This window comes from Phycodurus eques, chromosome 16, assembly GCF_024500275.1.
Source record: "Phycodurus eques isolate BA_2022a chromosome 16, UOR_Pequ_1.1, whole genome shotgun sequence".
NCBI classification, from domain to species: Eukaryota; Metazoa; Chordata; class Actinopteri; order Syngnathiformes; family Syngnathidae; genus Phycodurus; species Phycodurus eques.
In genome coordinates, this window is record NC_084540.1 from 9,874,184 (window position 1) to 9,945,421 (window position 71,238).

The following is a 71,238-nucleotide window of genomic DNA, read 5'->3' on the forward strand; positions in this document are numbered from 1 at the left end:
CTGGACAGGACATTGATATGCTGTTCTCCACCGTAGAGGAGAGGCCACTCTGTGCACCAAATCAGTGCCTTCATGCCACTAGTCTGTGTGCTTGGTGTAAAGAAGAGCTTGACCGTTTCCTTAATAGCACTCTCATGTGTACATGTCATTGCAACGGGAAAAGACAACAGAGCAGGCTTTGACATGATCACTACATTTTATGCATGGAATCAAATCACACTGACAGGGGTGTCTTCTGCTTCCTGATTCTTAAGCCTGGATTCAAGAGCAGGCTGTCTGACTGATATCACCAACAATCTATCATCAAAGATGTACTGTTTGTTCACAAATTCGAATGTTCAAATTATTTTGAATTCATAATGAACAGTTCAAGAATTGTGATATCAGACAACATCAAGCCCCATGCAGAATATACTATAGGAGGCGCTTTTGTTTGAAACATTGTCACTGATAAGCTAATATGAAAGAGAAGAGAAGAAGAAATGTGGTAACTAACTGAGGTGGACATTAATAAGCAAGCTGAAGTGGACAACAGAAGAAAAGCACACAGACAGATGGACACTAGGACAATGTTTTTGTCATGGAAGAATGCTGATGCTTTCTGACAGCTGAGGCTTATCCTACTATACAAAGGCCTGCTTGTTTCCAAGCTACTGTGGTCCAGCTCAATGTGGAGCCTCTGATTAGCCTGTGACGCACCACCTCGTCGAAATAAACCCTTCCAATCAAGTGTGCGGTCACCCTGATTCGGACTCGATGCTACGACAGTGACCAGCACCTAAAGGATAGTGTGCGTCAAATGTCGGCGCTATGACTCAAACATGGAAGCCTTCACCTAAATTGTAAATCAGCGGATTAGAGTTAGGGTGGCATTACGTCATGTCTGCACTGGATATAGTTGAACTCTGAGGAGGTAAGTCAAACAATTGCACTAGGAAATGTTCTTCCTGTGAAAAAAAATCCCACTTAGTGAGAACACAAGTTTGCAATTTGTTTAAGCCAAAATCCAAATTGACAAGATCCCGAGCTGAACATTAGCCATGACAAAGCACAGGCCAAGCCACCTTGGTATTAGGGGGAAAAAAAGAGAAATTTAAAAGCGAACAGGGATTCAAAGTATATGTGAAATGAGAGAGCATGATTTGATTCCAGTGCTGGAGGAAGTATGTAGATCCATTAGAAAGCACAATACATCCATCCATTCATTCATTAAGCACAGAGCTAAAATACCGAAGGAGTGGCTTCAGAACAACTCAGAGACTGTTTTTAAATGGCCCAACCAGAACCCTGACTTAAACCCAATTGAGAATCTCTGGAGAGACCTGAAAATGGCTGTCCACCAACGTTCACCATCCAACCTGACAGAACTGGAGAGGATCTCCAAGGAAAGAATGGCAGATGATCACACATCCAGGTGTGAAAAACTTGTTGCATCGTTCCCAAAAAGACTCATGGCTTTATTAGCTCAAAAGGGTGCTTCTTCTAAATACTCAGCAAAGGGTCTGAATACTTATGGTTATGATTTCAGTTTTTCTTTTTTAATAAATCTGCAAAAATTTCAACAATTCCTTTTTTTCCTGTCAATATGGGGTGCTGTGTGTACATTAATGAGGGAAAAAAATTAACATAAATGATTTTAGCAAATAGCCGCAATATAACAAAGAGTGAAAAATTTAAGGGGTTCTGAATACTTTCCGTACCCACTGTATAAACAAACAACCATGCACACTCACATTCACACCTACGGGCAATTTTTTTTTCTTCAATACATGTGATAAATCACAGGGTGTCGTTTATGAAACTTTCCACAATGACAAGATATAGATCACAGATATACAATATGACTAGATCAAATTCCAAAAGACATGCCTTCTGTGCCTGCATGGAAACCATGTTGAATGTGGGGCATTGATGTCGCGGCCATGTCATGATGGTTATATCTGTTGTCGGTTATGTCTATTGTGCCATAGAGCCCAGCACAGAGAGAGAAAGAGCGGCATGGTGGCAGTGTTAACTGAAGAATACAAAACAGAAGTCTCTGGAGTCTGGAACATGGTATTTTTAGTACAGTAAAAAACTTTTTTTTTTTTTAAATCAAGCCACTTGACTTTGGCCACGTATTTGGAACTAGGAAGCACACTAATTCCTCGTGCCTCATAAAAGCAACTCGCCTATGAGGAGTAGTGTAGGTCAACAATGCCACCATGACCAAGCAGACCGGCGTGGTAAGTTTGGATAAAATATAAAACTTGCAAACATTTTCAAGATTGTTTTTATATTTACAATAACTTTGTACTGTCCTGGGTGTTTTAGGCCAGGAAAAAAAACCCGATATGGGTGCATATGGCCTCAAAAAAAAGTGCTTAAATGGGACAGACAATTGGCTGTATTGGATTACCCCCCGCAACTCTGCTGAATCGATTCCCCTGCTGGCCACGGTGAGGCGCTGTGCTTGTGGTTCACCTTGTATGGACAGAAGCCAAACACAATGTCTACTCAAGCAAACAGCGATGCTATTTATGTATATAGAACAGCAATTCAGACACGTCACGTTTTGCATGTGTGTGGATATACTGTATAGTATATAATCCCATGAATGAATGCATCATGTATAACAAACATTGGACACCATAAAATGTTGTTCTTTATCTGAAACTAGCATTTTAATTCTTATTGAATAAACTGTGACTGTAAAGTGCATTGTCTAAGATTTTTCAACAACTCTCCTCGTAGTCCCTGAATGATACTCCCTCAGGTGACAACCAACCTAGATTCTATTCCTGAAAACCATAAAATGGGTCACGAGCAGAGAAATCTAGAACACCAAAAAACAGTTCCATTTGTAGTGACTGCACATTTATATATACGGTATAGTGTAATATTTGAACAGTATACAGTACTTCAATATAGTCTCTATTTCACCCAGAGGCAACAAAGAGAAGAGTTCAGCAGAAGAGAGCAATGGTTAAACCCCAACATAGACTTGCTATACATTGGAAACATGTGTGGTCAGGAAGTTCAATGACCCATCCTGTCCCAATTTCTCAAACACAGACTGATAAATATTAGATATAGCTATTGCATAATAAATGGGTGAAGGTTAACAGTGGTGTGCAAGAAACGGTAAACATGAGGTGAGTTTTAAGGTTAATCATCACCACACGAAAAATATACAGTTATGAAAAACCTCTTAGAGAGCTGGGTTACTCACATATATGAGTCCGGAGTAGTAGCGGTCCTTCAGGTTGTGCAGCACGGATGCCTCATTCAGGCAGGTGAGCTCAGCCATGTCCTCCACCTTACTGAACTTGGGAGGGTTCATCTTCTGGATGTCATCCTTGTTAATCACCACCTTTTTACCATTTTCAGCCAGCTCCACCACAACCTCCTCACCGCGCTCCTCGCGGATACTGGCCCCCTCAAAACCATGGCGCTCTGAGGGAACCCAAACCAGCTTCTTGGCTGTCCAGTCAGCCTGTGTCGCCGGGTTATAAACCACGGCCCGATCCACAAACAGGTACCGCTCCGGGTCCTCTTGACCACTTCGATGGGACATCTTATGTTGGGTTGACGAAAGCAATGTGGGCACCTAGAAGAGATAAGTGGAACTTTGTATGTAGTAAACACAAAAAACCACCAACACGTCAACAATGCACCCTCACTATCATTGAGGTACATATTCACTTTATCTTGACTTGTAACCCAAAATTTTCTGTATGGTAATTTGAAAACTTTGTCTACAAAACAGTACTTTCCACTTATTGCTTTTGAAAAAAGTTTTTTCAAAATGATGTCATAGGGAAATTTTGATTTACACAAGAAGTTACCATGTATTTTTTTGTTTGTTAACAATTGAATGCCCCCCACACCCCCCCAAAAAATAACAACATATACTATATATAGAATAGACATATAAAAATAAAAATAAACAGCACGGTGTATTAGTTGTTGCCAAGTGTGCCTCACAGTTCCGAGGTTCTGGGTTTGAATTGTATTTCTTGGCTTCCTTTGGAGTTCGCATGCTTTCTCCATACTTCTTAGGGTTTTCTCCGGGTAATCCTCCCACAGTCCAAAAGCATGACTCCAAATTGCCAGTAGGTGTGAATGTGAGTGTGAATGGTAGTTTGTATATACTGTATGTGCCCTGCAATTGGCTGGCGACGAGTCCAGGGTCTTTCCTGCCTCTTGCCCAAAGTCAGTTGGGATAGGCTCCAGCTCGACTGCAAACCTATACCAGGTTGCCATTGCAAATGAGAATCTCTTATCAATTGCCTTATGTGGCTGGATAAATAAAGGATAAAAATTAATACATAATGAGGACTAGCGATACAGAAAATAGATAATTTACACCCACTGGTCACTCCATTAGTTAGACCTGTACAATCTACTCAGATCCATTGGTTTTAACCTTCTCATACAGCTAAATGATGGGGACAATCTAAGAAGCATTCATGTAAAAAAGCTTATAACTTGTGTGTACATCTCTACTCATGCCCATTTCAACCTCTGAAAATATCAAAACGATAACACCAGTATTACAGATGCTTTCTACATAGGTGATCAATCGTCACCCAGATTTATGTGGACATCTCTTCTCATGCCCACTTTCACCTCTGGAAATATCAGAAGAATAACCCAAGTATTACAGATGCTGTGCACGTTAAGCTTTTTCTTTAGAGAAAAATTGGGCAAGAAATTTTGGTGCACGTGGGCATCACTAGAGATGCCCACATACATTTTGGTGACAGTTGATTACAGTTTTCGGACATTAAGCTTTTTCTCTATAGTTAGCACCTTTGGAGAAGAAAAGGCTTAACGTCAACAGGTTATGGTTACGGTTAGGGTCATTGTTTTGAGATTTTCAGAGGTTGAAGTGAGCATGAGTAGAGATACACATATAAGTTTTGGTTGATTGATCGCAGTTTTCGGACATATAGGCGACAATAAGCTTTTTTTTACTTCATGCGTTTTAGACAGTTCCAAATTATGTCATCCGTCATTTTAAAAAAATGCTTATCCTGTTCAGGGTAATGGGGACCTGGACCCTGTCTCAGCTGACTTTGGGCAAAAGTCATACAACACCCTGAACTGGTCGCTCGTCAATCACATCATATAGAAACAGATAAACTTACACTCAAATTCACACTGTCACTGAGTGGAAAATAAATTGCATGGAAGTCAGGTGGGGCGGCACGGTGGTCGACTGGTTAGAGCGTCAGCCTCACAGTTCTGAGGACTGGGGTTCAATCCCCGGCCCCGCCTGTGTGGAGTTTGCATGTTCTTCCCGTGCACTCCGGTTTCCTCCCACATCCCAAAAACATGCATTAATTGGAGACTCTAAATTGCCAGTAGGTGTGACTGTGAGTGCGAATGGCCGTTTGTTTGTATGTGCCCTGCGATTGGCTGGCAACCAGTTCAGTGTGTACCCCGCCTCCTGCCCGATGACAGCTGGGATAGGCTCCAGCACGCCCAGCGACCCTAGTGAGGAGAAGCGGCTCAGAAAATGGATGGATGGAAGTCAGGTCTGTGAACCATTAGACAATTAGTGACTGTTAAATAACGTAACCCAAATATTCGAAACAGCTTTTCATCCATATATTTGTTTTCTATGCCACTTATCCTGTACAGTGTAGCGAGAAGGCTATCCCAACTAACTTTGAGCAAGTTAACAGTTACACACTTGCCTGTCAGACACAGCCTGGCTGCATATAAAGACAGTTAAAATAAAATAAATAATAATAATCCTGAATATGTTGGCAATTAAGAGATAAGTTAAAAGTTGTCAACAAGAGAGTTCATTGGAGTGTGCATGGGCCGCAGTGCGCCGTTTGGACTGTGTCATGATAATTGCGCATTGTGCGTAACTGCGCCGCTCTGTGCACCCTCAACGGGACGCCGATTCGTTATTAACGGCATATAAAAATCCCCATCTACCTAACCGTTACAATTTGGAATACACAGTGACAATCGATTGTAACGCACTAGCTTGTAGTCAACTTCAAACATACGGTTTACGTAAGGCAGACTATGAATCGACAAAACCCAAAAATGCGACAGAAAACTTGTTTACCCAGTCAAAGAAATAAATGCGATGATAGGAATTAAGGTTAACACGTTCAGGAACCGGATAATTAATGGTGCTGCGTGGTCGTGTAAAGCTTTCAGCTTTAAAAGGGACAAGCTAATTAGGTGATAACGGTGCTACCTGTTTGTTCAGTTTCACCCAAAGTGCACTCCTGCTGCTAGCTAATACTGCTAATTATAGCGCAGGCTGTGTCGTCTAATTCGAGTTCATCTGATTAACAAGAGTCTGAAAAAAAAAACAGACAACAAGCAAGCATAGAAATCAGCTTTCTGAACTCCCGTCATACGAATAATGAGCCTCGTCTAACTAAGTTTGGGAGAGAACCTCGAACACACCGGCTCCCAAAACCGTAGGCATTCGTCCATCATCATCCATATCCGGCGGGTGACCTCCGAAACTCACCTGGTGTCGTTCCGTGAAGCTCGAGTGCGGTTCCCCACGCAGTCCGCTGTGCAACTGATGCGCAGCCTCTGTGTAACGGTTCTGCTCCACGCGCACAATGGAGATGCAGGCATGCGTTTGGCCTCTGGTATGCAATTGCACCACAGAGGCAGGGCTGCTGCCACTACACCGAGGCCCCTCCTAGACCCTACAGTGATCGCCGCAGCCCCCGCCTACAACGGACACCCAACTCACTTCAGTGCAGCCCCAATTAAACAGAGGGTCGCGTCGCAATCTGTTTTGCTGTCAAATATTACAATGCTTCCAGTATAAAAGAAGAACGGCTCCTTTGCAGGGCTGGCAAAAGTACTCACACTCTTTGCCTAATATGTACAGATACTATTAGGTACCTTTATATATATATAAAAGTAGCCATTCATTCAATTCATTTACTTTAGTAAAAGTAAAAAAATAAAATTAAAAAAAGGTACTAGTGGTTGGAAGTGACAAAGTGCAAATACTTTCTTACTGTACTTAAACTTTTTTTGACAACTTTGTACTTTTCGTAATTTTTTCCATTTTCGTGGACGACCACATAACACAAAAACAAGATGTTAATACAGTCGTTGAGATCATGATTGACTGATTGAGATCTTGGGGAACACTGACAAAGATGACGTGACAGTTCAGAGAAGCAAGATATTCCCCATCCATGGCCTTACTTAAGAGAATTGTTTCATGTTGCCTGGCCGGCTCCAAGAATGATTTGTAACAAATGCATTGTGTATTATGACAGTTTAAAAAAAGCACAAGCTTCTGGCATTCAATAATTCACCAATAAACTAATCGGTAAAAACTTCAACAGGTAAGGTGTATTTTTTCTGCTGTTATCGATACCTAATTTAGCATATTTGTCATAACATTAGCAAAAGTATGAGCACTACAGTATATGCAGGTTAATCAAAGGGGGAAACTATTTTGTGTGTTCTGTTCCTGTTGTACCAAGTTATCAAAACGGGTGTTGTATATAAATGACGAGTGGGAAATAAAATGCACATTCATACAAGAGCTGCTATCGGCTCCAACTTGGAGCTCCGAATTGACGGTCCCTTTGTTCTTTCATCGAAAATCTTCCTTTAATCTTTCATCTTTGATGACATCACAACTGCCAATCATCAGGCCCGCCCTTAATTTAACAGTCAACATTAAAAGCCAGAGCTATTACTGTAGTTATGTACATTTCAGATCTGTACTTTTCACTTTTAGTTGAATCAGTACTTCTACTTTTACCATTATCTATTTTATATAGTATAGTATTTGTATACTTAAGTAGTGTGAGTACTTTTGCCACCTCTGAAAAGACTGAAATGTAGTCTTTTAATTAAGTACATTTAAGTAAATTTGACTATTATTTTCTATACCTTACCCATAAAAAAAATCAGCTCTACACAAAATTTATTTTGCTCCCCATTAACTTACATACTGAGAAGAATAAAAATCACGTTACGTTATGTTGCATCATGTTGTTAGGTGCTAGCTAGCGCTGTGTCAACGTTTACGCTATCAAAACATGTTCCTGTATAGCTTTGCTAATGGTGTGAAGTGACAAAAAAATGCTAAATTAGCTGATGATAATTTTTACGCCAGAGGTTTGCGTTTTTGAGGCTGGCACAAGAAACAACAAATTCACCTAATCCAACATCATCAAACAATTCTCTTAAATAAGGGCATGAATGGGTAATATCTTGAATCTTGCCTCGTTGTTTTAAGTCGTTACTTCCTACCACTGCTACTTTGGTCTGTGGTTGCTCAGCCTATACACACACGTTCACTAGTACAATACAGTACACCAGTGTTTCCCGACCTGTATTGAGCAAAGGTTATTAATTTACATTAGAAAAAAATATCATAGCACACCACTGAATAAAAATGGCAGCTATTTAATTGCATCTTCTGTCATCTAGTGGAAGAGCATTAACTTGGCTCAACCAATCACGATGCATTGCTGGCAGAAATAGATGAACGATGGTACATTTGAAGTAAATAAACCCTTTTTGAAAGTGAAATGGATAATTTCCTACAGCACACCTGATGCACTCCCGCGGGACACATGTAGTTTCATGTAATTGATCCAAATATAATTTATTTTCAAAATTGACTTGGTTCATCCAGCAACAAATAGTGACAGGCTGCAGCAGGCAGAACAATTAAATGCTCTTCTACGAGATGGCAGAAGGTACAATTATCCAGTGTATCCACCTATTGCTATTCGTACAACAGAATAGCTTGTGTTCAATTAAACTGACCCAGATTTCACGAGAACATCAGTATTTTAGGAAAATATATTTTTTTGTGAAATTTTTGTTTGTGGTGTGCTGTGAGATTATAAAACATGTGCTCAACAGAGGATTAGAAACAGTACATTGTAGCTTTACGAGAGCTCCATTCCTATGGTGGCGACATAACCCAAATATGTAGTCAGAATGCACATAGCCTATCATTAACTTAACCGAACGCAATAGTGGAGTAATAATTGCAATATTTTTATTAAAAACATCTATGCCATAAATCTAAAACATCAAATGAAAAAAGTCCAGCGGTAACTGAGGGTACCTTTATGTGCCGTGTGACGACGTATTCTTATGCCACATACTATTGGTAACCTCGAAATTCCTAAACCGAGGACGCCCTTTACTGCACTATTCAGAGTAACAGCTCCCCCTGGGGTCAGGAAAGAAAGAAAACATTTGATCAACGCTTCAAGTGGAAGAATTTTACTCCAATTGGAAAAATGCAATGACAAAAGGGATGTTTCTGTGTAATTAAAAAGTCATGTACTTCCAAGATAAAGGCAGGAAAACTGGGTGTCATCATAATCCAGTTTTGGCTTCAAAAACAAGATATTTAATGTTGCGGTTATGTACAGTCTATAGTTAAGTCAGAGGCCTCTGCGGCCACCTCTCCAGGCAGCTGCGCCCCTCTTCTTCCCGCCTCCTTGTCTTGCTCCTGGGCCTCCTTTCACCTTCTTCCTCACGCCACTTGCTTGCTCGGTGTCATCCTCGTCGCCAGCACGGTCTCTGTGTCTTCTCCTTTTTTCACCTTGTTCCTTCATTTCCTGAAGGAATACAATCCAAATGTCGTACTCTAAATTCCGTGAATCGACACAGTCATAGGAATTTATTTAACATAGTGTTTGTTCTTGCAGATGTAATTTGCAGTGTTAACTGCAGTGCATCACACCGAGGCGTTTCTAATACAGTGGTACTTAGACTGACAAGTGCCTGAACTTACAAATTTTTCGAGTTATGAGCGGTCGCTTGCCTAGTTTTTGTTGCGAGTGAGCTTCAGATATGCCCCGTTGCACTTTCTGCTGTTTACTGAATGGAACAAACACAAAATGAGGGGGGGGGGTGTATTCTTCGGAAAAGGCAATTGTTGTAAATTCATTATTATTGCTCCGTTCTGTGCATGCATTGCTCGGATGTTACTGAACGTCGTTTATTTTATATCAGGCACTCTGCTGGCCAACTAAGGGGTCCTTAGGAAGACGTATGCCTGTTGTTTTCTTTCATCATCGAAGCCTGTCTGTATTTGTGATGACGATATCAGACAGAAAAATCCCAGGTTGTACAATGCAGACAAGATGAATCACTCTCTGTTATTGCTTGTTTGGGCATGCATTTTTCGCTGCGTGCATATGTCAGGCATCTTCTTGGGCAGCAAAGGGGTCCTCAGAAAAAGGTTTTAATTGTTTGCGGCAATTATTACTATTGCTGTTTTTGTTTACACTGTAATTATTGTATGATTATTTTCAGCTACAGAAATGCAAAATAATATGTTTAGTGAGCTTTTTACCAAAGACAAGGGGCCACGCTCCGCCCACTGTGAGGTAAAATGTGTCATTACCGTGCAGTCATGTCTACTACATCATTGTCAGTGTGCCACCAAGTGGGCCAGCATGGGAAATGAATCGGGCATTCACTAAATGCAAACAAACAAACAAATAAATAAATAAAGCACTGAAAACTACAGCAAGATATTAAAGGAGCTGATAGGCTTATTCAGCATTGTGTCATCTCCTCTCGTACTAGTGGCTTGGGTGAGAAGGACTTTTTTTTGACAAAAAATAGTTACATAAATAATACTTTATAAAACTGGTTTATTTCTTTAAATTCTCACTTTTTTACATTTGTATTTTACAATACACTACTATTTTCTTTATTAAAAATATGGTGGTTTTTGGGGGGCTACATCAAATTACAAATTAGGTGTTGTGTCACGGTCTGCAACAGATAACAGGATGAGCCAAACTTTTCTTCAATTAAACCACAACAAAAATTTAGATAATTGTTTTTGGAAATAAAGAAAAGAGGATTGCTGTTAGTAAATTCCTGAAGTCACTCTCTTTAGAAACCAAAGACGAAGTCCGAAACCTTGGTGTACTGATAGATTCCGACCTGACTTTCAACAGTCATATCAAATATTCTATCATTCTATTAAATAAATTACTAAAACTGCCTTCTACGCTCTGAAGAACAACAGAGTGAAGGCTTGCATGTGCCAAGCAGACCAGGAGAAGGTCCTCCATGCTTCTATCACAAGTAGACTTGACTATTGTAATGGTCTTCTGACTGGACTCCCCCAAAAGAGCATTAAACAGCTGCAGCTCATTCAGAATGCTGCAGCTCCGGTTCTGACCAGAACAAAGAAGTCAGAGCATATTACTCCAATTCAATACACTGGCTCCCAGTAAGCTTTAGAATAGATTTTAAAGTTCTGCTACTGATCTATAAATCGCTAAATGGTTTAGGTCCTGAATACATGAAAGAAATGCCAATGGACTATAAACCCAGTAGGGCTCTGAGATCTACAGACTCAGGTCAAATAGTGGAGTCCAAAGCAAACATGTTTAAGCAGCATTTAGCTGTTATGCTGCACACAAATGGAATAAAGTTGCCAACAGAAGTGATGTCAGCCCCAAGTGTGACTATTTTTAAGTCCAGGTTAATAACTCTTCTTTTTTTCCTCATGCTTTTTAGAGCATTTCCACTTTTAATTGATATTTCGTGCACTGTACACTATTTTATTTCTACTTTTATTTTTGTCTTTGTTTTAAATGTTTATAAGTGTTTTTTTGTTTTTGCTTTTAATCATGTAAAGCACACTGCATTACCTTGTGTATGAAAAGCACTATATAAATAAATGTGCTTTGCTTCACACTGTTAAGGTATTTCAATGGAAAAATGATTTGATATGAGAAAATTGAGATGAAAGCTTGGTCACACAATGAATAAAACTCGCAAGTATAGGTACCACAATATTTGGATACGTGACAGTCAGACCTATTAATCACACCTCTCAGGATGATGCAGTAGAGTTCTGCACTACTGCAAACAACCACAATATAGGTGCATCTCACAAATTTAAATATTGTCGCAGAGTTGATTGTAGTTCAGCATTGCGATTTCAAAAGTAAAACTTATAAATTATACAGATTCATTCAACACCAGAAAATACTTTTAAGAAGGCTAATTCCAACCTCATTTCCATAAAATATTTTTTTTGACTGTTTCTTATGTAATGTTCGAATTTCTTGGAGATGGTGAAAAGTGGGTTTTTGGAAGCGGTAAGCTAGAATCATCAAAATAATAAAAAATTAAATCATAAAATAGTTACTCTGTGTAGTGACTATATATTTTTAAATTGAACTACAAAAATGCATGAAGTTTTCTAATTTTAATTCATTGAGATGCACCTGTAATAAACACTGTTAAATGAATAACACTGAAACTGAAATTAAAACTGAGCCTTTTTTTTTTAATCTTCTAATCACAATTTTCAATATTTAAAAAAATGAAACGCATGCTTTATGCACACATTTTAAGATTATGCAACAATGCTGACTCACCAGCCTGGCAAACCGCTGGGCCTCGCTGACCCTCTCCACCAACATCATCACCTCCTCCTCTTGGGTGGGGAAGGCAGGAAGTTTCTTTCCAATCAGGCTTTCAATTCTCTGGAAAAGCTCCACATCATACCTGAGCGGAGAAAAAAAAGGTCAGTCAACTGGACACAAATACCTTTTTATAAGCACATAACTGGTTGAAACGTCAATGAATTACAACATTCAATCTCGATTCATGGAGTCCTTTGAAACGATTCAGCATCTGGCCACTGGAGGGCACCAAAATCTATAGATGGACAGTGAACAATAGCCAGAAACGAAGACGGAGATATTCTTGTATTATTGTTTAAATTAAAAATATATAATAATAATAATAATAATAATAAACGTTATGTTAGGTTTGTCACCATTTCCAGAGGGTAAAATATATTAAGTTGACATGCACTTTTACAGTCTTTATACAGAACTGTCATGTTTTTATTTACTACTTTATTTCTTCTGTACAGCAAATGCACAAATACGTTATTGTGCTGTTTTATTGAAAACAAAATAATAAATAAATACAAATATAAGTGAGGTGGCATACCACATATTGTATGTTGACATGGAGATTGAAGTTCTTAACAAGACCCAGCCCCATTAGAGACCCATTGGTAAATTGGAAAATAAAAATTATGGATGAAGAGGGCTGCTGGTGAGACAAACAGTAAGTTCTTACTGAGTGACAAATGTAATAGACTTCCCCGACCGTCCCGCTCTGGCTGTCCGCCCGACTCTGTGGATGTAGTCCTGTGTGGGTTGACAGATGCAAGAATCAGCTGAAATCTACATGAATTAATGAACAGCTGAACTAAGGTGGCGAGGAGACTGACAGCACCGCGTTACCTTGGAGTGTGTGGGGATATCATAGTTAATGACACAATCAACGTGTGGAATGTCAAGTCCTCTGGATGCCACGTCAGTAGCCAGCAGCACTGACCGAGACTTGGCCTTGAACTTGTTTAGCGCGCCGAGACGTTTATTCTGAACAATGAAAAGAGGGTGAAGTATTGAAAACACTGTACAAGAACATATACCGACATGAAACTAATAATAGAAAACAATCAGAGGGGAGTACAGTGTTTGCATAAGTCTATTCACAACCTAATTTAAGTATCTGCTTGGATTGGATAAAAGGCTGAATGGATTGTTTAGTTACCAAATAAAAACAGTGGAAATCACAAAGAACACACTACTTACAAAACATTAGGGCTATTGGGTGAAATTTTAGGATAAACCTAAAATGCACTACAACCTTTACAGGTGAGTTTAATTTGACCTTCTCTGATTTTATGAAAGCACAAATCCAACTGTTCAGTGTCTTGCTACTTTTTGCACAAACTACTGTTCTCTAACAAGGTGCTGAACGGCAACATAAACAAGTGTTTGATCCATGAATCGACCGACACATTTCCTGGTTCAATTAAAATTGTTATTTTAACAGTCCTATTTCTTGGTATTTCTTAACTAATACACAAACAACCACCATAAGCAAAGAAAATTGATAGATTTTGTTCCCAAATTCATTTTAAGGTCGTAAAGTGGTAAAACCCCCAACTAACTAAGCAAATTACATTTTATTCCCACAAATTATTGTAATTACAAATGCATGTAGACTGAGGTTGCGGAAAGCAAATTTGTTAGGATAAAAAAAGTCAGCGTGATGAGCTACCTGACTCATCTGACCATGAAGAGGGATGGCAGTGATGCCGAGGTTCCTCAACAGGAGCGCCACCCGCTGTGCATTGTTGCAGGTGCTGCAGAAAATGATGAAGGAGTTGCCAGCCAGCTCATTCAAGATGGACACCAGATAACAGTCCTGCCACACATGGAAACAAAGCACAAACATAATGCGTGTCACCACAACAGTAAACAAGTCATCTTTAAGTGTTCTTAAACACCTAACCTATAATTCCATTACAACAAGCTGGCAATTTTTTGACTTGAGTTCGTTGCCACATTTCTGTGGGGCCAATTATGTATTACTCGTGCACTCCCTGTAGTTGTCTCGCCATGCTGCACTATTTGCATATACTGGCCACTCATGCAAGAGTAGCATCTGCTCCATTTGCACACTGATTGAGGAGTATCTGCAACATTTGCACAACCAACATTGTCCCAGATGATCGCACTACTCGTCACTTTAAACCGCATACACTCCTTGAAGTCTCAGCGCCCTTTGCACAATGGTCATTGCACCGGACTATTGCAATATTAGTCATTCGAACTGCTCTAAGTGCTAGAGGACTCTGCATCTTTTTGCACAATTTTTTTTTTTGTCAGTGTCTTTATGTCTCCAAAGTGTTCTGTAAATTGACTGTCTGTTGTACTAGAGCGGCTCCAACTACCGGACACAAATTCCTTGTTGTTTTGGACATAATTGGCAAATAAAGATGATGATTGATTCTGATTTATATTCCCCCTTAGATGTTTGGTGAGGAGTGACAGAAAACCAGCATGTGTAAAGAAAATATGCTACCTTGTACTTCGATGGTATAAAGATGTAATACTGTTGCAGTTTTTCTACTGTCGAGTATTTGGTAGAAACAGCACACTTGACCGGGTCTTTCAGAGCGGCTCTCTGTAGTTTCTGGACCTGTAGGCAATCAAAAGGATGGTCAATGTAGGGTACTGCGTAACACTTGCGACCAATGATGACAAAGTTGTAATTACCTTTTTGGTCATCGTTGCAGAGAAAAGGAAGGTGCGCCTGTCCCTGGGAATCACTTTCAAGATTTTATCCACCTGATGAAAATAAACATACTCATGTCAGAATTAGAATTAGTTTATTGCCATTGTCAGTGAAAGGTATATTGACAAGTAGGACATTTTCTGGGCCTCTACATAAAACATGAATTGAAACTCGAATACCAGCTGTATTCGCATTACTATATAACAGCAACAAATTCAACTTATGGGAGAAGTTTAATGACTCACCTCAGTCTCAAAGTCCATGTTGAGGATTCGGTCTGCTTCGTCCATGACAAGAAACTTTAGCGCTCGCAAGGAGAAGCCCTTTGTGTTCTCCATGTGGTCTATCAGTCGACCGGGTGTGGCTGTGAAAATATTTGTGTGTTAGCCATGATACATAATCAATACTTCTACAACACCGGTGTTAAACTGAAGGCCAGATCCAGTCCCATTTTTTTGTGGCCCACAAAAGCAAATAAAGTGTGAGGTAGAAACACTTTATTTTGCAAGTTTCTTGATTGATGGATTTATTAGTTTCATTTTGATTAAAAACATTTTTAATTCTCTTCACTTTGAAATATTCCAAGCATTTTTTTTTTAAAATACAAAATCACCTTAACATAAACTTAATAGTTGTATACTTAAAGATATTCCATGACTTCTGATATTATTTATACAATTTTAAATCAACGAAATACAGGGACCACGGTATTACATAGTAATATGACAACATCATTTTTACAGTCATAATGGCAGATAGGAATTAATAAGAACTTAGCGATTCTATGTCCATTCTCAAGACTGCTTATTGATCCGATGCAGTTTCTCTGTTTTTTTTTTGTTTTTTTTTACTCTGCTGTCAGCAGCCAGGTCGGCATTGCAAATGAGAATATGTTCTCAATTACCTTACCTGGATAAATAAAGGTTAAGTAAATAAAATAAATACATTTATTGATTCTCTCATCAATTCTCATTGGGTGAGAGAATAAAATAATACAAATTGGCTTGTTTGCTTTAACTTTTTAATAGCTTCAAATTTGGACAGGAGATACAGAATATCCAGTAACCACTCATAATCTGTAATGTATAGGAAAAAACAACTGGGAACCGGTTCTTGATTCCCATCCCTAAAACGGCCCACTCAGAAAAAGCGTGATACGATGTAGCCTTCGATGACCGATAGTTTTGACATCCCTGTTCCAAAAGAACGTATTGTCTTACCAATGACAATGTGTGGTTTCTTGGCCAACACCAAAGACTGAGACATCATGTCAATTCCTCCAACTATGACAGCTGCAACAGAAATGGTGTTTTAAGCCAAGAATCATATTCCATGTTCTTGTGTCCCACCCCTCTTTTGAAAGGAAACGTACCACACTTGACGCCAATGCTTGAACCGAGGGCCTCAAACTGCTCTGAGATCTGAAAGGCCAACTCTCTGGTGGGAGTGAGGACGAGGGTATGAAGCCTCTGGGGTGAGGCCAACAGTGACTGGAGGATGGGCAGAGCAAAAGCACCAGTCTTTCCTGAACCGGTCTCAGCCAAGCCAATGACATCCTTTCCTTCACAGCAAGATGATGATGATAAATATAAAATAAAATATCAATACAATACCACAAGTCTTTTACTCATTGGTGCCTTAATTCAGCTCACTATGAAACAAAAATACAAAATCAGCGACTAAATTGTGTTGACAACTATCCCTCGATAAAGAAGAAGATTCATCTATTAGTTAGGAATGTTGTGATGTATGAACCCTTATGAGAACAATAACTCAAAGGATCTGGGCAACATCTACTACAAAACATTGCACTGGGTGAAAAATAACAATCGATATATATAAGCCTACGGGATAATATGCACATGGGATAATTCCAGGTAAAACCAACAAAGAATTTTTCATTCACCGCTCGTAGTTTCTTCAAATATTGAGGAATGGTTGGAAATAGAAGGAAATGACCAGAACACAAAACATTTTTTTTGTTCTAAATCTTACAATCTTTAAGCTCATGACAGAGACCTCTAGACCTTAACGTCTATCTTTGAAACTACACCACCCTGGAAGCTGAGCTTGGTATCACTTCAAAACTCTTTCATAGTCATACAATCAATACAGTCAACCTGCGAGGGGAAGCGAAAATGTGTGGTTGATTTTTCATGACATGACCTCATTATATTGACACGCATACTGCTGCTTCACATGATAAAGATTTTAATTCACCACAGCAAACTGGCAATCTTCAGGCAAGGCAAGGCAAAACATTAAAATACGATAATACAATCCAAATACGCACATTAAAATAAAACTAGCATTTTCAAGAACGTAATCTGGTGCTAATTTAGAGTTAGGCAACAGAAAGAAATACCAGCTACATACAGTACGACTGCTTGGGATGTCTTGTCTAACCTTGCAGTGCCAATGGTATAGCTTCAATCTGAATCTTTGTTGGACTCTTCCATCCCAGCAGATCACAAGACTCGCAGAGTACGTCGGTGACACCCTATCAAAAGCAGGGAATGTTAATTAAACGTATAAACGGTTGGATTTACATTTGCTAGAAGCTGCCGTCCTCTGTTAGACACCCGCTTTGGAGTAGCAGGTCAAAATAGTGTTAAGATTTGGATTTACTTTTAGCTAACACGTCTATGTTGCCTGTCATCGAGGACACAAAATGTTCAGTCTCTTGATTGAATTGCGGTAAACCTACCAAGTCTTGGAAGGTCTTTACCGCCACCTGATTTTCGCCACTGTTGTTGTTGGTGTTATCATCGTCACTACTCGAACCTTCGTGTTTTTCTGCGTCTGTGTTTTGCTTCGAGCTTCCCTCACCGATGTCCGCCATGCTTTTTGCCCCAACCAACGTGTTCCTTCGTGCGCCACAGTGCGCAGATGCGGAAACACGTCTCAGCTGAAACAGCAAAGATTCATGGGAATTTGGGATTTTACGCAAAAACTCCACTTATAACTGTTTATATTTTATTACAAATTTAACTTTAATCATCATTCAAAATAGGTTCGCAACGACACGACTATTTTTGATCTAATAATGTATTGAATCTATTTTTATTTAAATTTCAACTGCCCAAAACGTATTACCCCAAGTCATTTCCCCCCCCCATTATAGTGTAGATTCCTAGGCCTACATATAATTAGTGTTAAAATTTTGAGATGAAATGTCACTTGATTCAGTTTCTGGTTTCCAAGCCATTTAATAAGTCATCAGTCTTTTGCTGCAGTTCCAACAAAGCAGGCCATCAACCTTTATGAAACTGAGAGCTACTTTTTGGGTACTGATTAATGCAAAGGGCTAAAAGTTTGAAATATTTTTGAAAAAACGTGTTCAAATTAACTATATTATCATTAATAATTAACAATATTCATCTAAGTCAAGACAATGATTTAACTAGGTAGGAAACAAATTAATATGCAACACTATTTAAAAAAATAATAGTCTTTGCAAGTGTTTCCTTTATCAAATGACCACTTCTACAACATAACTAGAAAATCACTGTGTACCAGTATTGGTTAACTATTTTTACATGCTGGCAGGCTACTTATATAGTCTTTCGGGGTTACCTGGTACCCGCACAATGTTGGTGACCTCTGCTGCTCATGTATACAAAAGTTTAATTTAGTAAACTCATATGGCAGCCTAAAACAAACTGCAGTGCTATTAATAATGTTGTGTGTTTTTGCTTATTACAGACACATGAGTTTTTTTAAGTGTTTATTTTGTTGCAGATCAAACAGTTTTGGGAAATCTTTGCTTGTCTGTGGAAAAAAACAAAAGAAATAAAAAGACATGCCCAAGATGTTGGGGCTTAATAATAATAATTAAAAAAAAAACAATACCGAAGTGACTTTTCATGTCATTCCACAGAGCTAAACTACAGACTAAATCAATGGGCAAAGAGAGACAAAACTTATACAATGGTTTCTGTTAAAAGAAAAGTGTTTTGAGGGAGAGGGGAATAGCAACCACTCAATTAGACCTAATTGTTTCAAATTACTCATACAATTGCATATTTTATGTTTGATAGATTAATTATGTTTTGCCACGGTAATAGCCCAAAATTAAATGAAATGAAACAGCGGATACCATTTCTTAGTATGTAGCAGTCTTGGGTTCCTAAAATGACAAAGAGATAGGATAGCCTTGAAGAACACTACCTCTATTACGCTGTACTTTGAAACAGACAAAAACGACATTGCTTCAGTTCAGGACCTTGGTACGTCTCAGAGGAGTCCCTCCATCTCTCTCATAAAGGCTTCATACACCTGGTCCTTGGTCTTCATGCTGGGTTGAGCCACAGCCCCAATGTGAGCTGGATGAGACATGCCCATAGAACCAATGGAAAAGTGATGTTTGTGACCATGGCCACTTCCCATACCGTCATCTCCCCTCCTTCCCCCGACAGCACCTTTGTCCAACGGACCAACCGCCGGCCCCGGCGCAGCACCACTCTTGTCCCTTCGCACTCTAAGTGCAGTGGGCACAAACCGTGTGACCTCCGCTTTGGGATTGATAATTTGTGGTTTGGCAGAAATGGTGGCCCCAGAGCCAGCACCGGCTCCCAGGCTGCCTGCACCAGCGACAGAGGTGAGGTTGGCCCGTTTTTCAATGGTGGCTGCGTGGAGGTGGCTGACAGCAGAGGCTGCAGCAGTCCCTGGGGGAGGGGGCATTTGTATGACACCGGGGCGCATGGACATTGATGGAGGCGGCATGCTGCTTTGTGAGCCATCTTGTCCGGATCCAGGGCCTTTTTGCCGCTGAACGAGGCTGGGAGGAGCACTAAGCACGTTGGCGCTAAGAGGTGGAGGAAAGAGGGCAAGAGGTGGCGCCATGGGACGGGGGGGCCCTCCTGCTCTTGGGGGAGGAGGTGGGATACCTGGAAGGGAAAGCACGACATACGTATACTGATGAGCTTTTAAGCACATAACCTTGTAGCCACCCATTAGATTTTGTTTAATTAAGCAAACATCCCAAATTTTACATTTTTTTTTTTTTGATCGTGTGAACATTTGTTACCTAATTCAACTTTCAAATACAACTTGGTGCCAAAAGTACTTCTTTTTTTCCCTTTCGGCTTGTCCATTTAGGGGTCGCCACAGCGCGTCATCCTTTTCCCTGTAAGCGTATCTCCTGCATTCTCCTCTCGAACACCAACTGCCCTCACGACATCCATCAACCTTCTCTTTGGTCTTCCTCTAGCTCTCTTGCCTGTCAGCTCCATCCTCATCATCCTTCTACCAATATACTCACTCTCTCTCCTCTGGATGTGTCCAAACCATCAAAGTCTGCTCTCTCTAACTTTGTCTCCAAAACCTCGAACCTTGGCTGTCCCACTGAGGAGCTCATTTCTAATTTTATCCAACCTGGTCACTCTGAGAGCGAACCTCAACATCTTCATTTCCGCCACCTCCAGCTCTGCTTCCCGTTGTCCCTTCAGTGCCACTGTCTCTAATCCGTACATCATGGCTGACCTCACCACTGTTTTATAAACTTTGGCCTTCATCCTAGCAGAGACTCTTCTGTCACATAACACACCTAACACCTTCCTCCACCCGTTCCAGCCTGCTTGGACTTGTTTCTTCACTTCCTGACCACACTCACCATTGCTCAGGACTGTTGACCCCAAGTATTTAAAGTCCTCCACCCTTGCTCTCTCTTCTCCCTGTACCCTCACTCTCCCCCTACTACCCCTCTCATTCATGCACATATATTCTGTTTTGCTTCGGCTAATCTTCATCCCTCTGCTTTCCAGTGCATGCCTCCATCTTTCTAACTGTTCCTCCAGCTGCTCCCTGCTTTCACTGCAGATCACAATGTCATCTGCAAACATCATGGTCCACGGGGATTCCAGTCTAACCTCATCCGTCAGCCTATCCATCACCACTGCAAACAGGAAGGGGCTCAGGGCTGATCCTTGATGCAGTCCCACCTCCACCTTAAATTCGTCTGTCACACCTCACCACTGTTCTGCTGCCCTCGTACATGTCCTGTATTATTCTAACATACTTCTCTGCCACTCCAGACTTCCGCATGCAGTACCACAGTTCCTTTCTGGGTACTCTGTCATAGGCTTTCTCGAGAACTACAAAGACACAATGTAGCTCCTTCTGACTTTTTCCATCAACATCCTCGAGGCAAATAATGCATCTGTGGTACTCTTTCTAGGCATGAAACCAAACTGTTGCTCGCAAATACTCACTTCTGTCCTAAGTCTAGCCTCCATTACTCATTCCCATAACTTCATTGTGTGGCTCATCAACTTTATTCCTCTATAGTTCCCACAGCTCTGCACATCACCCCTGTTCTTAAAAATGGGAACCAGCACACTTTTCCTCCATTCTTCATGCATCTTCTCACCCTCTAGAATTCTATTGAACAAGCTGGTCAAAAACTCCACAGCCACCTCTCCTAGATGCTTCCATACCTCCACAGGAATGTCATCAGGATCAACTGGCTTTCCATTTTTCATCCCCTTTAATGGCTTTCTAACTTCCCCCTTACTAATCATTCCCACTTCCTGGTCCACCACACTCGCCTCTTCTACTCTTCCTTCTCTCTCATCAACTCCTCAAAGTATTTTTTCCATCTATCTAGCACACTACTGGCACCAGTCAACATATTGCCATCTCTATCCTTAATCACCCTAACCTGCTCCACATCAAGTTTCAGCCTCATCACTCGATCTGATACTCTTTTCACCTCCAAGAAATTCTTAGCCAACTCTTCTTTTAAAATAACCCCGACTCCATTTCTCTTCCCATCTACACCATGGTAAAATAATGTAAACCCTGCTCCTAAACTTCTAGCCTTACTGCCTTTCCACCTGGTCTCCTGGAGACACAATATATCAACCTTTATCCTAATCATGTCAACCAACTCCCGAGATTTTCCTGTCATAGTCCCAACATTCCATTTTAGGCTCTGTGCTTTCCTCTTCTCTTTCTGCCGAAGAACCCGCTCTCCACCTCTTCTTCGTCTTTGACCCACAGTAGCTGAATTTCCACGGGCACCCTGCAGCTTGACGGCGCCGGTGGCGGATGTTATTCCCCCGGGCCACGACCGATCCGGTACGGAATTCTTTGGATGAATGCTCATATTTGTTTGGCAAGGTTTTAAGCCGGATGCCCTTCCTGACCCAACCCTCTGCATTTATCCGGGCTTGGGACCGGCCTACAGTTTGCACTGCCTTGTGCCCCCCATAGGGCTGCATTTGGTGCCAAAAGTACAACATAGGCATATTCTGTCCTCATGATATTACTCCAACTCATGGTGCTAGTGCATACCTAAACACACAAACGTCCAACACAAACACTACTTACCATTGACAAGAATGAATCAGTGCATTGGAACTAGATGTAATTGTGCAATCCATACCGAAACACTTTAACATGCTTTAAATACTAGCGGTGGAGCGTTTTTTTAATACCATCCAAACGGTTCAGTTCAACTGTTTCGGTTTGGTCAGCATGCGTCCCGTTCGGTTTGTAGGCACACAACTCTTTTTTTCCTCATTCACTAATGTGGCAAACCAGTGTGACATAATGCAAGCCAAGACGGCTACGCGCAAGGGTGCATTATTAGGTGCGTTCGGAAATTCAATATGACGCCCAAAGTCTGAGAGTGCACATTCCAACAGCACTCTTGAGTTTCCAAACGGTGAAATGTGTACCCGTTCTCGGAGAATATCGCAACCTACAATGTCTTTCGACCACCCTGAGCCAGTTTTAAATTCTGGGTAACGTACTAACGATGCCCGTTTGTGGCGCTGTCAACGCCTCGTGATCTCACATAGAAAATTGCATTCCCCAACACCTTTAAGTTAATTCCAAAGATATTTGGTTTTAGCATTTCTTTGCCTCCAAGGCAGAATTGTAGGGTAGGAAAAATAAGTTTGGGCATATTTCCTAGAAAATTAATAGCGCTGAAACAAATCTCCAACGGTATATACATACATTGGTAAATCCTAATTTGGTATTGAGAGATATGCATCAGACCTACTGCAACCCGAGCATACGCGAAGCTAGCATCATGCAGCTAGCCAGTCCCCTTAAAACGTGGTAGGCATCTGAGTGGTAGATATACACGAATTGTTACAATTCCGACACAGTCTACCTAATTTGGATGTAAATACCTTCAAATTAAAGCTGAAAGTCTGCAGTTAAAGCACCTTGTTTGTTTCAATTTAAATCCATTGCGGTGGTGTATTGAGCCAAAAACATGAGCAGAGCGTCCATGTCCTATGAATGAAGAGATGAAGTAGATAATAACACACATAATAATCCACCCCCACCCCTACTGAATATGAATTATGAAACATATCAGTCTATGTGCGTCATATAAGACCTAATAACGTGAGGTATTATTTCGGAGAATAATGATTAAATCAGTGATTCCAACCTTTGTTGAGCCAAGGAACCCATTCTACAGTTAAAAAACATGGTAAACCACCAAACAAAAATATCATTAAAAGTATAAATACTGAAATAACAATCTTGCTTCAATTTAGTCACAAATATAGCGACTCAGTGTCAAATATGGGCTTGTTTAGTTGTACACAAAGTTGATATATTTGCATGAAGCCATGACTTATTCTGTTGTATGAATTGCAACAGGTGAATGCACAGGTTTACTGTACCTTTTGCCATCTAATGGCAGAGCATTTAATCGTTCTGCCTGTCACTTTAATGCTGCTGGCATAGATAGAACGACAAACATATATTTCTGATTGATAAACGAATTAAATAACAATATATACAGTAAATTAATAATGCTTCAGTTTTAACCTAACTATACAAGACATAACTGATTTTCCCAAGAGTCAATGTGTATCGAACCAAATCGAAAACCGTGAACACAAAACCAAGATATGAACCGAACCGTGAATTTTTGAAACCATTCCACCCCTATTAAATACACTCCACAAATGTATATAAATTCCACCAGTCCTCCTGACTTCATGCTGTCTGCACCCATTATCTTACCAGGTGGAGCTGGGGGCGGTAGCCGGGGAGGGGGTCCACGTGGTGGGGGGCCTGGAGGAAGACCTGGAGGGGGACCAGGTGGTGGACCAGGCGGGCGACCTGGTGGAGGTCCAGGGGGTAAAAGACGAGGTATTGGACCCCTCATGCCAGGAATACCCAGTGGCCTTAAGAACGGAGGAGCACCTGAAGACAAGATGCATACAATACAAATTATGATGGCTATTAAGCAAGGACAAGACTTCAAGCAACAGCTAAATGGATAAGAGTAGCGTAGATTCCAAGTTCTGGATCATGTTTGTGCTTAGGTGCAGCCATTGAAACAAGGTTAATGAGGCACATGCTCTAAATTTGACTCCCCTGACCAATAAGAGCAATGAGGTGACATTGAAAAGTGTTTGCTTTATTAACTGTAGCACATTCATGGCAGACAAAAAGATGTAACACTGTATAGGATCTTAATCTGACCTGGTGGAGGGCCAGGAGGTGGACCAGAGGGTGGACCAGGAGGCCTCATTGGTGGAGCTGGTGGAGGACCCATAGGTGGAGGCCCAGTCATTGGTGGACCCTGCAAAGGTGGGGGCTGTCCCACTGGCCCGCTTGGAGGGGGGACACGCTGACTGGGAATAACTTGGGACGGGTCCACTGGTGGCCCCTTCTCTTCAGCGTCAGAACTATCCGATTCATCTGTGCACTCTTCCTCGACTTCTTCTTCTTCGTCCTCTTCAGGAATAGACTGACCTGAACAGAGAAAATAATGCCACATAACATTATTTACATAAGCCAAGGTCAGTACATTTGAAGAAAGAATATCCCTGCAATTTCAATATACAAACCAGCCATCTTTAACATCATTGCCTGCAGAGGCGTAATGGCCTTGGTCTTCTTCCCAGACTTCTTTTTTTTCGTTCCTTCGTTGGAAGCATCTGAGGGCATGTCTGCAAAACGTACACTGCGACCTATTGTACAGTAGAGATTAGAAAACCAACATAATACATTGGTATCACAACACAAATTTACGGGGAATAATTGCCAATCACCCAGAAAATGAATGACAAAACATCCTGCAAGACTTAATTTGACAATTTGTTTCTGATAACCTGAGCAGAACTGAGCAATTTGTAGACAATGATTCTTGATAGAACCGTTAGAATACACGATCTGACTAGAGCAGTGATTTCCGACCTTTATGGAGCCAAGGAACATATTTTACAATTGAAAAATCTCACGGCACACCAACAAACAAAAATGTCACAAAAAGTGGATACATTAATTACTATATTTACTTTCTGCCATCTAATAGAAGACCATTCATTTATTCTATCTGTCAATATGCCTCACTGGCATAAATAGAGGAACAAAGGTACAACATTTATTGTAAATATAATTTTTTGAGCAATTAAGTACACAGGTATATACAGTAAATGAACAGGTCATTTAAATAGACACATTCCTCCATCTTGTGATCGGATCGGTGATTGTTTTTTTAAACTCGCTGATCAGCCCCAAAAATCCTGGTCATGTAAAACCTAATATATACATAAAATGGTACATTTTCGCCACTCACCAGAGAATCATGAGCTCCTCGCAGGCCCATATTGATATAAAATCCATAAAATACAAAATATTAGCGATTTCATGCTGATCTTTTCAGATGGGGAAGGGAGCATATTTGGAGATGCCCAAATAATTTTTGGTGACGACTGGTCGTAGTTTTGTGACATTAAGCAACGGTAAGCTTTTTTTTTTTTTTTTTTTTTTTTTACATTGAGGGTGGCCTGCTCTGACATGGGAATTACAAAAAAAATTAAAAAAAATACACCAGCGCATCCACACAGAGCAGGAAAATTATTTGAAAATCGAATAAAATACGGATAATATTAAATGTTTTGAGCATATGGATAGCAGTAAATCGATGGTGCACGTTATACATTAGTAGAAGGGTTTTCCAAATTTTTGGGGTTGATGTTGGGAGTGCGCATTATACTTGAAAGCCAGCCATTATGGTATGCTTCTACTAGAACTTTATAAATAGAATTCGCATTTAGATACAAGAATACAATGCAATGGCATACATCTAATAAAGTAGTTATAATAGGCTAAAATCTGAAACTCTTACCAGCTTGTCTTTCACCTCTCTCCTCATCTCTTTTATCCCGCCTGTCAGCTCCCTTTCTTGAGTCACCATCTTCATCCTCCTCATCGTCACTGTCCTCCTCAGATTCGCTGTCATCGTCGTCCAAATCGTCCCTGTCGCTACCACTGCCGCTGTCCTGATCTCTTCCCAAAGTCTGTTGAGCCCCTGTCTAAGCCAGGAATTGAGGGCTCTATTCAGGCAGAAAAAGCAATCTAATGAGTAAAATAAAATCCATGATCCCTAAAAAAAAAAAAATCAAAGCAAAGGCCATTAATGAAGAGGAGTTATAATTCATATATTACCAACGTCAGTGCCATAAGGCCGTCGTGAAGGAATACCATACATTGCCAAAACCTGTGGTGGTGGGGGCCCAGGTGGAGGCCCAGGGGGTTTCTTCCCAGGGGGTAAACGTGGCACAGGTGGCAATGTTGGTAATACCGGGCCAGACGATACAGGTGCTTTACTATGGGGACCATATAAAGGAATGGCGGCAATTTAACACACATGAACCAACAGCCTGTGTTCTTCATGCAGGGTTCAGACATTTAGCCACAAAAGAGACACATATATTGGATCTGAAAAAAAAAAAGAAACAAGGCAGGCAAGGATATCCAAATAAATTAATTAAAGTAACAGCCTACCCAAAAAAGGAGCCTTTCTTCAGTATTGAAGGAGGCTGAGCCCCTGGTAGAGGAATGTCCTGGATGTGTATATTGGAGGGTGCATGGGGCATATCTGGTAAAGGAATACTGTCAACCTCCACAGATTCTGCATTCTGGAAGGAAAAAAAGAAACATTATCTAGTTACTGTAATTAATAACATAACAGTCTTCAACTGACACATTTCAATTCACTCTTAGGAAGCTTTACAACTTGGAGCAAGATATGCTGCTCGCATATCTTTTAAGAAAAGATATGTCTGACCAAGCAGGTGTAAAGCATGATCTCATTCAAAGGCAAAACGATAGAAAAGAAAAACAGACAAACCTTGACTGAGTCAAAATAGAGTGCCAATTGGCCCCGTTTACTCTCGTATTCTAGTTCCAGTTTGCGCAGATCCTTGTAGGTTTCAGGATTCTCTCGCTCATACAGACGAACAATACGTTCAAATGTTTCCCGTAGCTTCTTCCGCTTGTCCCTCAGTACTTTCTCATTCAGCAGGGGCTGCTGGACTGGGTTGAACTCTATTGCAAAGATTAAATAATTCCTTTAGGTTTTAACGAATATTGCAGTTACAGCATCGTGAATGTGCATGTCAAATAAGAACCAAACTAGTCAGGTACAAATTCAGTCTCTCACCCATCTCATCCAATTTCTCCATGTCTCTGATTATCTGTCTGGGGTCCTTCATCTTAAGCACTGCTGCTCTCACCATCATTCTCTGTTTTTTATTCTGTAAAGAGAATTAATAATAGTATACAAATGTAAATGGAAATAGAATCGCTCAGCAAATGATTGAAAGAATCAAAACTACGTAATATTACCTTTTTTAACTCCCTTTTTCTGGCTTCTTTTCCTGTAAGTAAATAATGTGTGCATCATTATGCTATTCACATCTGACAATTTCTGTTTATTTCCACAAATAGATTCTGCTGGCAGGTACTCACTGGCCTGATCCGTGGGGTTCATGAATTTCCCACTCTTGGTGGAGGAAGTTGAACGTCGCCCCATTGTGATGGCGTGGGTGTGCTCCTTTCCCCTTAGGAGACATTCAAATCTGTCAATTTAGTGAAATAGCTAACTTCCATCCATCCAGCCATTTTCCGTACTGGTTATCCTCACTAGGGTCGAGGGCGTGCTGGAGCCTATCGCAGCTGACTATGGGCGAGAGGCGGGGTACACCTTGAACTGGTCGTCAGCCAATCGCAGGGCAAACATAGACAAACAACCTTCAATTAACCTACCATGCATGTTTTGGGGATGTGGGAGGAAACCGGAGTACCCAGAAGAAGGGGAAAAACACTCAACACATGCAACATGCAAACTCCACACAGTTGAGGCCGGATTTGAACCCGGGCGCCTAGCTAACTTCGATGTATATGATATGAAAACCTATACACTCAGACATAGTGTTTCCATTTTACATACGTTTCAAACAGCAGTGATTCGTGAATCCCAATGGAGGTACATAGACGTATAAATACAGTCTGTCTAGTGTCGTGATAGTTGTTGCATTGAAATTAGGCACATTAAAAAACCGTTGAAGAAACTTCCAGATCCATGAACGACATTTTAATCTATATGGCATAATGTGCTTAAATTATCAGAATCAGAGCATTATTTTAATTTATAAACACTAAAACGACGCTGGAATTAGCCGAAAAGCTAAAATTAGCCTGCACTTGTAGCTAGGGCCGCGTTAGCTTTAACAACAGCGAATGCAACCCCAAAAAATAATCAACATTACCTTTTAAAGAAGAAAACAAGTAGAAGCCGTAATACCCTCCGAACACAAGGTTGGATATGAAGGTTTAAACGCAATATTTGTCTTAAGACATACAACAGAAACTAAAAGCCGCCATGACTGAGTGTTACCCGACCACTTCCAGTTAGCCACTCGCCATGTTAGCAGCCGCGACCCGAGCACCGGCGGAAGTAAATTATCTGACGTCATCAAAAGAAGACAACTCCTCATAGAAAACAAAAAAAGATGCCACACATTCCCTTTCAGTTGCGTGCCTTCAATAATGCTAAGATAGTAGGGTCAAAATTCTCGGCACGTAATCCAAAAGACCAAGGATGCTGGCATATTTAGTGCATACGGTTGCACACAGCGCCGTACAATTACGACAAGGGAACTCGGAATAACCTTTCCCAGGTAAATATTTTATGGGGCTTATTTCAATGTTATGTATTGAATACCACACGCTTTTGTGTGAACAAAAAAAGTAAACCTCGACCTCGTGAAAATCGGTAGAGAAATGAACAAGTTACGATTTAATAGATAGCTGAGATAGGCTCCAGTAGCCCGCGACCCTAGTGAGGATAAGGAGTAAGAAAATGGATGGATGGAAATGGTATATGTCCGTGCTTTGGCTTTGAAGGGATGGGCGACCTTTCCAAGATGGCCGCTAGGTTGTCACGTCAGTTAACCGGACTGCAACAACGCTCACGCCTATGCAGTCTTCATAGCTATGAGAAAATAGCTTCCCTTTTCATGCTGTAAATTAACCTCTTTATTGTTTATGTCGTTTAATTTGAACTATTGTGATATATAGATTAGATTTGTTTATCTAGATAAACTAGTAGGCCTATATATGGTTGTTCATGTCAGAATGAAGTGTCTAACTCAAGTCCCAGAGACAGATCCGACTCAACTGCATCAGTTTATGTGGCCCCTCAAGCAAATACAGTGTCTACTTTGTTTCCTGCTAAACTGATGTTATTTTCATTTTGGAAGAAAATATAAGCATAAAATATTAACATAAATGGATCCTGAGTTGGCGGCACGGTAAGCGACTGGTTAGAGCGTCTGCCTCACAGTTCTGAGGACTGGGGTTCAATCCCCGGCCCCGCCTGTGTGGAGTTTGCATGTTCCCCCCATGCCTGCGTGGGTTTTCTCCGGGCACTCCGGTTTCCTCCCACATCCCCAAAACATGCATGGTAGGTTAATTGACAACTCTAAATTGCCCGGAGGTGTGAATGTGAGTACGAATGGTAGTTTGTTTGTATGTGCCCTGTGATTGGCTGGCAACCAGTTCAAGGTGTACCCCGCCTCCTGCCCGATGATAGCTGGGATAGGCTCCGGCACGCAGATTACACCATGGATTGGGCACGCAGTCAGGTTAAGCGGCTCAGAAAATGGATGGATGGATGGATGGATGGATCCTGAGTTGTATACTTAAATACATGTATTTGCATGCCACAATTTTCCATGATTTCTGATTTCAAATTCAATCTGTTGTTTACAATATATATGACTAACAATCAATTGCAGGGACAATTATATACAGTATGCAATAATATGATTGGTGACTATACATTTATATGGTTTTCATAGCGGAACTCAAAGGGAAACCATACATGTCTTAACATAAAGTCTGAATGTGTCAGTTGTTGCTCAAGTGATGTAGTAAGAGGTAGTAGAATGTGAAACTTGTACTCAGCAGGGGGAGACATTTGACTGTATTATGTTGTCTGGAAAAACGATATACTGTGCTGCCCTTTAATATTAAAGATTTGATTATTTTATTGCCATTAAACATTTGCATTACAAAAACATTACACTGACGTGTACAACCAGTCACACTAATAAACACAGCAAGCACACAGTATTGTGTGTGTGTTTGTGTGTGTGCGTCTGCATGCGTGTCTTTCCACATTGCACTCGCCAGGGGGCAGCGTGCCGTCGACAAACCCATTCATTGTGTATAAATGCTGCGAAGGGGCAACCACGGAATGCCATGGAGCATGGTGTAGCTTCAAGTTGAAAAATTTTCAACTTTTTTTTGTCCTGTTCGGCTGTTAGGTCAAGCAGAATGGAGGATCCCTTTAATGCCGGAACACTTTTACTGTCACAGAGAAGTTTTAAGCTGTCGCTGTGGTTTCTTAGTATTATAATTGATGTTTATTGACAATCGGAGTGAGAGGGAATGAGAAATGAAGACAAAAGACAGAGCACTACTTGTAAACATGATGAGAAAAGTAAATAATTACATATCTAGAACAATGAAACATTAGATATGATTGTTGTATGGGTCAGTAGTGTTACACCCTATGAGGGCAGGACGGGACAAGTTAGGACAGGACAAGGACAGGAGAAGAATCATGCAGGACAAGGGTCGTGAACCCGGATGTACAACTGAAGTGTGGTGTTAGTGAATTCATGTAAATTCTAAAAGTCTATAGGATGAGAGTGTGAGTGAGGGGATACCCAAGCAATTTGTATGTTCATGAGTTATTTGTCGCAATAAATGTGTGGGCCCACACCCAGCAAAAAAGTGAATTGACACCGTTTCGCAGACACAATGACTGACAGAAGTGTTCCGTAATTGCTGTGCCGTCACCGGGGTGGCTGAGGACCCCGCCCAATCAATCGAGAGGCGAGATCGGGCCCAGGAGCGGTGTCAATGTGATATCGGACGGCGCATCCAATAGGAGACAGGTTGGCGGAGTGATTTCACAATGCTAACAGCGATAGACCAACCAGCGGGAAAAACGTTCGTGCTGCCTCATGTTAGGCCGCTAAGCAACCACCACCAAATATGGGCAAGCTTGCACCCAAGCGCTGTTGTCCATGTCCCATGGTGAACACAAAGAAAACCAAGTGCAGTGTGAAAACACCTGAACACTTCAGAACATCAACGCTCACAACCCTTGATGGTCATCAAATCACAGTGTACCCTCTGACTCTAAAATAGCCCTTTAGCTACTCATACCGTTTGTTACAATAATGCATCTTAAGGAACCATCCCTAAGATGCATTATTGTAAATGATGAGAGTGGCACTTGTCATGGTGAAAGGAACAACAGTTGGGCAGCCGTGGCCAAATGGTTAAGATCATCGCCTGCCACTGTGGGGGACCTAGGTTCAAGACCCCGTCTGGACCATCTGCCAACATCCCCCAGACTCACAGCTGTGGTGTCCTGGAGCAAGACACTGATACCCTGAAATGCTCCCTGGGTGCTTCAGCTACCCCCTGCTCCAGTGCGTACCACTAGCATGTGTATGTGTTCACTGTGATGGGTTAAATGGAGAGAGCAAATTTTGTGTGCATGGATGCATGTTCATGACAATAAAAGGTGATTCTTCTTCTTCAAAAGTCACATTAATTTGCAGTAAACTTATTTTTATGTTTTTGTGCAAAATTCATGTTTTGCTGGATTTGTTTTTCGAAGCATTTGACGAGCATTTGACGCACGGTTCATTTTGTACACTGATAAAATACAGTATATACCGTTTTTGAATTAAAAAAAACACCCCACATTTAATTTTTTATTTCCAATTACAACGGGTTCGGTGAATGCGCGTATGAAACCTGTGGGGTTCAATAAGGTCAGGAACCACTGGTTTCAAATGAGCCTTCAATAGTCCCGCAATTGAGAAATTCCTGCAGTCCCAGAGATACGTGTTTGTGGTGAAGTAACCCATCCCATGTTAAATCAAAATCTGTCATACCCGTAGATGACATCTTGTGGCTATAAATTATTCCATAAGAAAATATATTGCAAGTTATATACAGTAAGCAATACAGTTATTTAAGATGGGACTGCACGGTTCCTCAGTGATTAGGCCTTCGTGTGTAGATTGTATGTTCTCCCTGTGCTTCGTGGGTTTCCTGCGGGCACTCTGGCTTCCTCCCACATTCCAGGTTAGGTTCACTGAAGAATCGAAACTGCCCATCACGGTGAATGTGAGTGTGAATGGTTGTTTGTCCATACAGTATGTGCCCTGTGATTGGCTGGTGACCAGTCCATGGTGTAACCCACCTCTTGGCCAAAAGTCATCTGAGAGAATGAGACTAATGAGAACAAGTATAAAAAAATAGATGGATAATATAATATAAACACAAGTGTGATGGTAATACCATGAACAGACATATTAACTTGGAAAGTCATATTGAAGATTAGCCCATTTTAATGAGTGTAAAACACTTCAAACTGTGCTGTTTATTACATAATAATAATAATAGTAATAATAATAATAATAATAATAATAGGCGGCACGGTGGACGACTGGTTAGAACGTCAGCTTCACGGTTCTGAGGACCCGGGTTCAATCCCTGGCCCTGCCTGTGTGGAGTTTGCATGTTCTCCCCGTGCCTGCGTGGGTTTTCTCCGGGCACTCCGGTTTCCTCCCACATCCCAAAAACATGCATTAATTGGACACTCTAAAATTGCCCGTAGGTGTGACTGTGAGTGCAAATGGTTGTTTGTTTGTATGTGCCCTGCGATTGGCTGGCAACCAGTTCAGGGTGTACCCCGCCTCCTGCCCGATGACAGCTGGGATAGGCTCCAGCACGCCCGTGACCCTCGTGAGGAGAAGCGGCTCAGAAAATGGATGGATAATAATCATAATAATAATAATAATAATAAGTTACTTTGACATACAGATAAGATAAGATGAACCTGTGTTTGACTTTCTCAAACCTGTCAACTTGATTAATCGCATATGAGGATTAAAGACACAACACACATTGATTTTCATTATTTTTACTTATTCATCACACTACAGGCTGAAAGAGGTGATAGAATCATAGAGACAAGTGGTCTGGTCTGTACAGAATTGACAGATAAAATTCATATGCGAGAGCTACTCCTCTTGCACTGTTCCCACACTTTTGGAACTGTTTTTTTCATGATATTTGAATAGAAAAGAGGTTTAAGTTTAAAGAGCAAGGTGATAATAAAAAGCATCCTGAAGCAATTTATGTCATGACGAAGAGTCAATTGTTGTGGTTTGGCGTCTAATAAGGAACAGGTCCGTAGTAGGCATTATAGGCAGCGATGACTCCAGCTGTGTCCATCATGTGCTCGCAAGCCAGGTTGGACTCACACACTTCTCTCAGGCTGAGTGAAGATATAGAAGATATATGACATTCCACATGGTCATTATTGGCCAAAGTCATTCATGAAAGCTGATAAGCCACCGGAGGTGATTATATGTGCCTTTTCTTAGCCACCAATGCTTGTTTGGTGAGTAGTAAGTGCCATACCTCTCCATTTGGGTCAGGGACAGCTCTACAGGAGCTCTCCTGGGCGGCACCACTGCGGCAGCCTGTGTCTGCTCCACAAACACTCCTACGTGCCACACACATTTAACACAACCTTAGCTCATTGTCTACATCAGGTGTGTCGAACAAATTTTTGTCGCAGGCCACATTGTAGTCACGGTTTCCCTCAGAGGGCCGCTGACTGTGAAACCATATAACTGTTTTTTTCACCTCATAATACTATTACATACACACAACAAATTGATGGTTACCTAGTCTTGAAATCAGAAGTCAAGGATAATAGTTTGTTCAACTTAGTTATTGTAAACAGAAAATGCTTGCAATAGCTCAACAATACGATATATTATATATGAGAATTTGAGCAAGAATCATGTTGACACAGATGATTTGCTTTCGCGGGCCACATAAAATGAGTTGGCGGGCCAGATTCGGCCCCCGGGCCTTGAGTTTGACACCACGGTCTACATGATTGCAAATGACTCACAAACATCCTACCCTGCTGATCAAACGGAAAGCAAATCTTAGTCGCACACATGAATTATAGTAGACATGATTATTATTTGTCATTTGATGTGGTTATAAAACCAAATCTAATCAGTTTTTCTTTTCATATAGTTAACTGTTAAGACATTATTTGACGACACTTGACAAAAATATGCCATTAAGCAGCTACTGTGCTAAAATGTGAACTCTTGACCTTACCATGATGGCCATAGTTGCTGTAGTGGTTGTTGTTGCTGCGGTGGTCGTTGTTGTGGTTGCGGTGGTAGTTGTCATCACGGTCATCACGGTCGTCACCATTGGAGTCCATGGAGTCTGTAAAATACAAGACAAAAAAAGTCAAAAATGATCTAAAAAAAATAAACATTAAAGAAAGGATAATCTAAGTGATGCACTTTTTTTTTTTTTCTTAGTTTTAATGCATTTTGTTAAGTGATGTGCTTGCTCCTTATCAATGTTGATTATCAGAAAAACTTTCAAATTATATCATAATACATTCTCCCGTTGTAAAATTAAACAGCAAACCTATATTTGTTTGGATTTCTTACCTGAAGACAGACAGGCAACAGCCAGGGAGCAAAAAACCAGGATGGCCAAAGTCTTCATCTTGAGTGTCAGTCAACGAGGAGGCTTGAAGATGGAAACGGCTCTGTTGTTCTTCTCTCTGCAAATGTATATACCAACACAAATTTATAGACGTGGCTCTCTCAAGATGATTGGTTAGGGAATCATGTATCACACACACACACACACACACACATACACACACACAGGCGCGTGCACATACACACACACACACACACACGCACACACTGCAAGTTGAAAATAAAATGTTAAAAAATGTTAACACACACAAACAACTCAAAGACTCTCAAAAGGTGCTCTGATTTAAGGATGATTTGGAATCCAATTGGATTAATTACGAATATTAGTTTTTCTTAACACAATGCTCCAGTAACAAATACTGTAACTGCTTGTTTTTGGGCCCTTTAAAGCTCGATGGAGATCTGTTGTTGTTGTTGTAAAGCATGCAAAAATATGAACATTGCTCATTTTAGTGAAGTGATTTCTGCAAAATTAATAAACAAAATAATAAACAATAAAACTTCTGCATGATTTGTGTCTAATTTCAATGTCAAGTTTGATGACGTGTCAGAGTTGCGATGCCTTAAATCAGTATGGAAATATCAGATATTCATAGACTCCTCTTTATCATATGCCATACATCAGGTGTCAAACTCATGTGACTTCCTGCTGGCTAACCTAATAAATGTCCAATACTATTTACTGTATGATCCCTAATATAAATCTCAAATTGCTTATTCTTGCCTGCTTTTCTTGTCTGTTCCCCCCCCCCCCCCCCCCCCCCCCCCTTATTTGGATTAGATTCTGGATTGCTCTTGCTGGACTCACACAGGATATAATTTTACCGTCTGGGTCAATGTTGGGCCTTGGCTGTATTTTGGTGAATGACTTTAACTGAGTTTCATTCCATTTAAGGACATCTTGATTGGGTCATTTGTGGGCATGCGGGAGCTAAGAATAAGAAATCATGAAAGCTTTCAGCACTTTAAAATCTGTGTGGAAGTGTGTTAGTCTGCAGCAGTAAAGCTCCCACTTTTATAAGGGGCATGGATTCCCCTGATGATTGCAAATAACTTCCATATAGCAGATTTTCTGCCATGCTTTGCAAACACTCCCAATGAAAAAGCAAAAAGAGGATGATGACAAACACAAAATAAAATATTTTTATTTTCTCACTGACAGCAGAGCTGCGGGTGGATCATGGATAATGAAGTGCGGATAGAGGAGCAAAGTAAGATAAGTAAGCACACATAACACACATAGCTTATAAATGATTGGAAGACGTGATCAGTGGATAAAGCAGTTATCCTGTGCTAATACAAATGATGGAGCATGAATGTGTATGTTAATAATGAAGGGTTATCATGTAAAAAATGATCACATCCAGAAGAGGCTGCCATTATAACTTAGGTCATATATAAATCCATGGAGGTGAAATGTGTCTGGAGCATACATATACAGTATCCGCATTTCGAAAATACTTTTGCATTTGATGGTTTATTATTGTGTGTGCATTGTTTAATATCGACGAGCTGCAGTTGGTCTCCTCTCTGGAGTGCGGGTCCCAAAGTATCTCCGGTAGGCCACCTGGTAGCCGTGGTGATAGGCGAAGTAGCGGCAGGGAGAGTAATCCTCGCAGGTCTCTGCACGTCTCTCTGCTGGTGACTTTACCCTCCGGCTGAGTTTAGAAGAGAGAGAGATACGTCTGTTTTGGCATTTCTTTCATTTGTTCTTGCTCTTAATTATTACTACTGATCTTATTTTGTGTTGTGCAGTTGTGTGCTTTTGAATGTGCACACTGATATATGTGTATTTTACCTCATAAAGTAACTGTTGTAGCCATTTCCTCTGGGCAGGTTGTATACGGTGTGTCTCTGTGGCATGATGAAGGAATTGGCTCGCCTCGGGGCCACAAACACATCTGAAATCACAATATTCGTCATTTATGAAAAACACTAATGTCACACAAACCAGACGACAGGCCACTGATCTTTCAGGGTAACGCTGACCTTTATTTAGCACAAGTGAGATGCACCTGATCTTTCAAGGTAACATACAGGAAGGGAAAGGAAACTTACCTTCACTGGATTCTGTGCTTTCGTTGGAGTCTATGAGGAAAGACATGGAATAGGGTTAATTATAAATGAATAACTGGATATAAAGTATAGTGATAGTACATCAAAGCGACCCCATAGGTAGCGTACCCGAATTTGAACGGGTAGCTCTACTCCTACCAAGGCAGACGCACAGTGAGAGCACAGCACAGAGTGCCAGAAACTGAAGAAAGTTTCTCATCTTTGGGCCTCTTTCTTTGCCTGAAACATGGGAAAAATTATTTACACAATCCATATTTTCACGATAGGTTAGAATTTGATGTAAAGAGCCTATATCAAATTCTATACTAAATAAAATTATATACTAAAAAAACCAGTAGTTGTTCAGTTTGAATGATTTGACGTAAATAGTGTTCCAAAGATCTGTGCCTGTGGATTTGTCTATCTATAGTCTACACCTATAGTATGCATTATATATATATATATATACACACTTCTTTCCCACGCAGTATACATTTCTAAATGAGACAAATATAACTTAAGTTGCATTTATAAAACCAGAATGAAAACCCTCAAAGGCAGAGCCAATCCACAAGAAGGGTTCTGCAGCTCAAAACTCTATTTGTGAGGAAGAGCCATAAAAGAGCAGTTTGTGTTTAACGCAGCAGCACCAACTGAAGGAGAAATAAATTATGGTTATAAAGAAGTGCGCAAGCACACACATATATACACACCCACACACACGCAAATTCATGCAGAATATACACATGTACAGTCATCTAAGAGCTACTGTAAAACATGTAGCACCTGTACAAACAGAATTACCCGTTGCTTTGAACACTTTTTAACATTACTCCCATGCACACACGCTGTATTTGCATGCCTGCATTGCAGAGGATCTCTCATCCCTCCCTTCTATTTGTGGGATTTGGATAAGATTCAGTTCCAGTTGCCTCCCCTTTTTCACTGTCAATAGCTGCTTTCATTATACAGTGAACACACCCACCCACCCATGGGACACTCTTGACACATGCTCACACACTCTCAGAATGTTTATAACACCAAACCCTCAGGCATAGCTTGGCTTCACTTAAAAACCAACAGCATTGGGCACAGAAACAACAAGTCTGCAGGCCAAAGATTAAAAAGAAGCCGCATGTGTATGTGTGTGCATGTGTGTGTTAGCTGACAATGGTGTCTGCAGAATTCAATGGTCACTTAATTCTTCACAGGGGTTCTGGCCCACAAATTCCCCGGCAGTTGGAATGTGTCCACCTTAATGGTAAAAGTTGTTTGCATGATAAAGGTAATTTAGTGTTAACCTAAAATCCACCCATCCATTATCTGAGCCGCTTATCCTCACAAGGGTCGCGGGAGTGCTGGAGCCTATCCCAGCTATCGTCGGGCAGGAGGCGGGGTACACCCTGAACTGGTTGCCAGCCAATCGCAGGGCACATACAAACACACAACCATTCGCACTCACATTCACACCTACGGGCAATTTAGAGTCTCCAATTAACCTACCATGCATGTTTTTGGGATGTGGGAGGAAACCGGAGTGGAGAATATATCATATTTAAAAAGCATTGTACATTTGTGTTTGTATAAAAATTACATTTAAAAAAAACCTCATCAAATCAAATCAAAGGACATTTAAAAAAGCAGAACATGCAAGTGTGATTTGATAAAAATAAGACTAGCAATTAATTAAAACAACATTTTTTTTTTTCATAATGTACTCACCGTTAGTTAAGTATGGAGTGAGAAGTGTTGGTTATATCAGTCAGTCTATTTTTCCTCCGGAATATTTCCTAATTCCTCTGAGCAAGTCTTTTATACTTACCTCTCCTCCCTCCATCCTTTCATTTCACCCACCGACTCCCTCCCCAATTGCCCTCTCTCCTCCCTTCTCATATGTATCAGCCCTCTTTTTTTTTCTCCATCATTTATTCAGACCAGAGTATTAGCTCACACACTACCCAACTCCCATGATTCACCAGTACAGTTGGGAAGGCAAGAAAAACACTTAGGGGTAAACAGAAGCAGGGTGAATAAAGGCTGGCACAGGCACATTGAGCCTGGCTCATAGCAGGTACATGATAATATTCACTGCCATTTGACAGCACGGCAGCAAATTATATGAAACACACTCGCCACCATTCAGCTATCCACTCAGTGGATACACTCCACTTTTTAGGCCCCATAATTCAGATGTGGTAAGGCATAGGCAGCAATTCTTGATGATGGAGCGATTCAGAGAGAAAGCCACCGAAGATTTTCTTGGGGTGGGTGGGTTTGGAAATGTTCCTTTACGTTCATGAAAGGAGGATGTGTTCTCTATGGGCAGTGATCTCTGTGATTGTCAATAGAAAACAAACCTCTAATGTGCAAACGTAAAAAAATATTTTGAAAGAAAAAGTGATCACTTTGATTTATTGCTTATTTGTGAACATGTAAAAGTGCTTATGTGGTAGCTTCGCGGCCAAGTCCACCAATGTCTCAATGCTTATGCTTATGCTGAGGTCGGTGCAGGAGTAAGATTATGGTGTATATCTGAGAGTTATGTAACGCCAAATCACATTTGGCTCAAGCAGAATAGCTGAGTGAGAGACGACCTTTGCCAACAGTAAACAAACGAGAATAGGATGCCAGTCGATGCCAGGAAATCAGCGAGACTCAGACAGTCGGATCAACATTAGGATGGAGATAAAGACTAAAGATGTTGTGTCTCTAATGCTCAAATATGAAGACACAAATTCACATTCAATCATGTTGTCATGTACAGCTGTTGACTCTGGAAGCACTGAGCAGGTCATTGTCCACTGAAAATACCAAATGTCCAAATTCATCAGTTCTGTCATGGGTGGGTGTTCTGGTTGTTGTCGTCCCCCTGTCTCGTACACACCTGCTCCTGAGAGCATCTTCCCCACCTGTGCCTCGTTTACCCTAATTCCCCCCTGCATTTAACCTCCTGTCTCATTCTTTCTGGTCGCCCGTTCGTTGTACCTTGTTTCCACGTCACCGACTCATAGTAAGACTTAGACCCTGTTCTGGTAATTGACCTTGCCTTTTTGCCTCACGTTTTTTGGGATACTGTTGCCTTTGCGGATTGCCTGCCTGTGTACCGACCTCTGCCCGTTTCTTAAACCTCTCTTTTTGAAACCTTCCATATGAATTGGAGCTGTGCATTTTGGGTCCTGTCCTTTGTTCCGTTCATGACAAGTTCTGAGGGGGAAAGTGCAGTGACTGAGTATCGGTTCAATGAAACGCTGCTTAAACTCCATTGCATTTCATCAGACCAGCTCAAAATGCTTATAGGAGACCTGCGGTGGCTTCCGTTGTACCTTTAATGTCGTTGTGTTTTAGCATTTGCAATTGTTGAGATCTGTCTCAGCCACCTGTATTATCATCTATGTAAGAGAGGCTGGCACCTCGCAAAAGTGACCAGAAGAACATCATACCCACATCGAAGCAAAGGGCACTAATATCTTTATGTTGATAAGACAACAAAGATGACGCTTTTGAAACTTTGCATCCCATTTTAAAAGTGCCATGTAAGTTTGGTTAAAAATGTAATTCTTTTCAGACTTCTTTTCTGACTAAAAAAAAAACTCTACAAGCACTAACACGTGAAGAAATACAGGCCAGATCCTCTCGAATGTCTGCGCTTCCCATGCCATATTTAATTAACATTCTAGCCAGATAAGGTAACATCCACTCTGTGTGTTCAAGTTGTGACTTAAAAGCATAGGAGAGGGTTGATTGTTTGTTTAGTCAACTGACATCCAGATTAATGAGGAATTAAAAAACAGGAAGTAATGGGAGATGCCCCTCTCACCCATGCGTCACTAACAGCACATATCTGTTAAAAAACAAAAACAAAACAAAAAAAACCCATCTGTTTATTGACTGTTAGTATTAATTAAGGACTGTCATTTTTTTTATTGACTGATTTATTTTTTGGAATCGAATGGTGTTTTGGTGTTTGCTGTGGCTTCTGTCTGTGTTTTCATTGCAGTTTATTTAGTTGGATTATGCAAAAACAACAAAAAAAAAATCAGTTCTTCAGTGAATAATGCTTTGATTTTGATGACAACATTCAAACGTACACTGGCCTTGCTTGAGGTTTCCACTCTACTGAGTGCCAATCTTTGAATTGTGTGCCTCTTGTAGTGCCATTGGTAGTGATGTGTAATCAATTCCTACTCGATGCTCACTAGTAATCACCCCGTAATTGATTGGAGACTAGTCTGGGGTGTTGCCTACCTTTTGTCCACAGTCCGCTGCGATTGGCTCCAGACCCTGACCCTGAACAAGATAATTCGTATAGAAAACCGATGGACGCTAACAGCCCTTTTTCTTTGTCTCTCGTTCTTTGAATGTTCTCCATTCAGGTTTCTCTCCTTAAAACAGGTCAACTGATTCCCAGCCAACGAGCCAGGAGGCCTGCAGACTCCTGTGGTTGTACCCCCTCAAGGCCTCACATCTGGCCCCCAGCAACAAGCCACAGCCTGCACCCACACAGTCACCTCGCCAGATTCAGAGCAGAGCAGTCAGTTTCAAGCGTGTTGCTCAGACGTTTCCGTTCCGGCTCTTTCCTTGCAAACAGTCTGGTCTTCCCTCTGCGCCCACTGCCTTGTCTAGCCTTCAAAGCCACCTCAGTGTTCCACCTCACAGTCATGCTACTGACTTATGTTGGAAGCCAAGTTGCTCTCCAAATCTTTATCACTGCCACTGGCTGGGCTGCCCTTGCTAAAGGCTCTTATCTGCTCCATTCACAGGCTGTCCTCCAATCTCCTGCCATCACCTCTGTCTAGTTCTAGGTTGCCCTTCTGAACTCTTCTGTCTGCCCACATTCCAGTTTTTATGTGATCTGGACAATTTTATTGTGCTACCACAGAGTCGAGCAAGCTTTCACAATAGAGCTATTTTATTGTTCTTCTTTTTTGCCGCTGTTTGTTTAATCACAGGTGACTGGGAGTCCTGAGGAGTGGGTGGCGCCCCCCTGACTTATTTCCCCACGGGATGGGCACACCCTTCTTTGGTGTGGCGGCACAGCAACTCCGTACACTAGTTGGCTAACATGCGTGTGATATGGCGTTTATGCACTAAGAAGTTCCATAGAAAGGATCATGTTGAAGGTGTTTCAATCGTCGGGCTCCCCCAAAAAAGAATTGTCAGCACACATGAAACTTATTTAGCACTTGTTGTCAGCCATGACAGTATTTTAGAGCAAGTCCTATTCAATAAAAAATAACCATTTCTTTTCACTGGGTGTTTTGACAGCACACGCGACAAGTTTTAAGTTAAAATCTCAGGTCAGGCTTGTACGCCTGTGCTAAGTTTATCTGTTGTCCCTGTGCTACAATGGGTTCTCTGGCTTCCTCCCACATTCCCAAAACAGGCATTTTAGTTTAAGAGAAAAGTAAATTGTCCATAGGTGTGAATCTGAGTGTGAACAGTTAAGACATACAGTACATAGCGATGCCCTGAGATTGACTGGCGACCAGTCAACCTCAACCTGTACCTCCCCTCTTGTCCAAAGTCAGCTGGGATAGGCTCCAGCTGACCCGTGATCCTCAACAGGATAAGAAGTATAAAAATGGACAGATGAAAGTACATTACACAATGTGCAGAGCATATCATGAACACGCATAATGTTCCTTTGAAATTTGTTAAACGCCCAAAGTAAATTTTTCCAATTACCTTTTGTTGTTTGGAATTGAATATCAAGTATGGCTGAGGTGAAGGGACATGTACACAAAGGAACAAGAGGCCACAGTTCAGCAGGAGAGGAATTAATCAAACAGCGGCAGTAAAATGAGGAAGAAGATGCAGAAAGAAGAGCATTTGAAGAAAGGTGATTGAATTATTGGACAAGTGAAACAAATTATGGGGATTTCCAAATGAGGGTCTGACCTCGAATGAGTGAATATTTAGCTAACATCTGCAGACAGACACACAAATTACACAACAGTTGCTATATATGGGCATCCATTGGTGCACCAAGACATTCGGCCTACTATTTTTACTAGTTACTTTTTTTAAATGTTCTTTGGAGGTATTCACTTGCATTAAAAAAAAAAAGAAGCAAAGTACAGTAAAAGAAGTGAGTGACTCAGATACTCTGTGAAAACAACTAGTGATGTAATCATGTTCCCTGAGGGTGCCAGTTCATAGCATGATGGAAGTTCCGGGCCAGACTGGATGAAGGACAGACGTTACGCACCACTGTCCGCCTTTCGGAGCCTTTTGGTGGTTGTTTTGTCTCACAGCTGTAAATATTGCCGTCTGAATGTGAACGTCATCATGTTGTATTTGTGTTGCACGGCACGTCAAACAGGGGCAATATATTTCGGTTTCATGCAATGCAAATGAATATATATTTTATCTCGTCCCCAAATAAGTCAATATTATTTTGGCACAGTTTTCATAGATGCACAGTGGCATTGGAACAAGAGTTCAGCAGTGATTTTAGAAGGTAGACAATTAGCATTGGTTGACCTTTTATTATTTCTCAATATTTTATTTTACCAGTTAAACGTATAGGTAAAAGCTATCTTACAAATGCTTAGAATCAAGCAATTAAAAATGTGTTTGTGTCTTCCACTCATTTTTATTGTGCTTAAGAGTAGTGTCATAATTTAAGGATTCAAACTCAGTTGGAAATGTAGCCCACTGGGCATACGCCATTTGTTTATAAGATTGTTTATGTGATATATATAAACAATCAGGTGCCAATAACAAGGTCAACTAAAATGAATCTTTTAATAGTCTTAAAGACAATGAATCAGTTATGAAAATCACGACTGATCCTGAATGGCCTGGGCAGATTAGATTGGCATGGCAGCACATACAGGCTGAAATCTGATTCGACAAAAACAAATAAAAAAATCAAACATCCACATACAGTACTGGACTACTGTGGTGCATGGGCATCACCTCAAAGCACTTACAAAGTACCCAATCAGATTGCTTTGAGGTCCTCTCATTATGCACAGCGGCGAGGGAGCGTTGGTGTAATTTTACAATGTGTAAAGTAATATATTAGCTTGTGCTATATTCCTTTTTAAAAATGTCTCCCTGCATTCACAATTCACTTGACTTTGTTTATTCCCAGTTTGGAGTTGCAGGCTTCATTCAGACATCAGGCACTGTGTTGTAGAATCGATGACTCTTCTTAATGTTTGAGTCAATTGACTAAGACGGACGGATGACTGAGTTTCGTTCAGCTCAAAGCTGCGTCCTCTTAGAAAAAGGGAGTTTTTCCATCACCATTGTTGCCAAGCTCATCCGCCTCTAATGTGGGGCGGAGTTGTCTACTGTTTGAATAGTTCCCAAGATAAATCTTGTATAGCGGATCATCCCATATGACTGACCTAATAATGTGATCTACAGTATTTACTCATCCATCGTATGTGAGTTATGTTATTTTACTTGGAAAAACAAGGATGAACCTGCATGGTCGTGTCACAAATGATTTAAAATGTTTGTGCTCATCAAAACCATGAGCACTATTCCAATTTGCGCATGTTGTGTTCCACTTGACATTGCCAAAGATACGTACTGAGGTTGTCCAACATGTCGTAGTCACAAATCTCTCAAATTGTCAACTGGAGTGTGCTCATGGGGGAAGAAGAGGCAGATGCTTGGATGCTTCCCTGTTACTTTCAACCTTGTAAACAAACTATTGCAGGCGCACCAACCTGTTGCAGAAATAGGCTATCACATAAAAACATATAATCCCAGTTAGGAAATAGATCCCGCTGAGGCCAAAGAATAGCATAAGGAAGAATTTAGAGTTATTCTTCAGTGAGGTTTCAAAAGACTGAGTGTGTGGGATCCAAATGGATGTACAACATTTAACCCCAAAACGTTTCTCATTGTGTGACTTGGAAGTGGATCTTGTTTTTTATTGACTTCCTTGTGCGCCAATACACAATCCCACACCCCCTCGATTGTCCTTTCAACGCTTTGCTTTGACATTCTTAATTTTAAACTCTGACCAAGCCATTTAACATGCATTCAACTTGTCAACAATCAAGTTTATTTCAGGGCACTTTTTTACAGAAATGCAGCAAACCTTACTACATGTGTCTGACTTTGTAAATGTATACATTATATGGTGGGGCTCAATCATAAACAATTAGAGGCTTTGCAATGAATTCATTTACTTAATACATTTTATTTGAAAATTAATATTTGACAAAATAAGCAATGTTTTTTTTTAATTAAATTTCAATAGATTTTGCTCAACAAATAGGCAGTACGTGCAAAAAAAAAAAACAAATGCTCTCAAAAAGGTTTATTTTCCATCATGCTACAACATACACCAACATAATACTGCTATTTTTCTAAATTTACTTTTTATTGTTGTTTTCAAAAGACACAGCAGAAATATAAACAATGTGCTCATGAGCATATTAATTTTCTTCTTTTGGATATGGTTAGAAAGTAACCATCCAGTAGGTGCCTTATTATACAAAATCAGGCCTGACAGTTAAAACATATGTATGCCATTTTGACCTGTTTAATTGATTAATTAATTTTTTTAAATTAAATTTATCAATTTTACATCTCCTGCGATTGGCTGGCAACCAGTTCAGGGTGTAGCCCGCCTCCTGCCCGATGATGGCTGGGATAGGCTCCAGCACTCCCGCGACCCTTGTGGGGATAAGCGGCTCAGATAATGGATAGATGGAATTTTACATCTCAGATTAAATTTGATTCTCACCATGTATATGTATATACTGTAAACAACAATGGTAGGTCTCTTTTCAGCCATTTACTGGTCAGGGCCTTCTTGTATGCTACTAGCAATAGTATTCATCAATACTTATCTACCTTTGCACATTTAAATTCTTCTAAGTCACGTTAGTTAAGTTACAGGAAGTTAAGGTACAGGATATTAAAATTAAAGCAGATTTTAGACTAAACTAAGGAATTTAGATATATATTCTAAATGGACAGTCCCAAAAGACATGAACATGTTTTGCCACGGTATTTCCACAGGACCTCTCGCAATCAGTCTGATGAGGGTATTTTGTTTTCTGTGCTGGGGTACGACGTAACCAAGTCAGGTTCTTCCACTTGTATTCCCGCCAGGAAGGAGAGTTTGTTGTCAAACATGGCCATTTCTGTGGAAAAGTATAGGATTCCAAAGTGCATTTTGGACTGAAAAAATAGAAAGTAGAAATAGAAATAGACAGAAAAGTTTCTTGTCTGACCTAAATAACTTCTATTCTATGCAGTTGCAAAAATCACTGTCCCAATATAAGACATAAGAGTTTGATAGACATTTTAGAGTCATTTCAGAATATATAGTACAATTTAACAACAAATCCATTGGCCTCATAAGACTGTGTTTCTCCTTTTTCAGCTCGTTACTGAAACTAACAAGCCTCGAATGGTTGACGCTAGCTTTGCTGTCCATGCTTGCGAGTCGCTGCAACATGTTTTGCTTTAAGGTGATAAATAAATAATATAATGAAAGGCTTGCAGGACTTCAGGCAATCAGTTCACGTTTTTTCCATGTTATTAGCCTAACATTCGGATGTGCTGACATCACTCAATTGCATCGTGTGCCCCACTTTCATCTCTGGGCAAAAGGAATTAGTGCACTGTGAACATTTTTGTGTTGTCTGGAGTGCAGGAAGAGAACGTAGAAACAGAAAAGACAAGAAAAAACATTTTTATCCTGTTTTTTTTTTTTTATGTGTAATGAAATAATCAAGTACACTGTACATGTAGTGTAGCCCTGCAATTGGCTGGGGACCAAAAGTCAGCTGGCGAAAGCTCCGGCTGATCCGTGACCCAACTGAGGACAACATGGATGGAAGGACATGCATGCGTATGCGTGAATGTTTGCCATACTGTTGCTGCATAACCCGGCTTCTAGTTCTCATAACAGCACTAGCCAAGCTTTCTTTTCCGTCTTTGCGGTACGCACTATTTTCCTCGGTGCCTCACTTCTCTTCTGTCTAGCCAACTCTAACAAAGTGAGCTGCAGAATACGTGAGCTGCGCCCACCTACCCGGCTCGGAATGTAACACACACATGCAAACATTCACAAACCACAGCATCAGATAACATTTGCAAGCAAAGCGACCTGCCGCAGACTGCAGAAGAGGTGCCATTATGGGAGGGCACACACTTTTTTGGGCCTATTACAGAATTCATACACAAATAGTTGTTTGGGGGACATTGGTAGTACCGTAGCTGATTAAGCAAACTTTTATGCAGCATGGACAATCATTCTCTGAGTCCAGGGTATACCTGCCGCTCACCAAACTGTACAGGAAACAAAATGCATTGATGGATCCACAATTGGCGGCACGGTGCACGACTGGCTGGGGCGTCAGCCTCACAGTTCTGAGGACCCGGGTTCAATCCCCGGTCCCGCCTGTGTGGAGTTTGCATGTTCTCCCCGTGCCTGCGTGGGTTTTCTTCGGGCACTCCGGTTTCCTCCCACATCCCAAAAACATGCATGAATTTGAGACTCTAAATTGCCCGTAGGCATGACTGTAAGTGCGAATGGTTGTTTGTTTGTATGTGCCCTGCGATTGGCTGGCAACCAGTTCAGGATGTACCCCGCCTCCTGCCCGATGACAGCTGGGATAGGCTCCAGCACGCCCGCGACCCTAGTGAGGAGAAGCGGCTCAGAAAATGGATGGATCCGCAATTTTGAGTTGCCGAACAGTGGGGAAAAAAAGTTTTAGGAGTGGTGGCAGTTGCATAATGATGGCGTAGCCTGCCGCTCACGAAGCTGAGGTCGCTCAAGGAATTGCAGAGGGGCCGTTGCACACACACAGAGGGGCAGAGTGAATGACTGTTGTAAGGCATTTGTACAATAACAGCGGCAAAAGTCTGGTTCAACACCATCATGTAAATAAACACAGTGTGATGTCACAAACAAATTTAATGTGGCTCGTCAAATGACAGGCTTGTTTTGGCTCAATTTCTGAGATGCACGCAAAATTATCGTGGTTGCTTCTTAACCACTATAACAAATATGCAAGGTAATCAGAGCTGCATTGAATTTTGTTGGCTGCACAGATATACATACAGCCTAAGCATCTGATAACCCACTAGAAATGTCAGGGGCAAGTTCAAGTTCTTCCACCCTAAACTCATCCAAGCATTTAGGATCTATCTGGACCTTGCTTTGTAAACTGGGCTACCGTCATGCTTGTACAGAAAGGGATTTCCCAAAGCTTTTCACACAAAGCCGGTTGCGTAAAATTGATGAGTTCAAGCACAAAAACTGACATTTGGACAGATATTAAGTCACGCCTACTAGGAGACAGCCTATAAGCAAATCCTATGTATAACCCGTCGAAAATAACGATTTTATTTCAGGAACTGACAAGTGCCATATGCATTTTACTGCAGGTAGCAACAGCTCTATTGAAACCAATCACGAGCTTGTACGCAGTAGACTTGTCACTCATCATGTATGTCCTCAAACACGACTGCAGCCTTGATATCTCATTAAGGCGCTGCTAACATAGCTTCGATAGCGCTTGTAAGTGAGTGTAAAATAAGCTAACTTTCAACTGCATTGTCTTTTCCATGCTTAATTGCAAAAAAACAGTCCAAGAGAGATGATGCCATGAAACTCATCAGATAAGATTAGTTTTAGTGATAAGGGGCCTCATATATAAAAGGTGCGTACGCACAAAAAAGTGGCATACGTTCTTTTTCACGGCAAAGTTCAGATGTATCAAGAGTGAAATGACCGTGGAAATGTGCGCTGCTTCACGCCAACTTGATGGCTGGCGTACGCACGTTTCTACAGCTGTTGGTCCTTTGGCGACACTTAGAGGTGATGCTGGGAAACTATGATAAATCTGCACATCAGAGACACATGAACAATTAGCACCGATGAACAATTAATGTCCGGCAACATTTGATTTCAACAATGTAACAGAAGCAAGGACTCGCAATTCATTTGTTGACCTATGTATTTAATGAATGACTGATATTTGTGAGGACGCCTATAAATTGGTCAAGGCGATCATTTATGCCGCCTATTGCCCTCACAGTCTCTTGTGACTTCAGCACAGCACGGGTGAGGACACGGCCAGCCGGTTGTTGGAGCGTAATTGCGTCGGCGACACCGGAGACGGTGGACGAATCCCCCGAAACAAATAGCACGTGGGTGCGACTGCGTATCCTCTCCTGTGTATTAAAATAATAAACTGAGTAACCAAACAGGAGTCAAAGTTTTTGATGCCCTCTTTGATATGCTGATGCACTTCTATTTGAATTCAAAATATTTATTACATCCATACAACAGTTACGCATGAACCTTTATCTCACAGGGCTGAGTGTAGGTGACTGTATGAACACATTTGTTGTGAGCTATAAAAATACATGGTATTTACCTTGTGGGGTGATCAGAGTCAGCCACGTGCTCCCACCGCCCCTGGGAGAGCAGTTTCACCCATGATTGCAGCGAGTCTCTCCTCAAACGGGGTGAGGACCTCGAGGCCGATTCCTCCGCCTGTTTTGGCCAGACGTTGGCGGTGGGCTTGCTGCCCTCTGCTTCACATCCACTTTAATGTCTGACCACTTCTCTTTTAGCTTAGCGTGTGCGCTGTTGTGACCCCACAGAATTGACAGCCGCACGCACCATGTCCCATTCACTCCTCTTTCGCTTGATGTTAACGCCGGAGGACAGCGTGCCGAAGAGGATTTTCTTGCGCATCTCCACTTCATTGAGCAACTTCACATTCAGAAAAAATATTTTTCTTCATTGCCTTGCTCATTTTCCTTTTTTTCTTGATCATGCAGAGATGGGGATCAGGTGCAGGGTTCATTTACATTTTATTTGCATATTTAAATGTGGGCGTGAACAGGCAGACGTCGGCTACTCCAACATGTACACTCAATTCTACATTGATTGGGATGTACGAAGGAAATGTGCTTAGATTCATGCGTACGCACAGATGAATACATGCCATGTTTCAGTAGGAAATCCATGCAAGTCTTTGTACATGAGGCCCCAGATCCGCAGATTCTCGAGAAAAATCCTTCACCGATGTTGGTCGTAACCAAATGGGCCAATAGGATCTTTAGGAAAGCAGCAACAAAGAAGATAATAAGAAAAGAAAATAATAATAATAATAATAATAATTATATAGCACCTTTAAAAACATCTGTTTACAAAGTACTTCAACAAACAGATTAGAACATATACGCTGCAAATAAGCAAAATCTTACCTAGTGAATGTATCTCATTTCTAGCAAAATTATTGTACTGATTTTAAAACAGTTTTGACTTACTTTTAAATTTTCAGCAAGACAAAAAGACTTGTTTTAAGATACAAAATCTTATTTTAAGAATCTTATCAAGACAATTAATACTAGTTACATTTTTTAACATCTTTTTTAAAAAAAAAAATTTTTTTTTAATTTTTTAACAAAAACATCGTTTTTAACATTTTTAACTTGTTTTGAAGTCATTTTTATTCCAGCGTAAAAGACAATAAATTACCAATCATTACGCTCATATATTGTAACGATTGGGTATCAGTATAAATTTATAAAATTTTGGACTTGTCTGTTTTTGAAAAATCTTGAGTTGTCTGGTGCGATGAAATGACAAAAAAAACAAGAAACATTTGAAGACTTTTTCAATAAAAGTTACCGTATTTTCACGACCATATTAAAAGACGCAGTCTCAGTTACGGGGTCTATTTCTGTATTTAACACATACTTAAGGCGCACCGCATTATTGGGCGCAGGCATGGTAAAACATACGCTAGCTTAAAACATACGGTAGCATGCATGCACGCTAAAATATACGCTAGCAAGCATGCTAGCGTATGTTTTTAAAAAGGCAGCGGGAGCAAAACTGAGTTGGGTTGTACTTTTTTGAAGTATTTAACAATGTACTCACGTTATTTTTTGATCAATCCTCATCCACAAATCCATCAAAGTCCTCATCTTCTGTATCCGAAATGAACAGCTGGGCAAGTTATTCCATCAAACACGGCGGGTTCCCTCTCATCATTGTCGGAGTCAGTCTCGTTGCCGGGGGGGGGCTGTTCAGCAATGATGCCGGCTTTCGCGAAAGCTCGGTGAACAGTCAAAGCAGATATCTTAGCCCAGGCATCCACGATCCATTCACATATGGTGGCGTAACTCGCCCGGCGCTTCGTCTTCTTGACTTGGCGAAGCTCGTTTTCCCGCTTCCTCCAATTGCGAACCATGGATTCGTTGATCTTGAATTCTGTCGCAGCTGCTCGATTCCCATGTTCGTCCGCGTAACTGATAGCTTGCAGTTTGTTCCACATACTTGTTCTGAGGGGTCTGTGTGAGTGTTATTGAGAAATTGATGATCTCCAAGTCGGGGTCGTAATTGATGAAGTTGGCAATGTTAGTGACATTTGCCGTGTAATACCTTTGGACACCTGTTGGAGGTGTTGTTGTTTTGCACAGGCATTACATTCAGCATCAGTTGTTGTTGTTGCCGTTGAAGGGAAGTTTCCAAAAATTGCACCAGTACCCGAGTCTGTGATCCGGGAGGCGCGAGTGTGTTGATATGGTGTCAGCAGGGAGACTCTCACTAAACGTTCATTGAGTATCCCAGTCACCCCACGACACGGACGGATCTTATATAGCTTGCAGTTTAAACTGTGCTTCGTAAGCGTGTCTCTTCGTAGGTGCCATTTTCGGGGGTCCTTAGCCAAACCGATGTTCTTTTTCACAATGCACATACCGGCGCTATATACCTAATGGGGGCGTGCCTTTAGCGTCCTCTTTCACGCGCGCCCTTCCCCCTTTAACGTCCGCATGCTGTCCTCAGTCACGTCCGCCTTTCCTCTATATAAGCAGCGTGTCGGCAGGAAATGCTTCCAGTCAGTCAAGCGGAGCGCTCATCAAAGTCACACAACAACATTTACAGATTTTGGAACTTGGTGCAGACTCTAAATTGGCCGTCGGTGTGACTGTGAGTGCGAATGGTTGTTTGTTTGTATGTGCCCTGCGATTGGCTGGCAGCCAGTTCAGGGTGTACCCCGCCTCCTGCCCGATGACAGCTGGGATAGGCTCCGGCACGCCCGCGACCCGAGTGAGGAGAAGCGGCTCAGAAAATGGATGGGATGGATGGATGGAACTTGGTGCACACATAAGGCGCGCCGCATTATAAGGCGCCCTGTCCATTTTGGGAAAAATTTAAGACTTTTAAGTCCGCCTTATGGTCGTGAAAATATGGTCTAATTTTATTTTATTTTTAAATTAGCTTCTAGATTGCTTTAATTTATATCAACTTAGAATACCTCAAATAAAAATAAATAGCTTTAACCTGTAAATCAGAAATAAAAAAATAATTTGACTGAATTCACACACAAAAAAAAAAAAAAATGGAAACGTCAGCATTAGCATTTGAACTTTTTAATGGTCCATAATGCTTTTGGTAAAATTGGGACTGACGAGTCCAGCCCAAACCCTGAATGATCAATTAATGGATGAAACAATGGATGTTTCAATACTTTTTCCTGATTAGTGTATATTCGTGGGGCCTAAAATCACAAGCATTGTCTGTGCAATGCGGCTGTGTTTTATGTTACGCTGAGGAGTGTTTATACAACCAACATAGGCTGCGCTGTGAAATCCTCTTTGGAGACGTCCTCACAGCAGGGACCGCGGGCACACCGACAGTAACCAGCTGCTCATTTGCTGCCTCGCTCACTCTTTTTTCCCCCCCAATCTTTCTATAATCTTATTGTTTGCCTATCCCTCTGCAAACAAAACGATGCAGATGCTGCGCTCCTTTTGTCTTGGCTATGCATTACTGCTCATTATCCAATGTCTTGGACTCCACTTCACATGCTTTTGGTAATCTAAACTTAAACCTACAGTGGGAGTTTGAGCTGACTGTGCACAGCCAGATAAGGAATATAACTATAGTCATAGATTTTAGTGTAAAGGAACCACATATGAAGCAACTTGGAAAAAAACTCAATTTGTAATTCTGGTCTTATAATCCACTTTCTCCTCTGCCAGTCAAATTTCAAACTGTCGCTCACATTTGGGGACTTGTTCTCGATCGGGATCATCAAGTCTACGGTTTTGAAACTTCTCCCTCAGACTCTCCCTTTGTGGTTGTCAAAAGCGGTCAGTGTAATCACAAGTTTGCAGGCCATTAACACAACAGGCAGAGTTGTGAACCTGCACGCAGTCTGCAGCTGACACGCAAGCAGGCAAGGATACGAGGCTTGACACTCAACAATGCTTCGACGCACATAAACAAGTGCACATTTGCTTTACAACACCTAAACGATTCGTATATTGACGTACATCCATCTGATGAGGACTTACCCAAACCGCCGCTTGCAAAATCCCAGCCTACCCTCAGCCACGCATACCAGACAGCTAGGAATAAAATTAGTGGGTTTTGTGGGGGAAGAGAGGATTATGGAGGGGGTGTAGATGGCTTTTCTTGTTCAAAACTAAACTGAGTCTTGGTACTAAAATAAAATGATTTACAATACAGGGAGCAGGCCACTGAATTCGATCGTGTTTGTGGATATTTTATTTTGCAAGAAAAAAATCAAGCAAGTATATTCAGCTTCACCAGGTACGAGTCCAAGATTAAATACATAAGAAATAAATATTTGAATTCCTCACTTTCAGAGTACTACAAATAGAATAGAAACAGCAATAGATAGCAGTAGCTTGAGTTTGAGTGGAGTTTGCATGTTTCTGAGTATGTTAGGTAAACTGAAGAGAGTAAATTGTCCATATAGCTGCGAATATAAGTATGAAGGCTTGTTTGTTTACAAGAGCCCTGCGATTGGCCATTGACCAGACCAGGATGCGGCCAGTCAGCTGGGATAGGATCCAGCTCACCTGCCACCATCAGGAGGGCAAGTGCTCTAGAAAACAGATGCATGCGTAGAAATAGGCATGCATGATGGTTAATTGGTCGGCGTGCTGTGGGTCTAACACAGGCATCATCATCATATTTCGCTCCTGTTATCGGGGTTGTTTTTTGTTTGTTAGTGTTCACGGCTACGTGGGAATTGATCAATTGATTGCCATTCAACTTTTTGAATGAGGCAGAACATGGAATGATATTAGCATATTTGATAGCTTTTCCATTGTTATCATTAACAGTTTCACTGATTGGCTGGGGGAACTCACAAGGACTCATGGTGAAATGTTTAGTTGTGCACAAACCTGCATATTGTGTCATTGGCTCCAGTTGGACCATTTGTGTGAATTCAAATCTCACATAAAGCGATGCAGACAAGTGGAGGTCCAGACCGGCAGCCCCAAAGCCACATATGATATTCCTAGATGTCTGCGGCACAGTGTTCGCACAATGCTCAAGTGTCATCAAGTGCATGGCAGCGTGGAAGCCCACTGATGTTGTCCTCTTTCGCCACAGACTCGGATTTAAAAATTGGACTCGGAAAGTCTGCAAACGCCTGGAAGTCCACAGCGCGACTCCCATCTGCCCCCTGGTGGGAATAAAAAAAATGGAATAGCAATTTGATTTGAAACCGAGCCCATAGTGGTTAGTGGGTCTGCCTCACAGTTTTGTGGTTTGGGTTCCAATTTCATCTCTGGCCTTCCTGTGTGGACTTTGCATAATCTTTAACTGAAGAATATAATAGTCAATTGCGGTGATAATGTGTAAATCACAATCTTGTTCTGCCTCTTGTTATTATTATTTTAGTGTTATTTCCCCTCACTATTAGCTGCATAATGAGGACATTTTAATGTGTCATTTTTATTCCAAACCGACCCCCTGCTTGTCTGAAGAATTAAAAAGGGGCTTCTAAATAAATATACATATTTTTTTTAAAATCTGAATTATTAGAACATTTTAGAGTGCTACATTTCTAACTACAGTGGTGCCATGATACAATATAGGGAGCGAGTTTGACATTTTCCAGATATGAGCTGTCTTTTGGCTGATTTCTGCTTTGACTGGCAAGCACAAATTTGAGATGCATGCATGGCGGCGCTGCATGGTGGCAGTGAACTCAACTGAACTTACTTCACAACAAGCAGCAGTTTGTCAGCTCGTGACCAATTCTTCAAAAAGTGGCTTCAAGCTGTTTAGACCTAGACCAGATCTCGCAACTCCGCTGTCTGTATGATTGTATTTTACTGTCCCAAGGTGGCCAAGGCGCACACAGGAGAAGCAGCACAATGTACATTAAAGTTCAGCTAAAATGTGGCAATGACAGTTTAATTCGATTTAATACTATGTTTCGGATGAAAAATATTACAAAACGTGTTGTCTTTTTGGGAGGCTGCAACGTGTTCATTTCATTTATATTCATTTTAATGTGTTTTGAGTCACGAGCATGGCCACAGAACGAATTCAAAATCAATGCGCCACTCCCGTCATTGAACATTTTGTTCCCTTGCCAATTTCATTTCCCTACTCCTCAGCAAACAAAATCCATTTTTACGTTTTAGTGGAGCGAAAACACAACACATTCGTGCTTTGACAGTCGTTTCCTCACGATTTAACACACGGGGTACATAAATGTGAATGTTACAACATTCCAACACTCATCTCCACTTCATGGATGCTTTTTGGAGAGTCTTTTCCACACTCAGTGCTGCAAGCGTGGATGAGAGTCTCACTGTTGACTGCGCTTCTCTCTGGAGTTTTCCTGACCTCTTGCTGACTGCCTGAGAGCTGCCAGCCAAGACTAGTAATGAGATATTTGCTATGACAGGGTAAGGTGGGGGGGGGGGGGGGGGGTGGAAAGTGCTATTACTTCATCTTCCATTGCTCCTTTCTCTCCTCAAATGTAAAGATTGAATTCCCTTTGCTCTTGATGCCAGCTGCAAGGGTCTCTTCTGTATTCCCCACACTTCTTTTCCGCTCTTTCTTTAGCTTTTATGGGGTCTGTCTCTTTTTCTCCAAACTTTTTCTCATTTCTCCCTCGCTCTCTCCCAACAACCTGCTTAACTGTTGTGTTGCTTTAAATTCCAATTAAAAACTCCAGTATGGTCTGCTGCTATCTTCACTATATCATGTCTGGATAGAAAAGATACAGTGGAACCTCGAAAGTCAATTGCCCCAATTGCACTATTTGGAGTCTGACAGAATTTTGTAGGACAGCTATACATCTAAAGTTGTACAAAATGTCAGCATTTGAACTGCCATCAGAGGCGGTTCCTGGTATGTGCGATATGTGAGCTGCACAGAACGCCATTTGTGGGTTTGCGACAAAAAATATTCGTTTTTTTCTACTGGCATAATGAAATGTAAATCATTGGTGTTTGTATGGGGTAATTCAGCCCCCCCACACCCCCCTCCGCCCTCCCAACCCGACATGTATTTTCAATGGTAATATTTTTCATGATATTACTTTTTTTTTTATTTTGTTGCAGAGGATAAAGACGTTATGACTGTGAATATTGTGATATTGTCTGTCTCCATGTGTTGATTCACCGTTTGTATTAAAATATGCATTGCCTAAAGAATTCTAAAACTGCCTCCTAGATGCTAATCCGTAGCATGTCAATGGTGTTTTCCATTGTATGTTAGCATTAAACTTGAGGGACCTTTCCTTAGGCAGTTGTTTGGTTGTTTTTAAATACACATCGTGCAAATTCTCTTTGTTTGATGTTTAGTTTGGCAATAACTTTAATACCACTGGAAGTGGTATTAAAGAGCTCGAAGCCTCTTTTTCGAAGAATTGTTCACTATTCGTCAAAGTGGTGCTTATTGTGAATTGAGTTGAGTTCACTGCCACCGTACGGTGCTCGTAACTCAAGTTTTTGCTCGCAAGCCCAAGCCAAAATCGAGCCGAAAGACAGCTCATATCTCAAAAACCTGCTCGTATACTGTATCATGGCAGCACATGGCAAGTGGTGATGAGCGCATCGCTATTAATAGGAATACACAAAACACACACACACACACAAAAGCCTGCTGCTGCACTGATGCCGTGAAAATAGCAGAAGGGAAGAGGCAGAGCGAGTAACGAGAGTTACAAGAAAGAAAGGTGACCGTTTCCACAGCTCAAAGTCATATCCCCAAAACAGCAAGTTTCCCTCAGTGGGACTGTGTTTTGATGTGCAAAGCCTCGGAGCACTTGTCACACCGAATAACCTTTCGTGAACTCACTTCTCCCCTCTAACTCGACTCCCTCTCTTTCTTTCATCCCCTCCCTCTTTCTAGCCGGCAACCATGCACCATTAATCCATTCTTTATCTGCACTGCTCCCATTTTCTTTTCCCCTTCAGCTACCTCACTGTTGCCTTGCTCTGTCGTGGAGAGATTTGCAAGCAATGTCGCTTATATTAACAGCACCGGTCATGTTATTATTATTATTATTATTATTATTATTTTTGAATTATGCACATGCTGAAAACTTCATCCATCCATCATTTTTCTGTCTTTCTTGTCGCCCTTGGAGTGAACTTGAGCCTAGCTCAGCTGACTTTGGCCGAGAAGCCAATCAAAGGGCACAGTTTAGACTAACAAACCTTCACCCTTGCGTTGACACCAAAGGGCAATTAAGAGTTTTCAATTATTCTAATACAGTGATTTATGAGTGGCCAAATTTAGGCCTGGTACACGGTAATCTCAATACAGCTGATCGAATTTTTACCATCCATAAGAAAGGGTATCGTGTGGCCGGAACACTTTGTCGTACGGTGTGTTGCTGGTACATTTCGTCGACGGGAGGTGAATTTTTGGGGAAGTACAAATTCGTTTAGAGGGGCTTAGCATTGGTTTTAGGGGGGATAAGACATTCAAACTTGGCCCGAACCAAATACAACCAAATCATTTTGGAGGGGGCTTAAGAACTTTTTCGGTGGCTTCAGCTGCCCTAAAATTGCGGTAGAGACGCCACTGGGGACAAATCCACTCTTAACACACATCAAACCGAAGGATAATCTTCACAGCTCGAGTGAAGTGGAAAAAAGAAAAAAGGAGAGTCAAAGTCACCGGTGCACTTTTTATTGAATGGTACAAACACAAAATGAGAGCACTCGCAAGCTGCTGCGGTGGGCCGCAACTCACATCCAGATGCTCACGCACAGCCTAACCGGCCAAGTTGAAGATGTCCTCACAAAGGCCACACCCCTTAAAGGCACACAACTCAGGCGCACAGTGGTTGTTGACTACCTAATGTTTGTTCTCTCATGTGACTAAAAGGAGGTTCCCAAAATATTAGAGAAAAGTCTCAGTCAGACGACACAATATGTCCAAACAAAAGAAAATATGGCTATCCTTATTCCTTATTTCTGTTTTATGTGAATGTCGGAACGCAGGTTTGCACGTTCTTTTTTTCCTCTCTTGTTTTAGTTGTTTTGTTTTTCTCTCTGGGGCTGCTCATGTGATGCCTTGTTTCTTTGAATTTTAATTTGTAGTTTGCTTTAGGTGGGCTTTTATTTTCATGTAGTTTTAATGCTTGCTTCAATGTGGTGTTCATGTGAGCATGAATTTTTTTATCAAAAAACCAGCCCCACCACAACTACAATAATTTACACATTGTTAACTTAATGTCACATCTTCCCATATTATCTTTGTAAAGGAAGAATATTTTCGGGATGCAGCTCATGTATTGGATATCATGATATTGTCCAAGTGGTCATAATGTTGTGGCTTGTTTGTGTATCATCACCAGCCTCCACAAATTGCAGTAAAGTGTGTTTCCATCGCTTTTAAGCATCTCCCTCCTCCGCAACACTGCTCTCTGTCATGACAACGTGATGCTCCCTGATTTAGGAATATCCAATTAGCCTCCCCCTCTCAGATGAGAACACCACCTGCCACTCCAATCTAATAAGCACCCTTCTTCCTTAATACGAATGGGAGCCAAAACCCAGATTACAGCTCCCACACTCTGCCATCCTAACAACACTCTCCCAACGCATTAGACTTTTTAAACAATCTGGGCTCGTTCCCTCTGGTGCACAGGAGCTTTTCTGAGCAGCTGGCTCAAGCGTCACGTTCATATCGGGTCAACGCCTTGTTATTTTTTGATGGTCTCAGAACACATTTCGGAGTAGAGTACAGCTGTTACTCTACCCAATTCCAACATGTTGGCATACATTTGAGAGTTTAAAATCATGACATGCGCTCTTTAGCAATTCAAAGCACATTTCTCCAAACACCCTTTACTGTATTTACTCAATTGCAACCTGAAGGAGGCATCTATTTGAGCGGATGTCTTGATTTGTACACGTGGAGTTACAATGGGAATGGAATAACATATTTCACGAGCGATCATCAGGTGTGGCGTGGGCAATTATCCATCCACAAAAAGATGTGTATCTTTGTTCATCTAGCAATGTTTGCAACGTATAGCGACAGGCAGAAGAATGAAATGCTCTTCCATGAAATGTCAGAAGCGACAAAATTGACCTGTGAATCTGCTTTTTGTTACATTTCGACAACAAACAAACAAAAACAGCTTTTAAAGATGGGAAGGATTTAAACATGTTTTTGTTGTTGTTGTTGTTACTTTCCTTAGTTTAATTCTCTGGCGATTTACACGCTGTCCTGCCGCTATGACGGCAAACTGTTTACAGAACTCACACAACCGAACTGAACTACAACGCTTGGTACAAATGTGAATACAACACAGCTTTGTATGGCAGCAATATTTATATTTTTCCACAGGGGAAAAGGGAGGTATCTATTTAAAGAGTGGTGTTCATTCAAGTGAACGAAACAACCTACAATTCTTTTTCGGAGGATATTACAGTTACAGGACAGTATTTCAATAATGTTTAACTCTTACATTTTGACCTTTTTTTGTGGATGCTTGAGTCAATAATGTCTCTAAACTGTGCTCTCTGAAACACAGTAATGTATGCATTTCATAAATATATACCGACAGAGAATTACATATGCATTTAAAGAGAAAAAGAAGTGCTACACCCTCACTCAACAAAGTAAAGTACCAGCAGAACTGGAGAAGCTTTCTCATTTGACTTTTTCTTCCCCCTCACTTGGATGCAGTTGGGCTTGACCTGAGATAGTTCATCCAAATATGGCTTTAACAAAGAACTCTGTATTTGCACACAGTAAGTGCAATTTATTTAGAGTTAGCCAAGGTATAATATTGCAGATAGCATTTAATAATACGCAGCAAAAACAAATAGAACATGGATTTTTCAGCCCCAAACAAAGGGAACCTATTTTAAGCACAAAATGATGCATTGGCTCTCTTTTTTGATGCCTTGCACGTAAAACATCATTTTATGTCATGTCATTTATGTCATTTCACTTCAATGTCTCTTTTGATTGGCTCTTAATGATGACAGGTCTCTTTTCAATATTTTACTGATTTTACTTTAAATAAGCTACTATATACCTACCATCATTTCCACTTGTCTCTTAATTGGCCCACTGGGATAAATACAGTTTTCTGAGTCCTAATCCGAATGAGACAATACACTTGGTCTCATGGTCAAGGAAATAAAAATATACTCTGAGCTCAACAAAGGAGAAACGGAGCGCTTAACAGTTCTTGAAAATGTTTGTGGAGCGACTCATGACGACAACCGGTCTAAGCCTTCGCAATCAGATTCAGGCCAATCCCGGCATTCAATTAGTTTGTCAGCCGGCATTCTTAAACTCTTACATAAACGCTCACACACAAAACAAAGAGCACAACATCCCTGGAAGCACTTTCAAATGTAAAAAGAAAGCTATTTAGTGATTTAACACAAAAGGTGTTGTGAAAACAAAAGTACTCCTCCATCAATGGAACTCAAAAAAAGAACTATCCATTTCGGACACAGATGGCCTGAAATAAAATATTTCTTATCCAATCAATATGCGGCCAATTTTGAACTTCAGACAGTAAGTCCAATTAGAAAAAGACTTCACACTAATGCGATGACAGAACGTTCAAGCTGAAATGTTTAAGGGATTGTGCACTTCAAAGCGCATGGCAGATAACAAATGCATAATTTGTTTCCTTCAGTCAGAAAACTCATGAGTTGCATTTCAATAACTGAATGTGATTGAATTTAAAGCCAAACAGGTGAGCAGAGGTCTGTGTATGAACCGAACACGTATTAAATGCTTGACGTAAAGTCCCCAGGCAAGGATTTCACTGGGATTGTAATATCTTATTTATATGCAAAGGCAACAGTAGTCTTTTTCTGTACCGCTTTATCCTCACAAGGGTCGCGGGCGTGCCGGAGCCCATCCCAGCTAACTTCGGGCGAGAGGCGGGGTACACCATGAACTGGTCGCCGGCCAATCGCAGGGCACATAACAAACAACCATTCGCGCACACATTCACACTTAAGGGCAATTTGGAGTCCTCAATCAACCTACCGTGCATGTTTTTGGGATGCGGGCGGAAACCGGAGTACCCGGAGAAAATTCACGCAGGCACGGGGAGAACGTGCAAACTCCACACAGGCGGGGCCGGGATTTGAAGCCCGGTCCTCAGAACTGTGAGGCAGATGTGCTAAGCGGTCGTTCACCGTGCCGCCTACTCTTTTTATGAATCATATATTAATACGCGTAATGGGAACAACACGGCATATTACAGAAGAGAATAGACAGAGGTCCATGGCATTGTGGAAGTACGAAAGGTCGACGTGATACTTGCTGTGATATACACTCACGGGACAATTTATTTTATTAGGTCCACTTGGACAATACAATGCAGCCCAATACAAGAGCACTGCAAATAACACTTGTACAAAAATATAACTTATTTTGTACAATTGTTTTCCAGTGGGTGGTCCATTGACATTTGAGGAGCAGTTTGATAGCATGACAGTCACAGGTTGCCACGGTAATGCAAAGAATGCCTCTCTCACTGAGTAAATTTGGATCCCATCCTAATGCCATTAATTACCGTTAACTTAATACATTGAAACTCAGCACATGCAATGTAGTTTTGCAAGAGCTCCATATACTTGCGTGGATTTTCTGCGGGCACTTCGGCGTCCTTCCACAGTTTAACAATATGCAAGTGCCCATGCCAGTGTCAATTTTTTATTTATTTTTTTTATCTCTATGACGCTACAAGCTTGAAGTCACTAAATTCTGATGACTTTCTTCAATGTGGCTCAGTTCGGATAGGTGTCATCAGAGCAAGTGACGATTTGTTTGTTTACGTCCACTTTGGCTACCTAACATTGGGCTTATGTTGTATTGTATTGCTTCATGTAATGTGTTCAAGTCAGAGGTCGGCATCGAGGTGACAATAGCGCGTGTTGAAATGAGGGCAGGGAGTGTTAAAAGACAGCTACATGATGCTAAATGAGCTCTGGAAGTGTCAGGAGCAACGCTACTTAAAGTAGCTTTGAGCTCCGGGCAGACAGTCTAAGCTCTTCGCTCGAAGACCACCTCCTTGTGTGTCTCATTACGTTTCAAGAGAGCAGAGAGAAAGATGACGTAACTCTGCAGCATCGCTCATATGTTGCTCTGAATCATTAGTGGCTACAGAGACGTACTTCATCATATGCTTGATATCATGTAAAGGAAAATATACAGTAAATATGAGAAGCCAGTTTCAGCGTCCATCATTCTATAAATACTACTGGATTATATGTGCTTGTGGTTAAGTGTTGTTTTGTGGCAATACCCGAGACTTTCTTGTCTAAGAAGGTTAGTAATTTCAAAATAGCTGGGAGCCATAAAATCAGAGTTCAGCATCTGAATTACACGGGAGATGGCCAAATTCATTTCTGTCTACACTCCTTTGACAAAAATCAAAATGTGTGTTTGCATGCCATTAAAAGGCTTGCGTGGTCTCTTTGAGCTTTTTAAGGGGGGAGCAGAAACTGCTGTGCAAACCACAGATAAAATGTTTGCGTGCACTGACACACACACATGCACACACACTCGCATTCAGAAGTTCCCTGAATGGACATACTGTACTTGTTGGGAAATGAGCATACTGTAAATGTGACACGCACGACATACTTTTAGTGCACGGAAATGTTTGGACTGCTGTCATATTAACGACACCCATTAAAATAACACCTAACAGTACACCGAGGCTATGCATGGCAACCTTAGTCAAACAGTTTCGCAGCCCCAATTAAGAGGAAAAAGGGCAGGGAGAATTGGCACGCAGGCACACCCATCAATTGTGTTGATTTTGTTGCAGTCTTCATGTTATTTATTTAAGAATCTTAAATTTATTGGAGAATTTGCAGCTTGCCGCAGCTAAATATGTTCTAACACAATAGTTCTCCATTTTTTTTTTTTTTTTTTTACATCAAGCGCCACTTAAAAAAGAAAATACTTAGTGCTCCAATTACCACCATCATGACAAACATTACAATACAGTAGCACAGAAGGCCTACGTGTTCATCAAAAATGAGACAGGCTTTATTCCTTCAAGTGTATGAAATAAAACAAATAGAAATGGTCAATAAAAATGATACCTAAATAATCATTTAAAAACATTTTTTAAGGATACAATGCAAATATATTGTACTAAAACGTTAAGCAGACGTGCCACTGTACTGACACAAAACATGAAAACAGCACCGCGATTACTTGGTTCTTTGACATCATGACATGCTTTTTTGTTTGTTTTTACAAATACTGTACATCAGTCTTAAATTCATAGTGCAGGCATCGGCCTTCATCTAATTCAAAGTATTAGTGACATTTGCCTTGAGGATGTTGATGGAAAAGTACAGAGAAGGTCAGAAGGAACTACATTGTGTCTTTGTAGATCTCGAGAAAGCCTATGACAGAGTACCCAGAGAGGAACTGTGGTACTGCATGCGGAAGTCTGGAGTGGCAGAGAAGTATGTTAGAATAATACAGGACATGTACGAGGGCAGCAGAACAGTGGTGGGGTGTTTCAGACGAATTTAAGGTGGAGGTGGAACTGCATCAAGGATCAGCCCTGAGCCCCTTCTTGTTTGCAGTGGTGATGGATAGGCTGACGGATGAGGTTTGACTGGAATCCCCGTGGACCATGATGTTTGCAGATGACATTGTGATCTGCAGTGAAAGCAGGGAGCAGCTGGAGAAACAGTTAGAAAGATGGAGGCATGCACTGGAAAGAAGAGGAATGAAGTAAGACCGAATATATGTGCATGAATGAGAGGGGCGGCGGGGGGAGAGTGAGGCGACAGGGAGAAGAGATAGCAAGGTCTCTGCTAGGATGAAGGGCAAAGTTTATACAGACAGTGGCACTGAAGAGACAACAGGAAGCAGAGCTTGGGATGACGGAAATGAAGATGTTGAGGTTCGCTCTCGGAATGACCAGGTTGAATAAAATTAGAAATGAGCTCATCAGAGGGACAGCCGAGGTTCGATGTTTTGGAGACAAAGTTAGAGAGAGCAGACTTCGATGGTTTGGACACGTCCAGAGGAGAGAGAGTGAGTATATTGGTCGAAGGATGATGAAGATGGAGCTGCCAGGCAAGAGAGCTAGAGGAAGACCAAAGAGAAGGTTGATGGATGTCGTGAGGGAAGACATGATGGTGAGTTGGTGTTCGAGAGGAGGATGCAAACTGGAGTCTTTAGATGAAACGAGTAGTTTCCATGGACTTTGTTGGGCACTGCTGTTGTTTATAAAGTCACATCTCCTTTCTACATGTATCTCGGTTGCCCCTACCGCTCTCAAAAGAATGTCTTTCAATTAAAAGTATAGCTCCAAATTAAAAATGAAAGACCAACTCCTCAATCAACAATCAATAGATCTGTAACTTTGCTGAGAGCCATTTAACAAATCCTGCTTCTAATTGGACGTCCTTAAAGTGGATGGAATACATTTTGCCTACGACACACATGTGCGACTTCCACTCTGACGCAACATCACCGTGAGGTGTCAAACTCTGCGTCACCCCATTCCGTGTCTCAGTGCTCTTTATAGAACCGAAAAAAGATGGGACCATGTCAGATTTTACAGAATGTGTAAAAGGGACTACTGATTAACAAGCTAACGTCACAGATTTCACGTGTGAGTCCAATGACCTACTGAGTCTCAGGGTCAAAACTGCCTTTTTCCAATGACAAAGAGATAGCGAAGCCAAACTGTACAATTTAGGGTTAATAATTTCTCAAAAGGTGATCTTTCCTCAGTTCGCCTCTCGTCTCCATATTACCTGTCCAGCATTCTTGTTTTGACACAGAGGAATAAGAGCCAAAGGGTTGAAAATGAAAAGCTGCACGTGGAAAATACTTGAAAAGGAACAATCACAATGTGATCTGACCTCAAAATTCTTAGAAATAATCCCAGTACCTCTATATCCTATCGCCAGTAAGTATTCACTATTATGATTTCACTTGAATACTTCATTTCTTTATGCAGGACATTAGCTTGTAAAAGTATTAACAAAGTGTATTCTAGCTTGTATTGTTTGAATGGCCTGCTTTCCCGGGTCAACTGGATATGACGACTAGCCTCAAAGAGGCCTGGTGCTTATACATATATATATATATATATATATATATATATACACCCCAATTCGAATTAAGTTAGGACGTTGTGTTAGGACGTTGTGTTAAACAAATAAAAACAGAATACAATGATTTGCAAATCATGTTCGACATATATTTAATCGAATACACTACAAAGACAAGATATTTAATGTTCAAACTGATATACTTGATTGTTTTTAGCAAATAATCATTAACTTAGAATTTTATGGCTGCAACACGTTCCAAAAAAGCTGGGACAGGGTCATCTTTACCACCGTGATACATCACCTTTTCTTTTAACAACATTTAATAAACGTTTGGGAACTGAGGACACTAATTGTTGAAGTTTTGTCGGTGGAATTCTTTCCCATTCTTGCTTGATGCACAGCTTCAGCTGTTCAACAGTCCGGGGCCTCCGTTGTTTTATTTTACGCTTCATAATGCGCCACACATTTTCAATGGGAGACAGGTCTGGACTGCAGGCAGGCCAGTCTAGTACCCGCACTCTTTTACTACGAAGCCACGCTGTTGTAACGTGCAGAATGTGGTTTGGCATTTGGCATTGTCTTGCTGAAATAAGCAGGGGCGTCCATGAAAAAGACGTTGCTCGGATGGCAGGCATATGTTTCTCCAAAACCTGTATGTTCCTTTCAGCATTAATTGTGCCTTCATAGATGTGTAAGTTACCCATGCCATTGTTCGATTGCGTTGTTGTCATGGCTTTTGAGTGTAAGCTAAAACATTGCTTCACATGTAGAAGCTCAGAAAAGCACGTGAGCTCACTTTAGTCAACAACAAGCACATGCGAGCTCAGTCGAGCACATGGACCGGAAACGCGACCAGAAGGTTCTCGTCCTACTCCTCTCCAAATTTCTTATCAGGCGTACTGAGGTTTTAGAGAGATAAACCTGACCAAATCCTTCCAGATTGACCTTTGACTTTGGGTCCCACGGTAAGGCCTGAGGCAGTGCTGCAGGAGTTCAGATGACCCGTGGGGACCATGTGACTGGAAAGAGGCGTCTGAAGGGATTAGAGATGAAGATAAAAGCACAGCAAGGACAGCAAATGGCACAGACTGAAAGAAGAAGAAGAAGGAGGAGCAGAAGGAGGAGGAGGAGAGATCAGTGGCGGCCTCTTGGGATATCTCAAAAAGGTAAGAACAGACAACGATTGGACGTGCTATTGCAATGATTTTGAACTCACTGATTCTTACTACTTGACTCATAGCAGAGGATACAAGCATCCAATCAAATACGATATTAATGATGCAGCTGGCTTTCGATTAAGCTTCGTGACCTTATGTAAAGCTGGTACACGGGACAGAAAACAGCCTAAATGGCACAAACTAGGAATGAGTAGCGACAGGTGTAGAGAGGATTGACCCGAGTGTGAGCAGTCGCAGCAACAGACGGATCTTAAATCACTCCATCTTCACTCCTTCTTATCCAGATCCAGATCCTATGCAGCAATTCCATGTGTGCTGTGTTACATAACCCAAAACAGGCTGTTTAACAGGCTTAGCATATGCCATATGAGAGATAAAATCAGGTCAGTTAAGGTTTGACAGAGCAAGTTAAATGTCTCGATGTAAAGCAACTGCAAATTACACATTGTGTTCCTATGATAATAGTCAAAATATGTCAGGATGATGTCTCTTTCTACACCACTGAACAAACATAGTCAGTCATCTTCCGTTCCGCTAATTCTCACTAGTGTGACATTAATATCTTTCTGAAAGTGGCAATCAAAAGTGACCATTATCTGTTGAAGGCGGCATTTTTTATTTTATCATCATTATTTTTTATTTTTTTTTTATCTCAGATCAAATTGCGCATCAGGCGTACCTAATAATGTGGACGGTCTGCATCCTTGTTTTCGAGGAAGGGCAATTAGTCCACGGTGGATCAAAGCGGGATTAGACCTAATCTGGTTGTTTAAACTCATCTGCATAATCTGTGTAGATTAGTGCAGAGACATTAACAGGATTATTAACAGTACATCGCGCAGAAAGAGAAGAAGCTACGAGATGTTGTTGTGATCTTTGAGTGTCTGAAAACTGTTTCAATGTTATTTTAATTATTATTATTATTATTTTTTTTTAAAGAGAAAAATGAACGCCGGCCCACCTGCAGGAAGCGCCCTGGCACCTGGTGGAGCCTCTGGGCCCACCACCCCCAAGAAGGGCCCACCCAAATTCAAGCAGAGGCAGACTCGCACATTCAAGAGCAAGGCCCCCAAACCAGGCCAGAAGGGGTAAAAAAAAAAAAACACCAAAGCATTATGATACAGTAGCGTATTAGCCAAAATATCATGGAAAAATGAGGCAGACGTCTTAATCCAAAAAAGTGTCATTATAAAACACTGTAACATTACGCACAGTTGGAACGTTAACCTTATGGTTAAATATAGGAAAGTACTGTGCTTAGGTAACGATTCATTCAAATGTATTACTGTATTACTCAAAACCAAAATAAATGCTTAGTTGGAAAAGATTAAATGCAAATGTATTGTCCTTTAAAGTTAAATACAACGGAACTTGACTTAACAAATGTACTGCACAGGATTGAAATTTGAAGTTAATTCAGTGATTGTTTCAAGAGGAAGCTCGCTAACCTCACACTTTGAAAATCACTCCAATAGATGTAACCCATTCCTAAACCAGGAGCATTCGCTCTAACACAATTGCGTCCTTGTTTCCAGCTTTGGTGATGACATCCCCGGCATGGAGGGTCTCGGCACAGACATCACAGTCGTGTGCCCGTGGGAAGCCTTTGGCGACATGGAGCTCAGCGACTTGGCCAAATATGGCATCATTTAAAGCTGCTCTCCTCTCTCCATCCCTGCTCGGCTTGTCGGGATGAGGCGGCCGGCGCCCCCGTTAACGCCCCTCTCGTCATCTACCTCGGGCCTCGCTCCACTAAGTGGAGGGAGAAGCTTAATCATGCTCTTATTTTTTCTATTATTATCCATATCATACTGTTCACAGTATATAATACACTTGAAAGATTGACGAGAAAACTTCACGCACCCTTTCCTTCCTCATCCTCCATCTATTATAGAGTGCCACTACCCCAACCCACGCCAAAGGACGCGAGAAAAACTGGTCGAAACTAGTTTGATTTGCTTCTAGCTATTTATTTGAGTGTAAATACTTTGTACCTTGTTTCCTTTTTTACTTCCTTTCTTGCTATGCTGCATTGTATCACTTCACAAGGTCACTGTAAACATCATGGGGGGCAAGGAGAGTATGCAGGATGCTGTACTGGTGAACACTACAATGCACTTTCACCCCTTTAAGATGCTCTCTTCTCCCTCCTTAGAGACGATCAATACTGCAAATGTGTGTTGCAAGCGCAAAACTGTGCAAAAGTACTGTGAACTGATGTGTCCCTAATAGTTGCATTAAATTGCTTTCTTTTTAGAATTTACAGTGCCTCTTTCTTGTTGGAAAAACTTGTTCAGCCTCCATAGGGCACACAATTGAAGCCCAGATTTATTTATAATTATTATTTATTTATAATTATTGAAGTATTTGTAAGGTTTTATTTAAATTCATATTCAATAGTATTTAATTTATTGTAACCCTTCTATTAAAGCAAGACAAAAAAAAACCCAAAGGCCACTGAAATAACTTGACTAAAGGTATAACAACAACAATGACTAAAAAGTCACTAATGAAAATCAGGCATTGATTTTTTTTTTTTTTTTTTTTTTTGTGGTCAAGTCAACAAAATTACTTTTGAAAAACAAACTCATAAACTTGAGAAAAAATGATGACACCCATAAACTGATAGTTTGTTTTGAGGCGGTCACTGCAATCAAACGATCATCGTTTGACGGGTGCCTTCAAAAAACTCCTTCCACATAGGCTCAGTAGGATTTAGATCAGGACTCAAAAAAGGCAATTTCAAAAAATACTACAGTCCAATGTTTGAGATTTCATTGTTGCCTGCACAGATTCAAGACCCCTTGAGCCAGATGGAGCAAAGCAGCCCCGGCATGTACAGCGAGGGCTCTACGTTCGTAGACGGCGCATCTGCATGGGGCGCAAAAACTGGTGCGTTGTGATTTTCGTTTGTTTGCCAATTTAGTAGACCAGTCTGCAACAAGCTGGGTGTTGCGGCGCAGCGAGGATGTGTCCTTTGACATGTGCCTGGCCTAATGAAAAGTTGGTGGCAGAAGATCTTACACCTACTGAGATCACCTCTAAGTCCGGCGAAGTAGGTAGACCACTGGTCTATCCATCCATCCATCCATCCATCCATTTTCTACCGCTTATTTGAGGTCGGGTCACGGGGGCATTAGCTTTACCAGGGACGCCCAAAACCTCCCTCTCCCCAGCCACTTCATCCAGCTCTTCCGACGGAATCCCGAGGAGCTCCCAGGCCAGCCAAGAGACGTAGTCTCTCCAGCGTGTCCTGGGTCGCCCCCGGGGTCTCCTCCCGGTGGGACGTGCCCGGAACACCTCACCAGGGAGGCGTCCGGGAGGCGTCCGAATCAGATGCCCCAGCCACCTCATCTGGCTCCTCTCGATGTGGAGGAGCAGCAACTCTACTCTGAGATCCTCCCGGATGACCGAGCTTCTCACCCTCTCTCTAAGGGAGAGCCCGGACACCCTGCGGAGGAAACTCATTTCGGCCGCTTGTATCCGGGATCTTGTTCTTTCGGTCACCACCCAGAGCTGGTGAGGGTAGGAAGGCATGGTCATGCCACCCTTTTCCGACTGAGGACCATGGTCTCAGATTTGGAGGTGCTGATTCTCATCCCTGCCGCTTCATACTCGGCTGCGAACCGCTCCAGTGAGAGTTGGAGATAATAATAATATAATAATAATATATAATAAAAGATATAATCGGTGACAAAGGGCAGCCTTGGCGGAGTCTAACCCTCACCGGAAACGAGTCCGACTTACTGCCGGCAATGCAGACCAAGCTCTGACACCGGTCGTACAGGGACCGAACAGCCCGTATCAGGGGGTTCGGTACCCCATACTCCCAAAGCACCCCACACAGGAGTCCCCGAGGGACATGGTCGAACGCCTTCTCCAAGTCCACAAAACACATGTAGACTGGTTGAGCGAACTCCCACGCACCCTCAAGGACCCTGCCGAGGGTGTAGAGCTGGTCCACTGTTCCATGGCCAGGAAGAAAACCACACTGCTCCTCCTGAATCTGAGATTCCACTTCCCGACGGACCCTCCTCTCCAGCATCCCTGAATAGACCTTACCAGGGAGACTGAGGGGTGTGATCCCCTGTAGTTGGAACACACCCTCTGGTCCCCCTTCTGGGACCACCACCCCAGTCTGCCAATCCAGAGGCACTGTCCCCGATGTCCATGCGATGTTGCAGAGGCGTGTCAACCAGGACAGCCCCACAACATCCAGAGCCTTTAGGAACTCCGGGCGAATCTCATCCACCACCGGGACCCAGCCACCGAGGAGCTTTTTAACCACCTCGGTGACCTCAACCCCAGAGATAGGAGGGCCCGCCTCAGAGAACCTCAGAAAATGGAGGGATGGATTCCAAGTCATTCAGTGAGACAGTCCTTAACCTCCATGACCGATTTATGACACTTCGGTATGACCCACAATGCATTGCGCACTTAACACACCAGTAAAACTGTATTCTTAATGTGTAAATACAAAAGTAACAACAATCAAATGTACCTTTTACTAAGGAAAATAAAGAAACTAGTGTGGTAATAGTGAAATTGTGCATTTCTTTGCACTTTTACGGAACTATTATTTTTCTGGAACACTGCTGTGTAATAAATAGAAAACCATAAATACCCCGAATCCCAAAGCCTCAGTCTGCGTCATGTCTTTTGGAGGTCTCTGTGAT

At 41.4% G+C, this 71,238-nt stretch overlaps 6 protein-coding genes and 1 non-coding gene across 7 annotated transcripts in view; 1 reads left to right on the forward strand and 6 right to left on the reverse strand.

Annotated features, from left to right (window-relative positions):
• Positions 1-6,665, reverse strand: part of LOC133414888 (myosin-10-like) — a 73,064-nt gene extending 66,399 nt beyond the window's left edge. Inside the window, 2 exon segments of the mRNA XM_061700588.1 lie at positions 3,212-3,589; positions 6,488-6,665. Coding sequence (XP_061556572.1) covers positions 3,212-3,556 — 345 coding nt within the window. The 5' untranslated portion in view covers positions 3,557-3,589; positions 6,488-6,665.
• Positions 6,666-9,224: 2,559 nt separating this feature from the next.
• Positions 9,225-17,970, reverse strand: ddx47 (DEAD (Asp-Glu-Ala-Asp) box polypeptide 47). Its single transcript, XM_061700361.1, has 12 exons — positions 17,810-17,970; positions 17,509-17,602; positions 16,475-16,663; positions 16,323-16,394; positions 15,348-15,466; positions 15,084-15,155; positions 14,890-15,006; positions 14,083-14,229; positions 13,257-13,394; positions 13,090-13,160; positions 12,375-12,504; positions 9,225-9,581 (listed from the first exon to the last, which is right to left on the reverse strand). Exons 1-12 carry the CDS (start codon positions 17,942-17,944, stop codon positions 9,405-9,407), a joined length of 1,461 nt encoding a protein of 486 aa, XP_061556345.1. The 5' UTR covers positions 17,945-17,970; the 3' UTR covers positions 9,225-9,404.
• Positions 17,971-18,846: 876 nt separating this feature from the next.
• LOC133415424 (WW domain-binding protein 11) lies at positions 18,847-28,806 on the reverse strand. The gene is given in 13 exon segments (XM_061701474.1): positions 18,847-19,991; positions 24,097-24,279; positions 24,562-24,834; positions 24,930-25,052; positions 26,213-26,381; positions 26,383-26,420; positions 26,533-26,693; positions 26,872-27,005; positions 27,218-27,414; positions 27,530-27,623; positions 27,715-27,746; positions 27,838-27,929; positions 28,638-28,806. Coding segments are annotated over 12 exon segments (2,121 nt in total). The 5' UTR covers positions 27,902-27,929; positions 28,638-28,806; the 3' UTR covers positions 18,847-19,338.
• A 4,830-nt stretch (positions 28,807-33,636) lies between these two features.
• bglap (bone gamma-carboxyglutamate (gla) protein) lies at positions 33,637-35,010 on the reverse strand. The gene is made up of 4 exons (XM_061700925.1): positions 34,953-35,010; positions 34,606-34,719; positions 33,886-33,970; positions 33,637-33,739 (listed from the first exon to the last, which is right to left on the reverse strand). Exons 1-4 carry the CDS (start codon positions 35,008-35,010, stop codon positions 33,637-33,639), a joined length of 360 nt encoding a protein of 119 aa, XP_061556909.1.
• Positions 35,011-36,138: 1,128 nt separating this feature from the next.
• On the reverse strand, positions 36,139-38,892 carry mgp (matrix Gla protein). Its single transcript, XM_061700751.1, has 5 exons — positions 38,787-38,892; positions 37,194-37,304; positions 37,068-37,097; positions 36,808-36,910; positions 36,139-36,667 (listed from the first exon to the last, which is right to left on the reverse strand). The coding sequence occupies exons 2-5, from the start codon at positions 37,282-37,284 to the stop codon at positions 36,508-36,510; spliced, it is 384 nt and encodes a 127-aa protein (XP_061556735.1). The 5' UTR covers positions 37,285-37,304; positions 38,787-38,892; the 3' UTR covers positions 36,139-36,507.
• A 12,640-nt stretch (positions 38,893-51,532) lies between these two features.
• Positions 51,533-51,660, reverse strand: LOC133415535 (U4atac minor spliceosomal RNA). The gene has a single exon (XR_009770150.1). It is a non-coding gene; the product is annotated as a U4atac minor spliceosomal RNA (small nuclear RNA).
• A 14,788-nt stretch (positions 51,661-66,448) lies between these two features.
• Positions 66,449-68,821, forward strand: LOC133415461 (retinal cone rhodopsin-sensitive cGMP 3',5'-cyclic phosphodiesterase subunit gamma-like). Its single transcript, XM_061701555.1, has 3 exons — positions 66,449-66,550; positions 67,502-67,650; positions 68,098-68,821. Exons 2-3 carry the CDS (start codon positions 67,508-67,510, stop codon positions 68,213-68,215), a joined length of 261 nt encoding a protein of 86 aa, XP_061557539.1. The 5' UTR covers positions 66,449-66,550; positions 67,502-67,507; the 3' UTR covers positions 68,216-68,821.
• The last annotated feature ends 2,417 nt before the right edge of the window (positions 68,822-71,238 follow it).

Excerpts from the sequence above, each read along its gene's own strand:
- ddx47 (XM_061700361.1), bottom strand. The coding sequence starts at position 17,944 with ATGGCGGACATCGGTGAGGGAAGCTCGAAGCAAAACACAGACGCAGAA. Across the intron at positions 16,395-16,474 it reads AAGCATTGGCGTCAAGTGTG|CTGTCATAGTTGGAGGAATT; the intron begins GTACGTTTCCTT and ends TTTCTGTTGCAG. Across the intron at positions 12,505-13,089 it reads TCTATTACATTTGTCACTCA|GTATGATGTGGAGCTTTTCC; the intron begins GTAAGAACTTAC and ends TTCTCCGCTCAG.
- bglap (XM_061700925.1), bottom strand. The coding sequence starts at position 35,010 with ATGAAGACTTTGGCCATCCTGGTTTTTTGCTCCCTGGCTGTTGCCTGT. Across the intron at positions 34,720-34,952 it reads TGTTGCCTGTCTGTCTTCAG|ACTCCATGGACTCCAATGGT; the intron begins GTAAGAAATCCA and ends TGTATTTTACAG. Across the intron at positions 33,740-33,885 it reads TCCCTGACCCAAATGGAGAG|CCTGAGAGAAGTGTGTGAGT; the intron begins GTATGGCACTTA and ends ATCTTCACTCAG.
- mgp (XM_061700751.1), bottom strand. The coding sequence starts at position 37,284 with ATGAGAAACTTTCTTCAGTTTCTGGCACTCTGTGCTGTGCTCTCACTG. Across the intron at positions 36,911-37,067 it reads AAGCACAGAATCCAGTGAAG|ATGTGTTTGTGGCCCCGAGG; the intron begins GTAAGTTTCCTT and ends TTGTGATTTCAG. Across the intron at positions 36,668-36,807 it reads TACAACAGTTACTTTATGAG|CCGGAGGGTAAAGTCACCAG; the intron begins GTAAAATACACA and ends TTCTAAACTCAG.
- LOC133415461 (XM_061701555.1), top strand. The coding sequence starts at position 67,508 with ATGAACGCCGGCCCACCTGCAGGAAGCGCCCTGGCACCTGGTGGAGCC. Across the intron at positions 67,651-68,097 it reads CCCAAACCAGGCCAGAAGGG|CTTTGGTGATGACATCCCCG; the intron begins GTAAAAAAAAAA and ends CCTTGTTTCCAG.